This window comes from Rissa tridactyla, unplaced genomic scaffold (genome assembly GCF_028500815.1).
Source record: "Rissa tridactyla isolate bRisTri1 unplaced genomic scaffold, bRisTri1.patW.cur.20221130 scaffold_33, whole genome shotgun sequence".
Taxonomy (NCBI): Eukaryota; Metazoa; Chordata; class Aves; order Charadriiformes; family Laridae; genus Rissa; species Rissa tridactyla.
In genome coordinates, this window is record NW_026529545.1 from 2,957,082 (window position 1) to 3,027,087 (window position 70,006).

The 70,006-nt window shown below is 54.9% G+C and overlaps 4 protein-coding genes across 4 annotated transcripts; all 4 read right to left on the bottom strand.

Moving 5' to 3' along the window:
* Positions 1-208: 208 nt before the first annotated feature.
* On the bottom strand, positions 209-946 carry LOC128903440 (olfactory receptor 14C36-like; the record flags this gene model as incomplete). The annotated part of the gene is made up of 1 exon (XM_054187451.1): positions 209-946. A coding segment is annotated over exon 1 (738 nt), but the record flags the coding sequence as incomplete, so codon positions are not given.
* Positions 947-21,740: 20,794 nt separating this feature from the next.
* LOC128903436 (olfactory receptor 14A16-like) lies at positions 21,741-22,679 on the bottom strand. The gene has a single exon (XM_054187446.1). It carries the CDS (start codon positions 22,677-22,679, stop codon positions 21,741-21,743), a length of 939 nt encoding a protein of 312 aa, XP_054043421.1.
* An 11,992-nt stretch (positions 22,680-34,671) lies between these two features.
* LOC128903437 (leukotriene B4 receptor 1-like) lies at positions 34,672-37,344 on the bottom strand. The gene is given in 3 exon segments (XM_054187448.1): positions 34,672-34,680; positions 35,569-36,534; positions 37,218-37,344. Coding segments are annotated over 2 exon segments (954 nt in total). The 5' UTR covers positions 36,514-36,534; positions 37,218-37,344.
* Positions 37,345-39,210: 1,866 nt separating this feature from the next.
* LOC128903438 (ADP-ribosylhydrolase ARH1-like) lies at positions 39,211-42,750 on the bottom strand. The gene is made up of 7 exons (XM_054187449.1): positions 42,706-42,750; positions 42,381-42,604; positions 41,359-41,457; positions 41,167-41,272; positions 40,742-40,821; positions 40,486-40,669; positions 39,211-39,798 (listed from the first exon to the last, which is right to left on the bottom strand). The coding sequence occupies exons 1-7, from the start codon at positions 42,714-42,716 to the stop codon at positions 39,426-39,428; spliced, it is 1,077 nt and encodes a 358-aa protein (XP_054043424.1). The 5' UTR covers positions 42,717-42,750; the 3' UTR covers positions 39,211-39,425.
* Positions 42,751-70,006: the final 27,256 nt, after the last annotated feature.

Genomic DNA, 70,006 nt, shown 5'->3' on the forward strand with positions numbered 1-70,006 from the left:
AAAAGTAGTTCTAGCTGGTTTATTTTTTTTATTTAAACACACAGAGAGACTGAGTCTTTATTTACACAACTTTTTTCTGTCACACAAGACATGTGGATACTTTATGAGGAGGGGATGAATAAGGAAAGCTTACTTGTCACACCAGGTGCGGGGAATCCTTTGCAGAGGAAGGTACACAGTCCATGGCTGCTGAAAAATGTCCAATCAGTTTCCTCAGGGCATCCTTGAGCTCCTGGTTCCTCATGCTGTAGATGAGGGGGTTCACTGCTGGAGGCACCACCGAGTACAGAAATGACACCACTAGATTCAGGAATGAAGAGGAGACGGAGGGCGGCTTCAGGTAGGAAAACACCCCAGTGGTGATAAACAGGGAAACCACGGTCAGGTGAGGGAGGCACGTGGAAAACGCTTTGTGTCTTCCCTGCTGTGAGGGGACCCTCATCACAGCCCTGAAGATCTGCACATAGGACACCACAATGAAAACAAAACATCCCAAAAAACCAAAAGCACTAACCACCAGAAGGCCAGCTTCCCTGAAGTAGTCTGAGTCTGAGCAGGAGAGCTTGAGGATGTGGGGGACTTCACAGAAGAACTGGTCCACAGCATTTCCTTGGCAGAGAGGTATTGAAAATGTATTAGCTGTGTGCAGCAGAGCATAGAGAAAGCCACTGCCCCAGGCAGCTGCTGCCATGTGGACACAAGCTCTGCTGCCCAGGAGGGACCCATAGTGCAGGGGTTTGCAGATGGCAACATACCGGTCATAGGCCATGACTGTCAGAAGATAAAACTCTGCTGAGATGAAGCTGACAAACACAAAGACTTGTGTAACACATCCTGAGTAGGAGATGTCCCTGGTGTGCCAGAAGGAGTTGACCATGGCTTTGGGCAGAGTGGTGGAGATACAGCCCAGGTCGAGGAGGGCGAGGTTGAGGAGGAAGAAGTACATGGGGGTGTGGAGGCGGTGGCACAGGCTACGGCAGTGATGATGAGGCCATTGCCCAGGAGGGCAGCCAGGTAGATGCCCAGGAAGAGGCAGAAGTGCAAGAGCTGCAGCTCCCGCGTGTCTGCGAATGCCAGGAGGAGGAAGTGGGTGATGGAGCTGCCGTTGGACATCGCATCCCTTTGTTCCCGAGGTACTGCCAAAGGAGGAAAGCCCACTCACAAGTCAGGACAGCTCTGAGCAAATCTCTTCCCATTGCCTGCCCTTCCAAACCCAAGCCCCGGAAACACACTTTGCCTGTGTCCTTTTTTGCGGGAGCTTTCTGCATTGCCCTTGTTGGAGCTCTCATTGTTGCTGGCCAAGTGTGCCGTGAGGAGCAGAGCTCTGCTTGTGGGCTCCCAAGGAGTCATCCCTGCTCCACAGCAGCGGGGATTTGGGAAAGGGGTTACAGCTTCTGCCATTCACTAGTTACCTCATCTGTGATCCACTTGTAACGCAGAGGAGCTGCTCAGCATATTCCTGCAGGAAAACCTCAAGGAAACTCCTGGTTGTCCTCAAACTGCAGTGACATGAGCAGAGCCAGCTCACCTCTGAGCCTTTTCAGGGGGGGAAAGACCACGCAGCTCTTGACTCACTGGCCCCTGACCCCCTGCAGAGGGATAGGGAGAAGAGGGAGAAAAAGGAATAAAAATCTCATGGGTTGAGATACAGACAGTTTGATAGACCAGTAACGGGAAAGAAAATAACAATCATTGTAAAAGAATATAGGAAACCAGGAGTGATGCAGTACAAATGCTTACCCCCCGATGCCCATCCCGAGCAGCAAACACGGATTCCTGCCGCCCGGCCAACCCCCATTTCTGTACTGAGCAGGACCAGCCCAAGGCATTTTATTGACCTCTCTGGTGGTTTTGGTGCTGAGTCCATGAAGCTCAGACACAGGGGAAGCTGATGAAACCTCTCCAGAAGTCAACGTCAGATGTAATTTTGAAAGTTTCTTGTGGCGTTAATGGGTCCCACTGAGGGCCATTAGTGCCAAATGCTCCTGGGGGCTCGTTCGAGGGAAAACTGGAGGCAGTGAGGGCAGGTAGGCAAAGGCAATGGAGAGGTGTCTCTGATGCTGGCTAATGCTGAATGTGTGGGAGGAAGGCAAAGGGCCAAGCCTGGGAAGAGAGATCCTGCCCCACAAGCACAGCTCAGGGCTCTTCCTGGGGCATTGTGATGGGAGGACGTGCAATGCCAAGGGCAGAAAGACAGAATGATGGCTCCCGGGTGGGGAAGAGGAGGCGCTAAGGCCCTAGTGCTGTAAGGATAAGGTGTCTTCTGGTAGCCTTGGTGGCACAGACAACAGCCACAGCCAAGAGGAGAAAGACATAAGCACTGTTGGGGGCTTTCAGCCTTGCCAACTCCCTTGATCGTCTCCTCCCCTGGCTGTGCTATGGTGTCCCACATCTGCTCCTCTTCCCCTGCAGGCTGCAGACATCCCCCCTGCTTCCCCGTCTTGCTCTCCCCTCAGCATCTCACTGCCTTTACTCATCTCTCTCCATCGTCCTTGGCTGTTCCTGAAACACAACGCCTTGGGCTGATCCCGACTCCCTCTGGGTGATCTGTTGCAGCACAGCACTGCCCTTGCAGTGGCATTTCTTTCTCCTGGTGTCCAGTCTCCACCTCCCAAGCTGCCCTTTGTTGCATTATTTCTTTCTCCTGCTGTTTCCCACCAAAGAAAAGATCCATCATCTCACAAACAACCCTCCAACCAGTTTCAGGCTATTCCAATAGTGCCCAGAGCCTCCCTGCCACTGGGCCAGAGAAGCCCAGGTCCCTCAGCCTCTCCACCAAGCACATGTGCACTGGGCCCTAAAGGCCATCTTGGCAGACCTCCTCTGGACACTCTCCAGGTCCTCTCCACTTCTCCAAAATGGGGAGCCGCACACTGGGACACAGCTGTGTGCGTTGGGCCACAGCAGTGCTGAGTCAAAGGGGAAGGTGACTCAAGTTGCCTGGGGGGCACACGCTCCTCCTCCTGCAGCCCCGTAGGCAGCCGGCCTTGTTCATAGTGAGCGTGCACCACTGGCTCATGAGGCGTCCCTCAGGGTGCCCAGGCCCATCTCTGCAGGGTCACTGCTCAGCACATCAGATCCCAGCCTGTTCTGCTGCATTGGGGTTATTCTTCCCCGGGATGCAGGACTGGACACTTCTCCTTGAAAAACTTCAAGACATTTCTGTTGGCCAAATCCCAGCGTCTCTCCAGCTGCCCCTGGACTCAAGCTCCCTTTGGTCAGCTGTTAATGTTTGTGTGCAGATGGTCACCCTGATGCTTGTTCCCCAGGGCTCGGTACTGGGGCCAGTTCACTTTAAGATCTTTATCAATGATCTGAACGAGGGGATCGACCCCTCAGTAAGTTTGCAGATGACACCAAGTTTGGTTGGAGTGTCAACCTGCTTCATGGTAGAGAGGTGTTGCAGAGGCATCTGCAGAGTCCGGATCGATGGGCCAAGGCCAATGGTTTGAGGTTCAACAAGGCCAAGTGCCGGGTCCTGCACTTGGGTCACACCAACCCCATGCAGCGTTACAAGCCTGGGGAGGAGTGGCTGGAGAGCTGCCCTGCAGGAAAGGACCTGGGGGTGTTGGTCGACTGCCGTCTGAATATGAGCCAGCAGTGTGCCCAGGTGGCCAAGAAGGCCAACAGCATCCTGGCCTGTATCAGGGACAGTGTGGTGAGCAGAAGTAGGGAAGTGATCGTCCCCCTGTACTTGGCACCGGTGAGGCCACACCTCAAGTACTGTGTCCAGCTTCTGTAGATGCAGCCCAGGCTATGATTGGCTTTCTGGGCTGCAAGTGCACGTTGACGGCTCCTGTCCAATGTTTCACACACTAGCATCCCCAAGTCCTTCTCTACAGGGTTGCTCTCAATCCATTCAGCAGTCCGTCTGTATTGATACTGGGGATTGCCCCGACCCAAGTGCAGGACCTTGCACGTTGCCTTCTTGCACTTCCAGAGGGTCACATGTGTCCCATTTACCAGTGACCAAAACAGCTGAGAGTTCCTTTCCCAAGGTTTAGGGTCTTGACTGTAGTTTTCAGCTGGCATATATCCCTTCAGATCATGAATTCCACGAGGGGCTGAACGCTGCAGCCCAGGCTGCCACCAGTCTTGGCCTCTCCAATAAGTATCTCTGAGTTGGTGACAGGACGAAGGAGCTGGGTTTGGGTTTAGGCGTGAGGCATGTGGTGAGGGCTTCAGCTTTGGCGTTGGTGTTCAGGGAAGGGCTACAGATGAGAGCTGCAGGTGAGGGATTAGGGTTAGGGTCCAGGCAAAGGCTTAGGGGGAGCTGCATCGTGCTGAGTCTGAGGGGCAAGAGTGTGGAAGGCACTCAGCGTGTATGGGCCCTGGTGGTGAGCAGAGGGAAAGCTCATGTGGTGATGACCAAAAGCATCCCCATTGCAATGAGCTGGGGATTAGCACTGGACCCCTTGGCTTGGCAGGGTACATCCAGTGGGCTACAGCACACAGGATGTCTCTGCCTCCTTTCTTTGTCACCCTGAAATCACTGCCTCTGGTTTTCTGCTCTAACCAGTCCCCAGGGAGTCACGCTTCCATTTCCTGAAGCAGCTTCGTCACCCACAGTCCTCAGCAGACCCTGCTGAACCTCCAAGACTCTTTATTCCTGCCAGGGCCCTCCACACTGCGTGACTTTCCCCCGGGAGCTTGTTAACGTGAAGGAACTGTAATGAGTTTATTCTTGCATCTCAATTCACCGTATGGTTGCAAGGGGACTCTGAGGAGAGACTGTCTCCAAGGAAGAGTTTTGCTAGAGTTTGCTGGAGAAGAAAAGTTTTGTTTAACAAGCACATAATGTAACACGGGCAGGGACATGACTAGAGACATGAGTTGGTGACAAGGCTCTGGGATGGAAATTTGGCCAAGAATAAGGCACAGTTTACTTAATCTGCCACACTCTCTCTTTAGCCAACGCACTAACTGTGCGTATATTTAGAATTTCCTATCAATCTCTCCAACATATTTCTTTTATGTTGATGGTTTGAGGGAGGTGGACCTTATTGGAGGCTTGGACTTGGCATATAGTGGAGGAAAGCATTGGGTTTCTTTAATTAATTGGTATCATTTTGTCCTTCTGGCTGTTCAAATTTAATAAGAATCCCTTGTCTATTTACAGCCAAGTCTCCGGGGGAATCGGGCAGGAATTGGTGCAAAGGAGCTGTGAACATTCAGCTGCAGACTCAGCGCACAAGTCTGATGTAGGAAAAGAATGCAAGTCCCAGGCAGCCCCAAGAGAAATGGTGGGGAGGAGGAGGTGGGGGGGCAAGTTGTCCATACAGTGGGGGACCTCGAGGAGATGGCAGTTGCTACCTCTCCGGTCCTCCTTAGGAGACCCTCTGGTTCAGTATCAGTTGGAGAAAGCTGCAAGCATTTCCTCTGGAAAAATAAAAAGACTAATGAAAAGCCCTTTCCAAATGAAAAATTACCTTTTTATTAAGTGCTTCTTAAAACCTTCCACTTTAAGTAGACTCCTGAGACCTCTCCACTGAGCTGTACCAGGCTAGAAGCCCTGAAGAAAATCATGGCAGAGCTGTGGCTCCTTAGGGTTTTCTGCACTTTAACGAGCCCCATGGGGCATTTGCTGCTGAGCCCAGGAATGCCAGATACTGAGAGGAGCTTGAACAACCTGTGCAGGAATTCAAGTCCGAAGCAAATGCCAAAGTGTCTTGGAGCATTAATTGTCCCCACTGAGGGCCATGACAGACCAAGCCTCCCCATGGATTTGTTCGAGCAGGCAACTGGAGGCTGTGATTACAGGGAGGCAAAGGCACTGTGCAGGTGGAGCTGATGCTGAGTAAAGCCTTGATGTATTTTATCCCGCCAAGCGGCCAGCCCTGGGAAGGGGGATCCTGTCCCTCACACTGGCTCAGGGCTCCTCCTGGGGCAGTGAGGTGTGGGGTGTGCAATGCCGAGTGAAGGACAACGGCACCACACCTCCCGGCCTCCCTGGGGGGTGCGAGGAAGCAGTGAGGCCCCGGTTCCATGAGATTAAGGTGTCTCCTTTCAGGCCTTGGTAGCAAAGACAACAGCCACAGCCAAGGGGACAAAGACCTGCAGGCTGTGGACACCCAACCTCTTTCCTCCCCTTGCTCCCACTGGGGCATCTCCTCGCCTTTCCTGACAGCTCTTCTTCCTCCCTGCCTGTTCCTTGGAACACCCAGCGTTGCGCTGATCCAGGCTCCCTCTGGGTGACCTCAGCAGTCACACCACTGTCCTTCATGGGACATTTCTTTCTCCTCATGTCCAGTCTCGTTGTGAATGTTGATTTGGGATCCTGCCCAACTTTGAGGGGGCAGCAATTTCAGATTTAGTAACACGGGGTTAAGTCGTATGATTCTAACAATACTTCATCATTTGCCAGTTCTCAAAGTGATTTATCAAAATTTGCTATAACCAACACAGTGACATATTTAAAGATTCAAAAAAGGAAAGGTTCACCGGACACGTACGACAGTTTCCTGAATCGAATCAGACACTCGCAACCACAAGACTTAGAACAGTTTCCTAAATCGAGTTGCACACACAGAAAGTCGCTGAGGGGACCATCTCTGTGCAGGTAAGTCCGCACTGGGGAAGGGAATCATGGCAAAAAGGGCCAGCGAGGGGCTCCTTTGGGGGTTTTTGAAGCGGGGAAAAGCGGCCAGCCTGTGCTGGAAACCGGCCCCTCGTGGGTGGTCTGCTGAGGAGGCGTGGGCAGAGCCAGCAGCACGGGCGGCAGATCTAAAGGAGGCGTACTCGCTGGGACCACTTCCCCCCTCATAAAAGAAGCCTTTTGGGAGCACAGCGACCTGGTCACTGCGCACTGAGTAAGCACGCAGCGCATGGGCATCACCCAGGGCGTCACCGGGGAGCACCACAACAAGGCGGTCATCACCCTCTCGGATGGAGTTTAGCTCTGGTCTCCACCCGGCAGAAGGTCGTGCTCTCAACTTTAGCCAGGATGGATGTGGGAACCCAGAGAGAGCTCCCACAGGAACATACAGCCATCCAGGTCACAGGCTGCAGGGGGTGCCAGAGCCTTTCACTGGTAACGCGGGGCAGCTGTAACAGCTGCTGTGTGCCTTGTGAACAGGTGAACCATCTGCTCAGCCTGGTGGCAGAGCTGTGAGAGGAAGTCAAAAGGTTAAGGAGCATTAGGGAGGCTGAACAAGACACAGACTGGTGGAGCCAGGCTCTGCCCTCCTTGAAACAGAAGCAGGAGCACCTATCAGAAAGTCACCGGGATCCAGGGACCCCTGTATCCTGCCCTGTCAGGCAGAAGGCAGAAGCCTAAATGCAAAGAGTGAATGGAGGGAAATTCATGGTCGGGGCAGCAGGCGAATTCCCTCCTTGCCCACCTTGTTCCCCACCCCAGTACCTCTGAAGAACAGATATGAGGTTCTGGTTGAGGAAGGCCAGTCAAATGAGGATGTGGATGATGGGCAATCCACACCAGAGATGTCTCCACAGTCAGAATGGCGTACCGCCCGTATCACAACCACAACCACAAGGAAGAAAAGAAGGGTTATGGTCATTGGTGACTCCTTCCTGAGGAGAACAGAGCGTCCAATATGCCGGGTAGACCCTCCTCATAGAGAAGTCTGCTGTCTTCCTGGAGCCCGGGTGAAGGACATCACCAGGAAACTTCCTCGCTTGATACAGTCCTCAGCCTATTACCCATTACTGATCCTCCTTGTAGGTGGAGAGGAAGCTGCGACTTATAGACCAAGAGCAATCAAGGGGGACTTCAGGGCCTTGGGAAGGTTGGTGAGGGAATCTGGGACACGGGTTATTTTTTCCTCACTCCTTCCAGTTGCAGGCAGTGACATTGGAAGAAACAGACGGATCCAGTCTATTAATACATGGCTCCGTGGCTGGTGTCACTGCCACAATTTCAATTTTGTTGACAATGGGATGGCCTACACGGCACCGGGCTTGCTGGCATCACCTGGGAGACACCTTTCTCAAAGGGGGAAGAGGGTCTTTGCTCAAGAGATTGTGGGGCTGATCGACAGGGCTTTAAACTAGATGTGAAGGGGGAGGGGGATGATAATATCAGGCTTGTCTGTGACCAGCTGTAGGATAACACATCAGGGTTAGGGGGACGGGGCGCTAGTGAGGGCCTCTGACCTGTTGCCTGGGGGCATGCTGGGAACACTGCATCATAGTCAAAGTCTTACAGAGACGAGCCAGGGGCTTCTGAGGTTGTTGGAGTCAACAGGGAAACACCCGTGAAACACCTCAAGGTGATCTCCTCTAAGAAGGTAACACAGGCAACAGTCCAGCTGAAGTGCCTCTACACAAACGCACGCAACATGGATAACAAACAGGAGGAGCTGGAAACTACCATGCTGCTGGAAAGCTATGACCTAGTGGCCATTACTGAAACCTGGTGGGACGAATCCTATGGCTGGAGTGTGGCTATCAATGGCTACAAGCTGTTGAGGAAGGAGGGGCAGAGGTGTTGCCCTCTCTGTTAAGCAAGGGATAGAGTGTGAAGAGATGTCCCTAAAGAACAGCCAAGAGGAAGTCAAAAGCTTATGGGTAGGCATTAGAGACCGAGGCAACAAGGGGAACCTGGTGGTTGGTGTCTACTACAGGCCGCCTGATCAAGGGGAACCTGCTGATGAAGCCTTCTTCCTGCAGCTACAGGAGGCATCGCGCTCGAAGGCTCTTGTCCTGCTGTGGGATTCAACCACCCTGACACCCACTGGAAAAGTAACACGGTGAGCTGTAGACAATCCAGGAGGTTAATGGAGTGCCTCGACAATAACTTCCTAAGACAGGAAATAGACAGCCCTGCCCGAGGGGATGCCATACTGGACCTGACAGTTACCAATGCGAGTGAGCTCACTGGGGATGTCAAGATTGGAGGCAGCCTGGTGTGCAGTGACCACACACTGGTGGAGTTCACAGTGCTAAGGGATACGTGACAGACAAGGAGCGTAGTCAGGACCTTGAATTTTAGGAAAGCAAACCTCCGGATCGTCGTGGAGTTAGTCAATAGGAACCCCTGGGAAATGGTCCTCAGGGACAAGGGGGCAGAAGAGAGCTGGCAGATCTTCAAGGATGCTTTCCATAGAGCACAAGGGCTCTCGATCCCCAGGTGTCAGAAATCAAGCAAGAAAGGGAAGAGACCAGCATGGCTGAGTTGGGACCTGCTGGTCAAACCAGAAAAGGAAGGTTAAAGAAAGCGTGCTCTCCCTGATGACTGAGAATGGCAAACTGGTAACAAGAGATGAGGAGAAGGCTGAGGTTCTCAACAATTTTTTTTGCCTTAGTCTTCACTGCCAGCCTCTCTCCTCACACCTCCCAAGTTGAAGGACTTCAAGACGGGGACCTGGGGGACAAAGTCCCTCCCACTGTAAGTGAAGACAAAGTTTGTGACCACCTGAGGAACCTGAACATACACAAGTCCATGGGGCCTGATGCACCCCAGACTCCTGAGGGAATTGGCTGATGAAGTTGCAAAGACACTCTCCATGATATTGGAAAAGTCATGGCAGTCAGGTAAATTTCCCAGTGACTGGCAGAAGGGAAACGTTACACCCATTTTTAAGAAGGGTAGAAAGGAGGACCCCGGAACTACCGCCCTGTCAGCCTCACCTCTGTGCCTGGCCAGATCACGGAACAAATCCTCCTAGAAGCTATGGTAAGGCACATGGAGGACGGGGAGGTGATTCGAGACAGCCAGCATGGCTTCACCAGGGGCAGGTTCTGCCTGACCAACCTGGCAGCTTTCTCCAATGGAGTGACTGCATCAGTGGACAAGGGAAGAGCAATGGATATACTCTGTCTGAACTTCTGCAAGGCCTTTGACACTGTCCCCCCGCAACATCCTTCTCCCTTGTTGGAGACTACGGATTTGATGGGAGGACTGTTCGGTGGATAAGCAACTGGCTGGAGGGTCGCATCCAGAGAGTAGTGGTCAATGGCTCGATGCCCAGATGCAGAGGGGTGAAAAGTGGTGTCCCTCAGGGATCTGTCTTGGGACCATTGCTGTTTAATATCTTCATCAATGACATAGACAGTGGGCTCAAGTGAAGCCTCAGCAAGTTTGCCGATGACACCAAGCTGAGTGGTGCAGTTGACAGGCCAGAGGGACGGGATGCCATCCAGAGGGACCTGCACCAGCTGGAGAGGTGTGCCTGAGCAAACCTTATGAAGTTCAAGAAGACCAAGTGCAATGTCCTACACTTGGGTCGGGACAATCCTGGTTATCAATACAGGCTGGGGGATGATGTGATAGAGAGTAGCCTTGCGGAAAAAAGCCGGGGGGGTACTGGTAGGTGAAAAGCTGGACATGAGCCAACAATGTGAGCCTGCAGCCCAGAAGGCCAATCGCATCCAGGGCTGCAACAACAGAACTGTGGCCAGCAGATCCAGAGAGGTGATTCTGCCCCTCTCCTCTGCTCTTGTGAGACCCCACCTGGAGTAGTGTGTCCAGCTCTGGAGCCCTCAGCACAAGAAGGACATGGACCTGTTGGAGCAGGTCCAGAGGAGGCCACAAAGATGATCTGAGGGCTGGAGCACCTCTCCTACGAAGACAGTCTGATACAGGTAGGGTTGTTCAGCCTGGAGAAGAGAAAGCTATGAGGAGACCTGATAGCGGCCTTCCAGTACCTGAAGGGGGCCTACAAGAAAGTGGGGGAGGGTCTGTTTGCAAGGGCATGTAGCCATAGGACAAGGGGCAATGGTTTAAACTAGAGCAGGGTGGGTTGAGATTAGACATTGGGAAGAAGTTCTTTACCATGAGGGTGGTGAGACACTGGCCCAGGTTGCCCAGAGAGGGGGTGGAGGCCCCATCCCTGGAGGTGTTCAAGGCCAGGCTTGATGAGGCTCTGAGCAACCTGATCTAGTTGAAGATGTCCCTGCTTACTGCAGGGGGGTGGGACTAGGTGGCCTTTAGAGGTCCCTTCCAACCCAACACATTCTATGATTCTGTGATTCTAAACAGACATAAAGGCTAACCAATACAATTGAGATGTATCTCTTTTTGCAAAAAGTAGCGCATTATTGGTACCAAATGATCTTTGAAACCTCAAAGGCAGGTGTTTCTATATTGTAGGTGGTATTGTAGGGGACAGGTGGTTCATATTGTAGGGAGGACACTGCATTAGGAGGAGCGTGGGTCACCCACACCAGGGGAGCTGTCATCTCACTCCACTGAAACCTGGAGTGGCCACCTCGGGGCTCGTGTGCCCCTCACTGGGGCTTCCTGTTCTAGACAAGTGGGGAGGAATGGAGAGTGTCCAGAGAAGCTCTGCCAATATGGGATTCATGGCCTCAAGCACACGCCCCGTGAGGGGAGGCTGAGGGTCCTGGTCTCCTTCAGCCTAGTGAAGTGGGGGCTCAGAGCGTCACAGTCATAACCTGTAACTGTGTGAAGGGTGGTTTCAGAGATGCTGGAGCTTTTCTTCATGGTGGAAAAAAAAGCAGGAGAAAAGAAGGATGCCACAAAGTTTGGATTGGGAGGTTGAGACCAGAAATGACCAGAAGAAACTGTCACCCCGAGGGCAGTGCTGTGGTACAAGAGGACACCCAGGGGGAGGCTGGACCAGCCCATGGCTTTGTCTTTCCAGGAACAGCCAGGGAGGATGGAGAGATATCAGTAAGGGTAGTGAGATATTGGGGTGAAATCAAAAAGACAATTGGACGCCTTCAAAGAAAGAGGTGCAGGTATGGGACACCAAAGGAGTAACACCTTCAGGTTTGCTCAGCATCAGAGCCACCTTTAATTTCCCTTTACCTACCTGTCATTATTGCTTCCAGTTTTCTGCTCTAATGAGCCCCTGCGGAGGCTTTGTTGGTAATGGTCCTCAGTGGGACCCATTAACACTCCAAGAAACCTTGGAGTTTACATCTGGGTTTGTCTTCTTGAGAGGTTTCTTCAACTTCCTCTCAGTGTCTGAGGTTCAGGGACTCCACCCCAAACCCACCCGAGGGGTCATTAAAATGCCTTGGGCTGCTCCTCTGGTGCTGAGCTGGGCCAGGCTCTTGGGACAAAGGAAGCTGATGTGAAGCAGGCAGCAGGGCTGAGGGCGCTGCCTGCAGGCAACGAGGATGAGACCATCAATGCAGAGAGAGCGTGAAGGCAGTCGTGATTGGGAGGAGAGCTGAGAGCTCACTGTGGGAGAAAGCTTCCCAGCCCTCTGCCCGGTAAGTGTGAGGCTGCAGGGCAATGCCGCTGCCGATCCTGAAGGGTTCTCATAAAGCTGTCGTAGCCCACAGCCTGTGGGATCTTTCTCTGGTGTAGAGGAGGAGAAGGGTGTGCTGCAGAGCAGGGCTTCCCTGCAGCACCGTCAGAGGGACAGGACACAGTGGCTGCCTTCTCCTGGGGATGGTTGCAGGGGCATGAAGGCAGGTGTGCAGCCAGGGGTGCCCAGGGCTGTCCTTCAGAGCAGGGTCCCGGTGCTTCTTGGCAGGCTGGCTTCCCGGAACTGGCAGGCTTCCCGGAACTCTGCCTCCTGCCAGTGCCAACTCTAACCCTGCCCAGTGAGCTTCTGCCCTTAAGGACGTGGGATCCAGGGCAGCAGCTGCCTCATCTGTGGCCATAGCTGCAGCAGAAGGGACTCTCCTGAGCACCCTCTGTCCTTCCCAGGCCGTGTCTCCCTTCGGAAGAAGCATCGGGGCATTTCTCCTTGCTTCTCCACCCGTCCCTCCTGCTGCTGCTGTTGCTCTTGTTTTCAGTCTCTCTGGGGTGGGGGCTTCATCAGCAGCTCAGCCACTGACCCTGCAGGTCCTGCCATGCAGATGTGTCCCTGGTGCCCAAGGCCTCTTCTAACCTCTGGGTCTCTAGGCAATGCAGCCCATGGGGTGAGGATAACGTTAACTCTCCCCAAAGGGCGCCCCATCTTCTGGGCATCCAAAAGCTGACAGCTCTTCACTGGGGAGGGGAGTTTTTAGATGGACTCCCTTGGAGATGGGCTTTGGAACTGGACGACTCTGCTCTCCATGGGATCATCCTCCAGACCAAAGTGGGGCTGGCAAAAAGCAGCTGAGAGCAGGATGGATGGAGAGACCAGCTCTCCTCCTTCAGCACTAAGGGTCTGTCCTATTGCCTCCCAGGACTCTCACAATAGCACTCGTAGGATAGTAGAAATGCCAGGGATTTCTACCTTCAAACATGACTCCTCAAGTGGGCCAGGGGTAACAGGATCAAAATAAACAAAACAACCCCCCAGCTCTGTTCTGCAGCCAGGGGACCTGGGAGTGACAGTGGTCAAAAGCTCTTTTATATCATAGTGAGATTTAACCTGTGAACCATGCTTGGACGTTACTGTGACAAATGCAACAGGTTGTGCTCAGAGGTGTTTGTCCTCACTCTTCACTGCTGTTTCCTTCTTGGACAGGCCCCCATGTGCAGAGGGATCTGATGTCCAACGACAGCTCCATCACCCGCTTCCTCCTCCTGGCATTCGCAGACACGCGGGAGCTGCAGCTCTTGCACTTCTGCCTCTTCCTGGGCATCTACCTGGCTGCCCTCCTGGGCAATGGCCTCATCATCACTGCCGTAGCCTGTGACCACCGCCTCCACACCCCCATGTACTTCTTCCTCCTCAACCTCGCCCTCCTCGACCTGGGTGCCATCTCCACCACTCTGCCCAAAGCCATGGCCAACTCCCTCTGGGACACCAGGGCCATCTCTTACTCTGGATGTGCTGCCCAGGTCTTCTTCTTTGCCTTCTTTATCTTAGCAGAGTTTTATCTTCTGACAGTCATGGCCTATGACCGCTATGTTGCCATCTGCAAACCCCTGCACTATGGGTCCCTCCTGGGCAGCAGAGCTTGTGTCCACATGGCAGCAGCTGCCTGGGGCAGTGGCTTTCTCCATGCTCTGCTGCACACAGCCAATACATTTTCAATATCTCTCTGTCAAGGGAATGGCCTAGACCAGTTCTTCTGTGAAATCCCCCAGATCCTCAAGCTCTCCTGCTCAGACTCAGACTACCTCAGAGAAATTGGGCTTCTTTCTTTTAGTATCTTTTTTTCTTTTGTGTGTTTTGTTTTCATTGTGGTGTCCTATGTGCAGATCTTCAGGGCTGTGCTGAGGATGCCCTCACAGCAGGGACGGCACAAAGCCTTTTCCACGTGCCTCCCTCACCTGGCCATGGTCTCACAGTTTATCAGTACTTCGTTTTTTTCCGACTTGAAGAACCCCTCCATCACCTCCCCCATTCTAGACCTAGTGCTGTCAATTCTGTACTCGGTGGTGCCTCCAGCAGTGAACCCCCTCATCTACAGCATGAGGAACCAGGAGCTCAAGGATGCCCTGAGGAAACTGATTGGACATTTTTTCATCAGCCATAGACTGTGTACCTTATTCTGGAAATGATTCCCTGTATCTTTGTGACAAGCATTCACTATTCCTCCCCTCCTCCTTAACTTTTCACCTCTCGTCTGTGACAAAAAATATTTCTGTAAATAAAGACTCAGGCTCTCGTTTTGTTTAAATAAAATAAATGAACCAGCTACAACTACTTTTCCTGAGACCCATCAGCAGCAGGGCTGAATAAACGGGAGATGAGAAGACCTTTCTGGCTGCAGCAGCCTGGGGCAGGCTGTCCCAGTGCCACTCTGTCACTGGGGCGGCAGGAGCTGCCTGAGGGTCCCCAGGGCCAGGGCTCTTGCACTGGGCTGGGGAGAGGGGATGGCACAGAGGGGCTGCAGACCCCTCAGAACATCCTGGGGAGGAGGACACAGGGGCCCACTGACTGCCTTTGCCTTGTGCCCAAATGCCCTCCCTCTCTGGGGCTGACCCTCCTCTGCCCCCCAGCAGCTGCGGTGCCCTTCAGGGGGGCTGTGGCTGTGGAGTGAGTGCCCAGAGCTCTGCAGCACCCTGGGGCAGGCTCTGCTGTTGGGCCAGCGCAGACTGGGCTGGGATGGAGAGAGGGCAGGGGAGGTGGCAGAGCTTGGAGGGAGCTGGGCTGGGCTGGAAAGTGCCCAGGAGGAAAAATCCTCGGAGTACAGCTTGTACCATGTGACCATGCGGGGGGAGGACTCACACCAGAGTGTTTGTGGTGCAGGGCCAGGGCTTGTGGAATTGGTGTCCGTCTCCAGGGTTTGGTAGTGGTGGGGCTGAAGGCATGGGCCTCTGTGAGAAGAGACCAGGGGCTGCTTCCGTGCCAGACAGAGCTGGTTCCAGACGGCTCCAAAAGAAACCCACCGCTGGCCAAAACTGAGCCCATCAACGAGGATGGTGGAACTTCTGTGAGAGTGTATTTAAGAAAGGACACAAGTGCTTGAGTGGGAGAGTGGTGAGGGAAAAACCAGTGTGAGAAACAGCCCTGAAAACACCACGGTGAGTGAAGAAGGAGGGAGAGGAGGTGCTCCAGGTGCCAGAGCAGATGGTCTCCTGCAGCCTGTGGAGAATACCACAGTAGAGCAGGTATTTCCCTGCAGCCTAAGGAGAGGAGCACAGCGGGGGAGGTAATCCCTGCACTTGGTGGAGGACCCAACACTGGAGAGGTTGGATATTTCCTGAATGGGATGGGCTATTCACCATAACACAGCCCTGGGAACCTCCTCCCACTCCAATGGCCCCCTCCCATGACCACCCACTCATTGTGCCCCCAGGCCCTGCACAGGGAACCCGCTCCTCCCCAGCCCAACACTTCTTAACAGCCCCATGCCCCCAACCCCACACCTTCCCCTGCTGACCACCTGCCCTGGCACCACCCAAGCTCACACCCCCCCAGGCCTTTCTGTGTCCTCATGAACACCAACATGATCCCAGGATCCCCAAAACCCATGTCCCCTCCTGGCCGCTGGTGGCAGCCCAGCCCCTGTGCTTGGTGGGGGCCCCTGAGAAGGGAACTTCTCTACCACCTGTGGGTGCAGACAGTCCAGTCCCCCTCTCTCTATGGGGCACAAACTGCCTTCCTGGTGTCAGGACTCTCTACTGCCTCAGGGGCACAGTACTGGGGAATAAGTCATCCCAAAAGGGTACCCCAGGATGGGTTGTCTTTAAATGCAGCCAGGCACAGGAAGTGGAGACACCCTCTCCCAGCCAGGTGGACACAGGCAAAGGCACAGGGTCCATAGACCTGAGCTCCTTCTGACCCTCATCTCAGCGGCACTTGGAAAGAAACCCTCTTCCCAAAGGGCTCTTGATGACCCCACTGGTACTCAATGGCCCTGGGCTGTGGGAAAAGGGAGCCGGCACTTACCTCTGCAGAGCTGCACCCAGAGGAGCAGCCACAGCACCCGAGGGGACAGGAGTCCCTCCATTCCCATCCTGAGCCTCCTGCCCTGCTGGCACAGCCCTGCTCTTCCCCACTCCCTGTCGCAGCCCCTGGGGACTCACGGGGACGTCGATGATGGGAGGGTGATATATCTCTGCAGATGCCAACCCAGCTGCGGAAGGAGCCAATCGAAGCAGCAGCACCTTTTTAGATGTTATCGGGAGCTATCTCCCCTCCGACACAGCCCAGCCTGCCAATGAACTTCTCCAGCGCTGTTCATGACCATATATGAGGGACATATATGTCCCACTGCCGGTGTCATGGTCGCTGTGGTGGCAGATCATCATGGGACAAGCTGGGTGTGGAGGGGAATTTGGTTAGTCACCCCTTGCACCCTGCTGTGGGCCTGGAAGCACTGAGCATCTCCTGCGCTGGGCTCATCCAAGAAGCCATGAGGCAAGTGTCCAGCTGCCCCCAAGCTGCGGTGACCATGGAACGGGGACTGCAGCAGGGTCTGTGTCAGGATGGGGAGGAAACAGCCCCTGCCCCTGACACGGACCTCACTGTGCTGGGAGCAGCAGCTGGGAGAGGTCTTCATCCAGGGCAAGAGCTCCATCCCAGGACTGTTGGCTTGTCCGTCCCTCCCTGCAGGGCCCCACAGTGAGTCCCTCGCAGGAGCCGCAGCTGGATCATGTCCCTGCCCTGGCAGCAGACAGGCAGCCCGGAGGCTCAGACGTGTCCCTGACTCTCAGTGTGTCACCCAGGGGCCGTTATTCCCCGCGGGCGGAGCGGGAGCTGGAGCCTGCAGGTGCACAAACCACAGCCCACGTGGCCTCGCCGCGCTCCCCCCGCTCCCCCCGCAGCGCCCGGGCAGGAAGTCTGTGGTTTCCTCCTGGCGCCGTGCCCAGGCACATCCCTGGGGTGCCCCCGAGCCACCCCCACCCCGACTGCTCCAGCCAGGGCCGCAGGGGCTGCTCCTTCGGCCTCGCAGACACGGGGACGGGCAGCTCCCGTCCCCCGTCATGCCCCTGTCATGCACACGGCCGCTCTGCACCAAGCCCCACGGGCACGGGGTGACATCGGTGACGTGACCTCACGTCCTTCCTACTGCCCAAGCTGTGTGTTCGTGGGTTATACTGACGGTGACCTCACACTCTCCTACTTCTGCTGCCGTGTGCTCATGAGTGGTACCGACAGTGACCTCACGTCCCTCCTGCTGCCACCACCGTGTGCTCAGGGGTTACAGTGACCATGACCTCACACCCTCCTGCTGCTGCTGCTGCGTGCTCAGGAGTCCCGCTGTCACATCTGCGTGTGTGTTGTGTACAGGCTTCTGATGACGATGGTTCTTCCAAAAAGCCATATTGGGGTGGGGTCCAAGTATTATTTTAATGGCATCAGAAGCGGCCACACAAGCCATATGCCTGCTCCTTGCCCAAAAGCTACACAGGCAGCGGTGAAATCACAAGAGCGACATTCACAAGCCACGTTCCTGCTCCTGGCCTATCAGGTATTCAGACACCAATGACCTCACAAACACCTACATAAACTACTGCTTGGCTCCCAGCCTGTCATCTACTCGGGCACCCTTGACACCACAACACCCTACACCACCCATGTTCCTGCTCCTGCCCTACCAGGTACGCGGGCAGCAGTGACTTCACCAGCTCCTACACAACCCATGGGCCTCTTCCTGGCCTGTCAGCTCAGCGGTCACAGGTGACCTTGCAAACACCTACACAAGATGGGGGCTTAGTCCTGCCCTACCAGCTTCTCAGGCACCTGGGACCTCAAAACACCCAACAAAAGACATGTTTCTCCTGGGCTCCTCAGGCACCAGTGACATCGCAGAGACATCCACAAGCCAGGTGACAGCTCCTGGCCTCTCGTCTGCGCAGGCACCAGTGATCTCCAGGCACCTACACAATCCCTAGGCCTGTTCCTGGCCCACTGGCTACTCAGGCGTGAGCGACCTCATAAGCACAGACACAGGGCATGGGCCTGCTCCTGGCCTGTCAGGTGTCCAGACATGAAGGGTCTCACCAAACCTACACGAGCCGTGGGTCAGCTCGTGGTCTGTCAGCTGAGCGGGACCTCACAAGTGCGTATCTGCCCGTTTGCCACGTACTTGCCGGTGAGGGACTCAGCCACCAGTGACCTCACAAGCACCTACACGAGCTGTGCACCTGGGCCTGCCTTATCAGCTGCTCAGCCAAGAGTGACATCACGAGGACAAGCCCGAGCCACGTGTCTCCTATCAGCTACACCAGCACCAGTGACCTCACCAGCCCCTACAGGAGCCCTGGCCTTGCTCCTGCTCTATCAGCTACTCAGGCACCAGAGACCTGACCCCCACATCTCCCCCTGCTTGCTGTCTGCTCACCTCTGAGATACGACTCCTCACAAGCTCCTGCACAGACCAGAAGCCTCCTCTTGGCCTGTTGGCTACTCAGGCAGCAGCTCCTCACAAGCACATACCAACCTATTTGCTGCGTGCTCGTCTTTTGGGGGGACCCAAGCCAGTACTGACCCCCCTCTCCGTCACTTGCTCACCCCTCCTAGAAGGGGGCCGTAGCCCCTGGGCATGTTCCAGCGTGTCCGTGCCCCACCACCTTTCGGGCACCCCTCCGCCCTCTTGAATTCCCCCCAGCCCACCCTGTCAGGGCTTGTTCTGCAGCCTGGTAAAGTGGGGGACCCCCACCCGGCCTTTTCCTTCTGCTTCCGTTCACATTTAAACTCTAATTCTTCACTACACTAAATCTTATTGAAGAAGGGTTTCTTCAGTTCAAAACTCTAGCTCCAATTCAAATTTATAGTTATGCAAACTTTAGAAACAAAAATTATTAATTTAATTTCTATATGTTTATTAATGTTTACCTATGTAGAAATCTATACACATATACATAAGTATATATATAAAAAGAATGTGTGTATTATTAAAAAACTAAATTTATTAGTAGAATTATACACTTCCTTTCATAGATATATACAATATATGATATATTGTCTATAAATATTCTATTTTTATATCCAAACGAGGCAGGCGGCCCATCCCAGGGGCTGCCTGAGAACACACGGGTTTGACGGTGTCAAGAAATGGCCGTTAGCCAATCACGGAGCTGTGTGATCTTTAACCAAATGGCAGCTCCCTGCCAGGGAATAGCGGCATCTCGGCATAAAATGGCGGACAAACCACAATGGCGGCCCCCGTGCGTGTAGGGGAAGGGCCTTCCGGGTCCGATGCACTTCCGGGTCCATCCAGCCGGGGTGGCCGGTGCTGGCAGCCAATCAGAAGAGAGCAGAGGCCTGGTAGAGGAGAGGGGGCGGGACTTTCCCCGGAAGCTGGTGGGCGGGGCAGCTGTCAGGCCGAGTGGCCATCAAGAAGAAGGTGCAGGGCCCCAAACCTGAGGGCAAAGGCTCAGGGAGGCAGCGATGGGAACCAAAGGTGGTCAGTCACGCTGAGGGATGGAGGCGTGTGAGAGGGGGAGTGTTTATTCCAGCAAGGTCATCTGAGCGGGGACCTTGTTAATGGGGAAACGGGGAGAAAAAAGGGGAAAGCAGAAGCAGAGTGCACTGAGCCACAAACTTGAGAAAAGAACCATGGAGTCGATGGCAAGAAAGAACTTTTGCCAGTCCCAGGAATTGGTGGGCCATCAAGAAAGTAGAGGTGGCACCTCCAGGAAGATCAAGTGGCCGTTTGAAATGAGAACGTTGTGAGTCAGAGGGAGCCTGGTCTGGGAGGGATGCGGGAATGAATAGAGCTGTGCAAAGCCCTGAGGGACATGCAGCGGAAGGGGGAGCAGGGAGGAACCAAGAGGGGGGAGGCAGAACACGGTGTAAAAGAGGCCAGTTGCATGTCAGACTGGATTGACCGGGAAAGGGATGGAGTTTTTAGGAAGAGAGAAGGGCCAGGGGCTGCTGGTGTGTTCAGAACCCACAGGGAAATGGCTGTGAAATGCTTCATAGGATTTGGGGTGTGTTTCTCTAAAGAAGTTGTCATGGTCAGTGGCCCAGCTGAAGTGCCTCTGTACCAACGCACGCAGCCTGGGGAACAAAGAGGAGGAGCTGAGTACCCTTGTGCAGCTGGAATCCTCACGGCTGGGGTTTGCTACAGGCCACCCGAGCAAGAGGAGCCTTTTGACGAAGCGTTCTTACTTCACCTCCAGGAAGCACCACACTCAGAGGCTGAGATCTACTGGAGGACTCCAGTCACCCTGGCAGCTGCTGGAAGAGCATCCCATGAAGCCGTGAGCAGTGCAGGAGACTCATGGAGTGTGTTGACGAAGGGATTGAGAGCAGCCCTGCAGAGAAGGGCGTGAGGATGCTGGGGTTGGAGTAACTGAACATGAGCTGGCAATGTGTGCTGGCAGCCCCGAACCATGCTGTGATTCTATGATTCGATGTCTTTATGACCTACACATAAGGAAGCACATGCCAGTGGTGGTTACCCAGCGGATGTTACTCCAAACCTGAAGTGATCTCAATAAGCTGAGTTTCCCACAAGAGGACACTCCTAGGAGTAGCTGCTGGCACTTGTGCTCCCTCAAATTCATCTCATCACACACATGAAATGTGCATTCATAAGTCTGTAACGCAAGAACAAACTTCTGATGCAGTCATTTTGTGTCCCTCCATGGAGGGACAGACCAGCTTTCTGAGCTGAGGTGAGTGGCTGCTGCTGCAGCTGTGAGGGGCTGGTTGGTGACGATTACCCTGGGGCAGGTTCCCCGGGGTGTCCAGGGACCGTGGCACAGAGCAGGTCCTGCTCTGCTGGTCCTTCCTGTCTCTCCAGAAGGCCTGGCTGTGTGAGAACACTGCTGTGTGCACCCAGCCTTCGCACTCACACAGCTGAGCTCTGCACTGGTGTTTTCCTCTCCCGAGCACTTCCCAGCTCAGCCCAGGTAAAGCCAAAGCTGCGTGTGTAAGCAAAGCAAAATAAAGCATTCATTCACTGCTTGATTTTCTGCTGCCGCCTTTATTTTGTTTCAAGTATGGAGGGAGTCTGGCTTCTCATGTACGTCTCATCATCGGGATGCTAAAAATGTGAGCTTAGGAATAATATTATCACAAGCCTAAAATAAGAGGAAGAGAGAAAAAGAGAAACAGTGAAAGAGAGAAAGAGAGAAAAGAAAGCAAGTAATATCGGAAGGGAAAAAGAAGGAAAGAAAGAAAAGAAGGAAAGAAAGAAAAGAAGGAAAGAAAGAAGGAAAGAAAGAAGGAAAGAAAGAAGGAAAGAAGGAAAGAAGGAAAGAAGGAAAGAAGGAAAGAAGGAAAGAAAGAAAGAAGGAAGGAAGGAAGGAAGGAAGGAAGGAAGGAAGGAAGGAAGGAAGGAAGGAAGGAAGGAAAGAAAGAAAGAAAGAAAGAAAGAAAGAAAGAAAGAAAGAAAGAAAGAAAGAAAGAAAGAAAGAAAGAAAGAAAGAAAGAAAGAAAGAAAGAAAGAAAGAAAGAAAGAAAGAAAGAAAGAAAGAAAGAGAAAGAAACTACCAAAGAAAGCACGTAAAAAGGTTATGAACAAAAGGTCGTCCTGCTATTTTCTGTGAATATGCTGGGAGTCGTAGGAGAAAGACAGTTACCTCATTGAGGGTTAAATACAGTATATTGCAACAGTTTAGTCAGGGCATCCCTGAGCTCCTGCTTCCTCATGCTGTAGATGAGGGGGTTCACTGCTGGAGGCAACACCGAGTACAGAATTGACACCACTAAGTCTAGATCTGTGGAGGAGATGGAGGTGGGCTTCAGGTAGGCAAACATGCCAAAACTGATAAAGAGAGAGACCACGGCCAGGTGAGGGAGGTACGTGGAAAACGCTTTGTGCTGTCCCTCCCCAGAGGGGATACTCAGCATGGCCCTGAAGATCTGCACGTAGGACACCACAATGAAAACAAAACACACAAAAGAAAAAAAGGCACCAAACAGAAGAAGGCCAACTTCCCTGAGGTAGTCTGAGTCTGAGCAGGAGAGCTTGAGGATCTGGGGGATTTCACAGAAGAACTGGTCTAGGCCATTGCCTTGGCAGAGAGGTATTGAAAATGTATTGGCTGTGTGCAGCAGAGCATAGAGAAAGCCACTGCCCCAGGCAGCTGCTGCCATGTGGACACAAGCTCTGCTGCCCAGGAGGGACCCATAGTGCAGGGGTTTGCAGATGGCAACATACCGGTCGTAGGCCATGACGGTGAGAAGACAAAACTCTGCTGACATCAAGAAGGCAAAGAAAAAGACCTGTGCAACACATCCCGAGAAGGAGATGGCCCTGGTGTGCCAGAGGGAGTTGGCCATGGCTTTGGGCAGAGTGGTGGAGATGGCACCCAGGTCGAGGAGGGCGAGGTTGAGGAGGAAGAAGTACATGGGGGTGTGGAGGCGGTGGTCACAGGCTACGGCAGTGATGATGAGGCCATTGCCCAGGAGGGCAGCCAGGTAGATGCCCAGGAAGAGCCAGAAGTGCAAGAGCTGCAGCTCCCGCGTGTCTGCGAATGCCAGGAGGAGGAAGTGGGTGATGGAGCTGCCATTGGACATCGGATCCCTTTGTTCCCGAGGTACTGCCAAAGGAGGAAAGCACACTCACAAGTCAGGACAGCTCTGAGCAAATCCCTTCCCGTTGCCTGCCCTTCCAAACCCAAGCCCCGAAAACACACTTTGCCTGTGTCCTTTTTTGCGGGAGCTTTCTGCATTGCCCTTGTTGGAGCTCTCATTGTTGCTGACCAAGTGTGCCATGAGGAGCAGAGCTCTGCTGGTGGGCTCCCAAGGAGTCATCCCTGCTCCACAGCAGCGGGGATTTGGGAAAGGGGTTACAGCTTCTGCCATTCACTAGTTACCTCATCTGTAATCCACTTGTAACGCAGAGGAGCTGCTCAGCATATTCCTGCAGGAAAACCTCAAGGAAACTCCTGGTTGTCCTCAAATTGCAGTGACATGAGCAGAGCCAGCTCACCTGTGAGCCTTGTTGGGGGGGAAAGACCACGCAGCTTTTGACTCACTGTCCCCCGACCCCCTGCAGAGAGATAGGGATAAGAGGGAGAAAAAGGAATAAAAATCTCATGGGTTGAGATACAGACAGTTTGATAGACCAGTAACGGGAAAGAAAATAACAATCATTGTAAATGAATATAGGAAACCAGGAGGGATGCAGTACAATTGCTTACCCCCCGATGCCCATCCCGAGCAGCGAACAGAGATTCCTGCCGCCCGGCCAACCCCCATTTCTGTACTGAGCAGCACCAGCCCAAGGCGTTTTATTGACCTCTCTGGTGGTTTTGGTGCTGAGCCCATGAAGCTCAGACACAGGGGAAGCTGATGAAACCTCTCCAGACGTCAATGTCAGATGTAATTTTGAAAGTTTCTTGGAGCGTTAATGGGTCCCACGGAGGAGCATTAGTGCCAAAGGCTCCTGGGGGCTCATTCGTTGTAAAACTGGAGGCAGTGAGGGCAGGTAGGCAAAGGCAATGGAGAGGTGTCTCTGATGCTGGCTAATGCTGAATGTGTGAGAGGAAGGCAAAGGGCCACGCCCTGGCCTCCAGCCCCTGGGAAGGGAGATCCTGCCCCACAAGCACAGCTCAGGGCTCTTCCTGGGGCATTGTGATGGGAGGACGTGCAATGCCAAGGGCAGAAAGGCAGAATGATGGCTCCCGGGTGGGGAAGAGGAGGCGCTAAGGCCCTAGTGCTGTAAGGATAAGGTGTCTTCTGGTAGCCTTGGTGGCACAGACAACAGCCGCAGCCAAGAGGAAAAAGACATAAGCACTGTTGGGGGCTTTCAGCCTTGCTAACTCCCTTGATCGTCTCCACCACAGGCTGTGCTATGGTGTCCCACATCTGCTCCTCTTCCCCTGCAGGCTGCAGACATCCCCCCTGCTTCCCCGTCTTGCTCTAACCTCAGCATCTCACTGCCTTTACTCATCTCTCTCCATCGTCCTTGGCTGTTCCTGAAACACAACGCCTTGGGCTGATCCCAACTCCCTCTGGGTGATCTGTTGCAGCACAGCACTGCCCTTGCAGTGGCATTTCTTTCTCCTGGTGTCCAGTCTCCACCTCCCAAGCTGCCCTTTGTTGCATTTTTTCTTTCTCCTGCTGTTTCCCACCAAAGAAAAGATTCATTGTCTCTGAAACAACCTTTCAACCAGTTTCAGGCCATTCCAATAGTGCCCAGAGCCTCCCTGCCACTGGGCCAGAGAAGCCCAGGTCCCTCAGCCTCTCCACCAAGCACAGGTGCACTGGGCCCTAGAGCCCATCGTGGCAGACCTCCTCTGGACACTCTGCAGGTCCTCTCCACTTCTCCAAAATGGGGAGCCGCACACTGGGACACAGCTGTGTGCGTTGGGCCACAGCAGTGCTGAGTCAAAGGGGAAGGTGACTCAAGTTGCCTGGGGGGCACACGCTCCTCCTCCTGCAGCCCCGTAGGCAGCCGGCCTTGTTCATAGTGAGCGTGCACCACTGGCTCATGAGGCGTCCCTCAGGGTGCCCAGCCCCGTCTCCGCAGGGTCACTGCTCAGCACATCAGGTCCCAGCCTGTCCTGCTGCATTGGGGTTATTCTTCCCCAGGATGCAGGACTGGACACTTCTCCTTGAAAGACTTCAAGAATTTCTGTTGGCCAAATCCCAGCATTTCTCCAGCTGCCCCTGGATTCAAGCTCCGTTTGGTCAGCTGTTAATGTTTGTGTGCAGATGGTCACCCTGATGCTTGTTCCCCAGGGCTCGGTATTGGGGCCAGTTCACTTTAAGGTCTTTATCAATGAACTGGACGAGGGGATCGAGTGCACCCTCAGTAAGTTTGCAGATGACACCAAGTTGGGTGGGAGTGTCGACCTGCTTGAGGGTAGAAAGGCAGTGTAGAGGGATCTGGTGAGTCTGGATCGATGGGCCAAGGCCAGTGGTATGAGGTTCAACAAGGCCACGTGCTGGGTCCTGCACTTGGGTCACACCAACCCCATGCAGCGTTACAAGCCTGGGGAGGAGTGGCTGGAGACCTGCCCTGCAGGAAAGACCTGGGGGTGTTGGTCAACTGCCGGCTGAATATGAGCCAGCAGTGTGCGCAGGTGGCCAAGGAGGCCAACAGCATCCTGGCCTGTATCAGGAACAGTGTGGTGAGCAGGAGTAGGGAAGTGATTGTCCCCCTGTCGGCACGGGTGAGGCCCCACCTGGAGTACTGTGTCCAGTTTTGGGCCCCTCACCACAAAAAAGACATTGAGGTGCTGGAGCAGGTCTAGAGAAGGGCAACAGAGCTGGTGAGGGATCTGGAGAATAAACATTCTATGGAGCAGTTGAGACAGCTGGGATAGTTTAGCCTGGAGAAAAGGAGGCTGAGGGGAGACCTTCTCACTCTACAACTCCCAGAAAGGAGGTTGTAGAGAGGTAGGGATCGGTCTCTTCTCCCAAGTAAGAGGGAATTGGACCAGAGGAAACGGCCTCAAGTTGTGCCAGGGGAGGTTTAGGCAGGATATTAGGAAAACGTTTTTACACTGAGGGGGTTATTAAGCATTGGAACAGGCTGCCCAGGAAGTGGTTGAGGCCCCATCCCTGGAGGTGTCTAAAAGACCGGCAGACATAGTGCTTAGAGCTATGGTTTAGTGATGGCTTTTGTCAGAGGTAGGTTGATGGTTGGAGTAGGTGATCTGAAAGGTCCCTTCCAACCAAGCAATTTGATGTTCCTCTTTTCCTTTCATGCCCTTTTCCACTCTTTTTCCACTCTCAAGTTCTTCTCTTGGATCATCCTCATCCCCTCCCATACAAAGTGCCAACTCTTTTTCACCGTTTCCTTGTTGGCCCTTCCCTTGGTGTTTCTGAGATGGTGACAGTGGCACTTTCCACCTGCCTCATGACGTCCATGACACTAGTAACCCCTTTTCTTACCTCTGCTCTCCTACAGCTACTCAATTGTCTTGTTAGAGGAACCACAACTCAGCATGAGCCATCTGCACATGCAATTTAAATGCTGACGTGCTGGAGCTTCAGTGCACAGGGACCTTGAGACACCTGGGGACGTGGCCAACAGAAACCTCCTCAATTTTTTCTAGGAGAAGGGGCAAAGTGGGAGAGGACCAGGTGAGGAGTGAGTCTGAGGAGAGGGGCCTGGGCATTTTGAGGGATGCCATATGAACCTCTGGTAAAGGCTCAGCACCATTAAGGCCAGCTGCATATGGGGTGGTGTTAGAAGGACCGTGGCCACCCAGACAAGGGCAGTTATCGTCCCCCTTGACTCAGCACTGGTGTGGCCACATCTGCTCTCATAGTGTCCCAGCATGCCATGGATTTGAAGGGACGTTTAAAGGTCATGTAGTCCAATCCCTGTTTTTTAGGGACATCTGCGACTCGATCAGGATGCTCAAAGACCTGCCCTACCTGACCCTGAAAACTGCCAACGATGGGGAATCCACAACTTCTCTGGGCAACCTTTTCCAGTGTCTGACCACCCTCATTGTAAAATTTCTTCCCTATGTCCAATCTAAATCTACCCTCTTTCAGTTTAAAGCCATTGCCCCTTGTCCTGTCATTACTGGCCCTGGTGAAATCTCTCTCTCTCTTATAAGCCTGCCTCATAGGTTAAAAGGCTACAAGAAGGTCTCCTTGGTGCTTTTTTGTTTCCAGGCTCAACAACTTCAACTCTCTCAGCTTTTCTTCCTCGGAGAGGTCTTCCAGCCTCCAATGATTTTTGGTGATCCTTCCCTTGACCCTCTCTAACAGGTCCACGTCTTTCTTGTGCTGGGGCCCACAGAACTGGACACAGCATTCCAGATGAAGTCATATGAGATTGCAGTAGAGAGGGGGAATCCCCTCCCTCCACCTGCTTGCCACGCTTCTGTAGATGCAGCCCAGGCTATGATTGGCTTTCTGGGCTGCTGTCCTGGTTCCGGCAGGGATAGGGTTAATTCTCTCCAGGACACAGGCTGTTCTAACAGATGGAGCCCAGAGCCAGGGATGAAATGAACTCAACGGGCACTTTGGAGGGATGGCCCATAGACTAAGGGCACTATATCTGCATGAATATATATACGTATGTATATACATGACAGGGGAAAGTGGTGGCAATTCATTGGAACCTGTAAGATGTGGGCATGGCATAGATGGTCTGGAATAAGGGGTGGATAATGTCCTGGTTGCGGCGGGGACAGGGTTAATTCTCCCCAGGACACAGGTATTCCATGCCATGTGAGCCATGCCCACCCTGAGCTGCCGGGGGAGGGGGCAGGATATCTCCGCTTGGAGCGGGCTGGGGTGTCCCGGGTCCGGTCGGGGAGGGGCGGGGAGCGTGGGTTCCGTAATCGTGTTTGTACATTCCTCTGTCCGAGTGACTGTTGTTGTTTTCTCGTTCCCTTTGCTGTTCTGTGAAACTGCCTTTGTCTCAACCCAAGAGTCTTGCCTTTTTTCTTCCGATTCTTCCCGTATTGGGAAGGCCCGAGCGAGAGGCACGTGGGTCTTCGTTGTCGTCTGAGGCTAAAACACACCATGGGAGCACTGGGACCATACTGGGAGCACTGGGAGTAACCAGAGAGTGATACTGGGAGCACTGGGAGGAGTGAGGGAGTCATACTGGAAGCACTGGGACAGCACTGGGAGCACTGGGGGGAGTAAGGGGATCATACTGGGAGCACTGGGAGAGCACTGGGAACACTGGGGGGAGTCAGGGGGTCATACTGGGAGCACTGGGACAGCACTGGGAGCACTGGGGGGAGTGAGAGGGTCATACTGGGAGCACTGGGACCGCACTGGGAGCACTGGGGGGAGTCAGGGTGTCGTACTGGGAGCACTGGGACAGCACTGGGAGCACTGCGGGAAGTCAGGGAGTCATACTGGGAGCACTGGGATCGCACTGGGAGCACTGGGGGGAGTCACGGGTTCATACTGGGAGCACTGGGACAGCACTGCGAGCACTGGGGGCAGTGAGAGGGTCATACTGGGAGCACTGGGACAGCACTGGGAGCACTGGGGGGAGTCAGGGGGTCATACTGGGTGCACTGGGAGCACCCTGGGAGTACTGGGGGGAGTAGTTGGGGTCATACTGGGAGCACTGGGAGCACCCTGGGAGCACTGGGGGGAGTGAGGGGGTTATACTGGGAGCACTGGGACAACATTGGGAGCACTGGGACAGCACTGGGAGCACTGGGGGGAGTCAGGGGGTCATACTGGGAGCACTGGGAGCACTGGGGGGAGTCAGGAGGTCATACTGGGAGGACTGGGTCAGCACTGGGGGCACTGGAGGAGTCAGGGCGTCGAACTGGGAGGACTGGGAGCACCCTGGGAGCACTGGGGGGATTCAGGGATTCACACTGGGAGAACTGGGACTGCACTGGGGGCACTGGGTGGAGTCAGCGAGTCATACTGGGAGCACTGGAACCACACTGGGAACACTGGGGGGATCCCCGGGGGTCATACTGGGAGCACTGGGAAAGCACTGGGAACACTGAGGGGAGTCAGGGTGTCATACTGGGAGCACTGGGACTGCACTGGGAGCACTGGGGGGAGTCAGGGGGTCATACTGGGAGCACTGGAACCGCACTGGGAGCACTGGGGGGAGTCAGCGAGTCATACTGGGAGCACTGGGACAGCACTGGGAGAACTGGAGGGACTCAGGGAGTCATACTGGGAGCACTGGGATCGCACTGGGAGCACTGGGGGGAGTCAGGAAGTCATACTGGGAGCACTGGGATAGCACTGCGAGCACTGGGGGCAGTGAGAGGGTCATACTGGGAGCACTGGGACAGCACTGGGAGCACTGGGGGGAGTGAGGGGGTCATACTGGGAGCACTGGGAGCACCGTGGGAGTACTGGGGGGAGTAGTTGGGGTCATACTGGGAGCACTGGGAGCACCCTGCGAGCACTGGGGGGAGTGAGGGGGTTATACTGGGAGCACTGGGACAACATTGGGAGCACTGGGAGCACTGGGGGGAGTCAGGGGGTCATACTGGGAGCACTGGGAGCACTGGGGGGAGTCAGGAGGTCATACTGGGAGGACTGGGTCAGCACTGGGGGCACTGGAGGAGTCAGGGCGTCAAACTGGGAGGACTGGGAGCACCCTGGGAGCACTGGGGGGATTCAGGGATTCACACTGGGAGAACTGGGACTGCACTGGGGGCACTGGGTGGAGTCAGCGAGTCATACTGGGAGCACTGGAACCACACTGGGAACACTGGGGGGATCCCCGGGGGTCATACTGGGAGCACTGGGAAAGCACTGGAAACACTGAGGGGAGTCAGGGTGTCATACTGGGAACACTGGGACTGCACTGGGAGCACTGGGGGGAGTCAGGGGGTCATACTGGGAGCACTGGAACCGCACTGGGAGTACTGGGGGGAGTAGTGGGGGTCATACTGGGAGCACTGGGAGCACCCTGGGAGCACTGGGGGGAGTCAGGGGGTCATACTGGGAGCACTGGGGGGATTCAGGGGGTCATACTGGGAGCACTGGTACCGCACTGGGAGTACTGGGGGGAGTGAGGGAGTCATACTGGGAGAACTGGACCGCACTGGGAGCACTGGGACAGCACTGGGAGCACTGGGGCGAGTCAGGGGGTCATACTGGGAGCACTGGGAGCACTGGGGGGAGTCAGGGCGTCGAACTGGGAGCACTGGGAGCACCCTGGGAGCACTGGGGGGAGTGAGGGAGTCATACTGGGAGCACTGGGACCGCAGTGGGATCGCTCTATGCTGGTCCATACTGGGATCACTGGCCCGTACTGGGATGACGGGTGCGCACCGGCCCGTACTCCATCTCCCATCATCCCCTGCGCCGGAAGTCGTCTCGGTTTCCGGCCGCGGTGGGCGTTGCCCTGTGACGCGCGGCAGCGTGGCGGAGCTGGGGTCGCCGCGGGAGGTCGCGCAGGTCGGTTGGCCCGGGGACGCCCTGGGGACACCCTGGGGGGGGACGGGACACCGCTGAGACTCTCCCGGGACCCCCCGGCCCCCACCCGCCCGTGGGCGGCCCCCGCTACCGGGTCGCGCTCATCGCTCGGTCCTCCCCCGCCATGTCCGCGTGATCCCGCACCCGCTTCCGGGTCCCGCCACGGTTCTGGGTCTCCCCCCCATCCGAGGGTGCCCCCCCACTTTCTGGCTGCGCCCCCCCGAATATCTGGGTGCCTCCCCCCATCTCTGTATGCCCCCCCCAGTCTCTGGGTACCCCCTCCCCATCTCTGGCGTCTCCCTCCAGCTTCTGGGTGCCCCCCCATGGGTGACAGCCCCCCCAGTCTCTGGGCGACTCCTCCCCATGGGGCCCCCCCAGTCTCTGGGTGCCCTCCCCAGCCCATGTGTACTGTCCCCCCGCAATGTCCGGGTGCCCGCCCTTGCCCAGGTGTCCTCTCTCATCTGGGTTTCACCACCACCACCCTCCCCGCCGGGTGCCGCCACCCCTGGGTGCAGCCCCCCCATGCCCCCCCAGGAGGAGCTGCCGCCCCATGCCCTCCCCCGTCTCTGTCCTTCCTGGTGCCCGAACCCGAGGACCTGGAGGACCTTGACACCCGCCACAAGGTGGGTGTGGGCACGGGGGGTGCAGGCAGGAGAGGGTCCAGGCAGACAGGTGGCGGGCAGGAGGGGGTGCAGGCAGATGGTGGGGGCAGGCAGGACCTCCCCCGCCCTCCAGCTGTGGCAGAAGAAGCTGCAGCAGGAGCTGGAGTTCCTGGAGGTGCAGGAGGAGCACGTCAAGGAGGAGCAGAAGAACCTGAAGAAGGAGCTCCCGTCCCTCCTGCCGCCACCCCTGTGTGCGCAGGGGTTACAGTGACCGTGACCTCGCACCCTCCTGCTGCTGCTGCGTGCTCAGGAGTCCCGCTGTCACCCGCATGTGTGTGCTGTGTCCGGGCTTCTGCTGACGATGGTTCTTCCAAAAACCCATACTGGGGTGGGGTCCAAATACTATTTTAGTGGCATCATCTACTCAGGCACCCGTGACATCCCCCATGTTCCTGCTCCTGCCCTACCAGGTACGCGGGCAGCAGTGACTTCACCAGCTCCTACACAACCCATGGGCCTCTTCCTGGCCTGTCAGCTCAGCGGTCACAGGTGACCTTGCAAACACCTACACAAGATGGGGGCTTAGTCCTGGCGTACCAGCTTCTCAGGCACCTGGGACCTCAAAACACCCAGCACAAGACATGTTTCTCCTGGGCTCCTCAGGCACCAGTGACATCGCAGAGACATCCACAAGCCAGGTGGCAGCTCCTGGCCTGTCGTCTGCGCAGGCACCAGTGACCTCCAGGCACCTACACAATCCCTAGGCCTGTTCCTGGCCCACTGGCTACTCAGGCGTGAGCGACCTCATAAGCACAGACGCAGGGTGTGGGCCTGCTCCTGGCCTGTCAGGTGTCCAGACATGAAGGATCTCACCAAACCTACACGAGCCGTGGGTCAGCTCATGGCCTGTCAGCTGAGCGGGACCTCACAAGTCCTTGATTTCCATTTTTATTAACTCATTCGTGTTACTCATCCCGTTTGTGTCCCAGAGCTCAAAATCCACCTTTTTGAGTGCAAGTTGAAGGTAAGTGTCCATTTAGTTTTAGGACCATCCCTACCCCACCCCAGAGGAGACCCCGCTCAGACCCATAAGGCCGCCCCATAGAGCTGCCCCAGCCCCACAGGGCCCCGCACCGTGATGGTGACCAGGATGGGTTTGGGGTTTGGGTGCAGGTTGGGGTCCAGGGAGAAGACGCGGAACCGCACTGGGGAGGGACGGGATCCGTGGGGCAGGGACGCGTATAGGGATCTGTGGGGCAGGGACACCCACAGGGATCCGTGGGGCAGGGGTGAATTCAGGGCGATTTCAGGGGGACTTGGGGTGAATTTGGAGAGATTTGGGGCAGTTTTTTGCAATTTCATCTGAATTGGGGCTAATTTGGGGAGGTTTGGGGAGAATTTCTGGGATTTGGGTGAGTTTGGGTGAGTTTGGGGCGATTTTGGGGTGATTTGGGAGAATTTGGAGTGATTTGGGAGAATTTGGAGTGATTTGGGCAAGTTTTGTGCCATTTTTGGTGAATTTGGGGGAGATTTGGGGTGAATTTTGCATGATTTTGGTGATTTGGAGGGGATTTGAGGCACTTTTGGGGTGATTCAGGTTGAATTAGGCAGAATTTGTGGGACTTGGGGTGAATTTTGGGGCATTTCTGAGCAATATCTGGGATTTGTGATAAAATTGTGTGATTTTGGTGATTGGGGATGATTTTGGGGCAATTTTGGGTGAATTTGGGGAGGTTTGGGGAGAATTTCTGGGATTTGGGGGAGTTTGGGGCGATTTGGGTGAATTTGGCAGATTTGGGAGAATTTTATGGCTTTTTGGTGCTTTCAAGTGGATTTGGGAGATTTGGGGTGATTTGGGGCAATTTGAGAGGAATTTGGGTAATTTGGGGTGATTTTGTGGGGATTTTGGTGTATTTGGGGAGATTTGTGGGCTTTGGGGTAATTTGGGGGTTCTTAGGGGGTGATTTGGGGTAATTTTGGGGTGATTTGTGGGTATTTCTGGCAATTTAGGGGGCATTTGAGGTAATTTGGTGATTTTGGGTGGTTTTGATGGGATTTTGGTGTATTTGGGGTAATTTTGGGGCAATTTTGGGGTGATATTGGTGTATTTGGGGCGATTTGGGTTTTTTGGGGGTATTTGGGGTTATTTGGGGTGATTTTTTTGTGATTTTGGGCGTATTTGTGGTAATTGGGGGGGATTTGGGGGTAATTTGGTGGGTTTGGGGGTAATTTGGGGTGATTTTGGCAGATTTGGGGTAATTTGGGGGTGATTCGGGGGGCGGGTCGTGGGATTTGGGGTAATTTGAGGGCGATTTGGGGGGATTTGGGTGTATTTTGGGGGGATGTGGGGTGCCGGGGGCAGGGTCTCACCCGTCTGCCCCCAGCCCCACATGCACCCGCTGGGGGATGGGGGGGGCTCCGGGCCTCCAGCAGCAGCAGCGGCCCCACGGCGGCCCACAGCGCCCCACAGCGTCCGGCCTGCTCCGGCGTCGCCTGCGGGCGTGGGGGGGGTCTCGTGGGGGCACGCGTGTCCCCCTGCCCCATAGGGCCCCCTACCCTGTCCCCCTGCCCCACGGGGACGTCCCCATCCCCCCACAGTGTCCCCCTGCCCCGCGCAGCCGTGCCGCTGCCTGCCCCTCTCCCTCTGCCCCCCAAGTGGCCCCACCTGGATGCGGAGGAGCTGGCTGAAGCCGTTTTGGGTCCCGAGGTGGAAGGGGGCTGGGGGGGGCGTAGGGCGTCCCCCCGCGGTCACCCTCCCCGGGCCAGGCCGTCACCGGCCCTGTCACCGGCCCCACGGCCACCACCAGCAGCCCCACGGGGGTCCCCAGGGCCACCAGTCGCGGGGCCACCAGCACCAGCCCACACGGGCCGACCCACAGCTGCCCCATAGACCCCTCCGCCCCCTCCCTCCGGGTGTCCCAGAGCCCCAGCTGCCCCACAGCTACCCCACACATGCCTTGGTGGCCCCCCAACGGCTGCCCCATAGCCCCTCACACACCCCATAGGACCTTAACAGGCTCCCAGTCCCGTAGGTGCTCCGTGGTCACAACCAGCCCCATAACTGCTCCGTGGTTGAACCCAGCCCCATAGCCTACCTCCCCAGCCCCATAGCTCCCCACATTCCCCCCCAATCCTATAAGCTCTTAGTAGTCACACCCAGCCCCATAGTCCACCCTTCCAACCCCATAGCGGCCCCAGAACCTCCCGTAGTCCCTCCAGCCCCGCACACCACCCCAGCCCCTTAGCTGCCCCATAGTCCCTACTGGGGGTCCTGGGCACTGCCCCCCAGCAGCGGCAGGAGGAGGAGGACAAGGAGCCCCAGAGCCCAACGTGGCCCCATGGCAGCACCACTGTGGGGCAGCCGGGGCCGGCGGCAGAGGGTGAGCAGGGTGTGGGTCAGTGATTAGGTGGGGCTGCCCCGCCGGCCCCTCGGCCACCGGCCCCTGGCTGGGGACACGTGATTGCGGGGAAATGGCTCTGTGGGGTGTGGGGGGCTATGGGGCAGGAGGAGTCAGCGATGGGGGGCAACAGGGGGCCCTGTGGGCTTTGTGAGAAGTTATGGGGTGCTGTGGGGTCTGTGAACAGTTATGGGGTCTGTGAGCAGTTATGGGGCGCTATGAGGTCTGTGAGAAGTTATGGGGTCTGTGAGCAGTTATGGGGCACTATGGGGTTTGTGAGAGGTTGTGGGGTCTGTGAGGTTATGGGGTCTGTGAGCAGTTATGGGGTGCTATGGGGGCTGTGAGAGGTAGGTCTCTGAGCAGTTATGGGGCGCTATGGGGTTTGTGAGAGGTTATGGGGCACTATGGGGTCTGTGAGCAGTTATGGGGCACAATGGGGTCTGTGAGCAGTTATGGGGTGCTATGGGGTCTGTGAGAAGTTATGGGCTCTGTGAGCAGTTATGGGGCGCTGTGGGGTTTGTGAGAGGTTATGGGGCACTATGGGGTCTGTGAGAAGTTATGGGGTCTGTAAGCAGTTATGGGGCGCTATGGGGTTTGTGAGAAGCTATGGGGTCTGTGAGAGGATATGGGGTCTGTGAGCAGTTATGGGGCGCTATGGGGTTTGTGAGAAGCTATGGGGCACTATGGGGTCTGTGAGAGATTATGGGGTCTGTGAGCAGTTATGGGGCGCTATGGGGTCTGTGAGAGGTTATGGGGTCTGTGATAGGTTATGGGGCACAGATGGGGGTGGGCGTTGCAGTCACTGATGACATCACACCTGAGGGTTCCTGGCCAGGCATCCCTCCCCCATCACCCGTGACGTCACATGGTGTGGCGGACCCGCCCCCCCCGCCCCAGTGGGTCCCACTGTCCGGCCCCAACGACACCCTGGGGACACCCTGGTGGCACCCCCAGGACCCGGTGGGTACCTCCCGGTAACACCCCCCAGGCGCCACAGGGACACCCTGACCTCCTGGGAGGTGCCCCCCCTGGTGACACCCCTGGGGACACTCCTGCTGCCCCCAGCCCCACCTGAGACCCCCCCCCAGTATCTCCCCAGAACCGGGCCCCTGGGCCCCCCCAGCCCCCCACTGTCCCTCCCCACCCTGTGCCCCACGGGGGTCCCGACGTGGACAGAGGGACACAGGTGACATCACTGTCCGGGGGAAACCCCGGGGGGGTCCCAAGGTGTCATGTTTCTCCTCCAGCCCTCGGCGAGGGGTGACAGAGCGGGTGGGGCCACCAAGGGGACATGGTGGGGGGATGGAGAGAGGGGGGGATGGAGAAATGGATGGATGGAGAGAGGGATGGAGGGATGGATGGAGGGACAGAGGGAGGGAGGGATGGAGGTGGACGGGGAGTGGGAAGGATGGAGAGGTGGAGAAGAGGACACATGAACAGCGGGAGGGGTTCGTTTTAGGGGCCCCCCTCCCCCTGCCCCCCTTGCTCCTCCAACATTGTCCCCTCCTTCCCCCCTGTTGTCCCCCCCAGCTCCCTTCCCCTCCAGCCCCTCTCCCCCTGCATGGTCCCCTTGGCCACGGTCCCTCGGGAGCTGCCGGCGATGGCCGAGATCTCCAGGAGCCGTGGCAGAAGAGACCCCACAGCGCCGCGGCGCAGCCTCCGCCCGGCGCAGGCATAGAGGAGGGGGTTCATGGCGCTGCTGAGGAAGGCCAAGGCAGTGGCTGGTGGCCGGGTGGCTTTGGCAGCCGCTTCCAAGATCCCCCCATCCCCTTGGAGGACTGCTGCCACTTCCAACAAGCTGGCCACGTGGTAAGGTCCCCACGCGACAGCGAAGGCCACCACCACGGCGACCACCAGGCGGAAGGTGTGACCACGCCAGGCCAAGCGGGTCTGGTGTAACCGGCAGACCAGTAACCCGTAGCCGGTGGCTATGGTGGTCAACGGCAGGGCCCAACCCAAGATGGTCTCCAGAAGATTTTGGACCACCAACCAAGCCTTCGTGCCGTGCACCCGCTTGCAGTGCCCGTCCTTCACCTGCCAGAAGATGATGGATGGGATGGCCAACACCAAAGCCGCCGACCAAGTCACCGCTGCCGCTCCACAAGCCAACTGTCAGGCACGATCACCTGCCGTCACCACCGTCGTCGCTGGCCTGGAGACCGCCAAGCACCGATGGAGAGCCAGAAGAGCAATGAGGAAGATGCTGACGTACATGGCAGCGGCGCAGAGGTAGTTGCACCCACGGCAGACGGCCAAGCCCATGTTCCATTGGCCAGCACTCAAGGCCCGGATGTAGACGGGACCGGTGAGGAGGGTGACCATGTCGGCCAAGGCCAAGTGGAAGATGAGGAGGACGGGGACGCTGCACCGGCGGGTGACAGCACAGCCCCAGAGGACTATGGCATTGCCCGGCAGCCCCACCACCACTGCCACCGACAGCAGGGTCAGCCCCAGCGCTGCAGCGGGGACGGGGGCAGTGGTGGCGTTGGGGGGGGATGAGGTGTTGGCGGGACACGAGGACATGATGGCGGTGGTGGAGAGGGGCTGTGGGAAGAGGGGGAACACAGAATCCTCCCGAGAAAATGCAGGTGTCTCTCCATCCAGCCCTCCATCCTTCCATCCATCCATCCTTCCATCCATCCACTGATCCCTCTCTCCACCCCGCCATCCCTTCCTCCATCCCACCTTTCCTCCATCCATCCATCCCTTCCTCCTTCTTCCCACCCCTCCACCCATCCCTTCATCCATCCCTCCCTCCACACCTCCATCCCTCCATCCATCCCACCCTTCCTCCTCCTCTCCATCCTTTCCTCCCTCCCTTCATCTCTCCTCCTCTCCTCTGTCCCTCCCTCCATCCCTCCAACCCATCTCCCATCTCACCCCTCCCCAGGGCCCCTCCCTTTCTTCTCCATCCCACCACCCCTCCTTCCTTCTCCCTGCTCTCTGAAGTCTCCTCCTCTTCTTCCTTTACCCCGCTGGGCTCTTTCCCTCTATCTTCGCATCTCCCAGTTGCCCCCCAGATTGCCCAGTGGGCCACCACACTGCGCCTTTGCCCCCATCAAACCTCCCACTTTCCACCCCCCTAGACATTGTAGTCATCCACCCAGATCTTCCAGTTGCCCCCCACCAGACCTCCCCATCACCTTCGAGACCTTCTAGTCGTTGCCCCCCATATTTTTCAGGAGCCCCTCCAGGACCTCCCACCCCACCAGCCTTCCCTCCTGTACCTTGGGGGCTCAGATGTCCCTTCCTGGAGCCTCTGGTGGGGCTGGTGGATCCTTGATGTCCTTGTCACCGCCAGTGGCTGTGACCGTTAGGTGCCTCTTCCCCTCCACCCAGCCCCAGGCAGGAAACGCTCGTGCAAGAGGAAGGAGGCAGGAAAACCACAGGGAGACAAAGGGGACGTGGTGGGGGAGGGATGGTGGACTTAATTTGTCCCCTGGCGGGGGGGGGGGGTGTGTGTGACAGAAGCGGTGGCATTGCCACCAGGTAGGGAACCCCTCCCGGAGGCCCTCCAGGAGGCGGCGGTCTGGTTGCTCCGTCACATGGCTGTGGGGGTGGTGGGAGCTCATGGAGATGGTGTGGAGGGGACAGGGAAGGTTGTCTTCTATGCGTGGTATGGTCAACGTACATTCTCTTCCCTCCATCCATCCGTCCATCCATCCTGTCCTAACCTTTGGGTTCTGGCCCTAAAATCGGGACAAACCCCAACAGATGCCCCCCATGACGGGGTGACCCCAAGTGAGAAGAAGACCCGGTGACAGAGGTGCCCTTCCGTAACCCACCCCGCTGAAGGATTCCCCATTTCCCATCATGCCATTGTCCAAACAAAGAGAGGTAAGACTGGAGATGTCCTGCAGCAGGATCCAAGTTTCCCCTTCCAGCTCTTCCCCAAAATTCCCACAATGCCTTTGACCAAACGATGTGTCCCAAGACTAGAAATGGGCAAGGTTGGCCTTTTTCACCCTCCGCTGCATTTTGTTTTTTGCCCTTCCAAACTCATGAGGTTGGGTCTCAGCAGATGCTCTCCAGGTGGGACCACGCTGCGATCCAACCCAAGGCTTTCAGCCACCATGGGAAGAACTTTCTCAGAACTCAGAAGTCCACAGAGGTTTGAAGGAGAATAAAACCAAATAGTTTTCCTTTTAATTTCTTCTTTCTTTCCACCAGAGTAGAGACAGGGCTTCAAATAAAGCACTTTTTGATCATAATCCTGATGTTTCCTGGGTAATTTTGGGATCAAGGATCATTTTTATCAACGAAGGCTGTGGTAGAAGCACTTGGGCACAATGTGGGCCATCAACCTGGGGCCTGTTCCCTGGGTGCCATCACCCCGGGGCCTATCGCCCTGTGGCACGTCACCATAGGTGAAATGGCCCTGGGTGGCATAACCCTGGGTGCCCATCTCCCCCTAGGACCCATCACCCTGGGGGCCATCACACTGGGTGCCAATAACCCTAGAGGCCATCACCCTGGGGGACCTTCACCCTGAGGCCCATCATCCAGGGTGCCCATCACCCTGGGACCCGTCACACTGGGTTCCACCACACTGGGACCCACCACCCTGCAACCCACCACCCTGGGACCTGTCACACTGGGACCCACCACCCTGCAACCCACCACCCTGCAACCCACCACCCTGAGACCCATCACACTGGGACCCACCGCCCTGGGAGACACCACCCTCCGACCCGTCACACTGGGACCCACCACCCTGGGACCCATCACACTGCAACCCACCACCCTGCAACCCATCACCCTGGGACCCACCACTCTGCGACCCATCACCCTGGGACCCATCACACTGCAACCCACCACCCTGGGACCCGTCACACTGGGACCCACCACCCTGGGACCCACCACCCTGGGACCCATCACACTGCAACCCACCACCCTGGGACCCACCACCCTGCGACCCATCACCCTGGGACCCACCACCCTGCGACCCACCACCCTGGGACCCATCACACTGCAACCCACCACCCTGGGACCCACCACCCTGCGACCCACCACCCTGTGTGTCCTTCAACCAGGTGCCATCAGTCCTGCCCCACCAGTACACGAGAGCTGGACTTACTGGGAGAGAGTCCAGGAAAAGGCCCCCCAAGGTGTTCAATTGCCAGGAGCCTTCTGGGGGGGCCAGAACTTGGCCTGGAGCAGACTTGGCTTTGGGGGGGGGGGGTCCCACCCAGGGCACAAACCTGGACACAGAGTGACTCGGAGGGGTCACATTTTTACTGGGGGGAGGGTGACTGGGGCTCCTCGGGGAGGTTCTGGGGTCTCCTGCTGACCCTCATGGACCCTCCTGAGCCCCCCAGCATCCCATGAAGGTCCCAGCTGACCCCCCCAAGACCCTTCTCGAGCCCCTCCAGGACCCCCTGAAGGTCCCCACTGCACCCTGGGGGCTTTCCCAGCAGGGGGACGGCAGGGGACCCTCAACATGTCCCCCAGGCCAGCGCGTGGAGGCGGTGGGCAGCATCGCGCAGCCGCCCGCGGTACTCGAGGCCGCGGTGCAGCCCGGGGGGGATGGGCGCCAGCCCCCCCAGCAGCCCCCAGCACCCGGCAGCAATGGTCCCCGTGGAGTCACTGTCCCCGCCGTGCAGCACCCCCCTGGCACACAGGTCTTCCCAGGAGCCGCCAGCTGCCAGCAGGGCCTCCAGGGCCACCATGGGTGCGTCGTGGCCGCTGCGGCCCGGCCACCCTTCCAGCGCCCAGCCCAGGTACGCTGCATCCCGCTCAGCCGGGGACGGGAGCAGTGGCACCTTCAGTGGGCCACCGCCCTCCAGGAGTCCCCGGGATTCCAGGTACCTGCAAGGACACGGGGACACTGGTGTCACTGGGAAGACTGGGGACGCTGAGAACGTGGGGACACTGGGGATATTGGGGTCAGTAGGGACACCGGGGTCACACTGGAGACATGTGCACCACCAGAGTCACGGGGGACACTGGTGTCACTTGGGACATTGGGGTCATTGGTGTCACCAGTGACAACGGGGTGACCGGTGACACCGGGGGGCACGGGACTGGGGGTCTCCAGCAGCCCCTGTCATACCAGGTACCTGTGGGGACACTAGGGACAAGTGGGACACCTGGGGGCACCATGGCAGTGGCTGCAGCAGGGACACCACCAGGGACACCAAGGGACATCAGGGACACTGAGGTCTGGGGGAAGGGAAGTGGGGTGGCCCCAGGCCACTTTCCCACAGCTGAGGACGGCGGCACTGGTGGGGACACTGATGACCTGGGGACACCGGGGGCAGCAGGGACAGGATGGGCACTGGTGACCGTGCGGGCAAACTGGGCACCAGGGTGACACCAGGGATGGTGGGGCAGGGGACGCGGGGGATGTGGGGGCACAGAGCAGTGACACCAGTATGGCATGCCACCAGGACTGGGAGAGAGAGGCACCAGTGACCCCCCGAGCCCCTCCCAGTATCCTCACTGCCCCCTCCTAGTGCTCCCAGTGACACCCCTTCCCCCCCCCCGGAGCCTCACCGGTGCCAGGCATCCCCAAAGAAGGGCCAGGCGGCGGCGTTGTCCCTGACGGCCACCCCGGTGCCCTCCACGTAGTCCCAGGCCAGGGGCAGAACGCGCAGCAGCTCAGCCCCCCAGCGCTGCGGGGGCTCCCCTCGCGCCCCCAGCGCCCCGAAGAGGGCCACGGCCAGCGCCCCCAGGTAGCCTGCGGGGATGTGGATGGGTCAGGCGGGTGCCAGTGTCCCCTGCGGCCCTGTCCCCCCAGCCTGGCACCCACCGGTGGGGTGGTGATGGGTCATGCGCCCGCTCTCGATGCTCACGCGGATCAGCGTCGGCAGCTCCGCAGCGCGGGGGTACCTGCGGGGTCCCCAGCCGGTCCCCTCCCCGTCCCCAGCCCTGTCCCCTCCCTGTCTCAATCCCCACCATGTCCCCATCCCCGCCATGTGTCCCCATCCCTCTCATGTCCCCAGCTCCACCAGGTCTGAAGTCTTGTGTCCCTATCCCCCGCCATGTCCCCACCCTGTCCCCCTCCATCCCCCTGTGTTCCCATGTCCCTGTACCCCCATGTTCCCATGTCCCCGTCCCCGTCCTGTCCCCTTCTATCCCCCTGTCCCTCCATGTCCCCGTGTCCCTGTGTCCCCATCCCCACCCTGTCCCCCTCCATCCCCCTGTCCCTCCGTGTCCCCGTGGCCCCGTCCCCACCTGAGGCCGATGGCCAGGCTGCGCATGGCGGCCCCGCAGCCGGTACCGGTGGGGTTGAAGGGGATGCGATAGCCCTCGGGCTCCCCTGGCCGCAGCTGGGAGGTGCCTGGGGAGGGCGGGGGGGTGAGACCCCCCACACACACATCTTGTCACCCCCTGTCCCCCTGCACCAGCTGCCCTCCCCCGACTCACCCAGGATGCTGGTGGGCCCCGGCTTGCGCCCCTCCATGTCCCCCATGGCGGCCACGTAGCGGCGAGCCAGCTCCTGCAGCAGAGGTTCCCCCTCCAGGCCTGGGGGTGGTGGTGGTGGGGGGGGTGTTTGTCAGTGAGGACCCCCCCTCCATTGGCCACCCAAAACTGGAGGGGAGAGATAACGCCACGCCCCAAAAGCTGAGGAGGAGGGGGAGGAGGAGGAACCAACTGGTGGGGAATGGGAAAACCGCCCCATGGAGAACCCAAAACTGGGGGGGGAGGAGGGGACATCCCCCCCCATGGACCCCCAAAAGTGTAGGGAAAAGGGGACACCCCCCCACCCACGGCTCCCCGAAATGGGAGGGGAAGGGGAACAACATCCGCAACCCCCCCCGCAAAGCTCAGGAGAAATGGGGCATCTTCCCAAGCACCCCAAATTGGGTGGGAAAGGGGTAATTCCACCCCACCCCCACCACACACACACACACACACACGGACCCCCCAGATTGGGAGGGAGAAATGGTGTCCCCCCTCTCCCCCCCCCTGCCGCCAGCACCCAATATGGGAGGAAAGGGAACACAAATTCCCACAAAATGTGGGGAAAAATAGGACACCCCCCCCCCCCGCCCCCCCGAAAAGGGGCCCACAGTTTATTTTTTGGGGAAATGGGGAATGTCTAAGAAGTGTGTGTGTGTAGGAATTAGGATGCTCCCAACCCCCTCCAGGGCTGGTCGGGGACCCCCAAAACCCCCTCCCAGTACCCTCCAGTTTGGTCTGGGGTACAATGGGGAACCCCAAACCCTCCCAGGACCCCCCGGGCATTTCAGGGGTGTAACGGACACCCCCCCACCCTGCAGAGACCCCCCCCCCCATCCAGCCCAGGGGTACAAAGGGGACACCCAACATGTCCCCCCCCGCCGTGGGGCACCTTCCCCCTGGGGATCCTCCCCTGTGCCTGGGCAGGGGGTGGGGGTGCAATGGAGACCGCTGCCTCCCCCCCCCCCCACCCCCCAACCCCGGACCTGTGGCCAGGCCCTCGGCGGTGGCGAGGTGGAGGACGGTGTCGTCGCTGACAGGCCACTCGGGGGGCTCGAGGGTGATGGCCTCCAGCCCCCCGAGCTGGGCCAGCTCGGCATGGATGTGGGGCCCGGAGGTGCAGTACTCCCAGCGGCCCCCCCGGTAGCCCAGTGCGTCCCCCACCCCGCTCAGCACCATGGCGGCTTCATAGGCTTCCACCGGCGGCACCCTGAGGGATGGGGGGAAACGTGGGGTTCGGGGGGGGTGCCCACTGCTGGGAGCGGGGTGCCAGGGACCAACCCCCCCCCCCCCCCCCCAGCCGACACTCACGTCTCCGCCATGGCGGTGGCAGCTGGGGATGCCCGTCAGGGCCCCGGGCACGGGGCCAGCGCTGGCTGGGGGCCCTTAAGGAGGACTAGGGGGACTTGCGGGGGGGCACAGACAGAGGCAGCGTCCCCGTGGCAAGGGGGTGAGGGACCCCAGGGCAGGGGTGGAGTGGAGGGAAGGCTCCAGGTGTCCCCAAAAGGACATCCCCAAAGAGGGACCCCAAAGGGGGCTGGGGGTACCCGAAGGGACACAGCTTTGGGGGGGGGGCGGGCGGACACTAAAGGGACGGGGGACACCCAAGAGGGAGACAGGGGCCACCTGGGTGGCTCAAAGGGGCGATGGAGGCTCATGGAGGGGCACCCAAAGTGTCATGGCGGGGGGCAATAAAAGGGCCGGGGCCGGAGCGGGGGGACACCCAAAGTGGACACTTGGAGGAGATGGAGTTTGGGGAGGATTTGGGGTTTCGTCAGGCCCCCGGGGAGGGTGGGGAGAGGGAGAAAAGGAGCAGCGGCCCCGCCCCCTCCCCCCCCCCCCCCGAGAAATGTGTATTTTTGACGACAACACGTATTTTGGGGCGAAATCCCTCTGACACTGGGAACCCGTCCAGGCCGGGGGTGGCGATTTGCAGCCCAACGTGGAGGAAGGGGGTGGGGGGCAGCTCCCACGTTAAAAAATAAAAAATAAAAAACAACCAAAAAAAACCCCGCTGGGTTTTGCTCTTTGAAAATAAGTAACATTCCTGTTCGGCAGCGGGCAGCGAGGTGTTAACCCCCCCTTAAATTGCAGAGCCCTAATTACGACTGAGCATGGGCGCAGGCCCAAGAAAAGCCCCAAAGAAGCGCAGCTCTCCGCTCCACAGTGATAGGTTTTCTTCTTTTTTATTCCTTTTTGTTTTTTTCTTTTTTTGAATCAAATTATGCCAAACAAGGCACAGATCTCTGCTCTATTGGTAAAAATCGTGCCGGGGGGTGGGGCGGGTGACAGGCTGTGGGTAGTGAAACAGGCGAATGACGAGGAGTAAAATTCGTTTTGGATTTATATTTTTTTTGGTTTGAACTTAACAGAAATTGAGGTTTCGTCCTGCCCCCACCCCAAAGAGGCCATTCAGGCACCAAAAAAAGAAGCCCCCAGACCCTGCGGTTGACCATCAGGAAGGGGGCAGGGTACCCCCAAACACTGTGGGTCAGCGCCGGGATGGGCACAGGACACCCCCAAACCCCGTGGGTCACGCACCAGCTAAAATAAGGGCACCCCAAATGCCGTGGGTCAGGGCTGGGATGGGCACGGGACACCCCCAAACCCCATGGGTCACGCACCAGCCACAATAAGGGCACCCCAAACCCCATGGGTCGGGATGGGCACAGGACACCCCCAAACCGTGTGGGTCACGCACCAGCCAAAATAAGGACAACCCAAACCCTGTGGGTCAGGGTCGGGATGGGCACAGGACACCCCCAAACCCCGTGGGTCACACACCGGCCAGGGACGGGGCACCCCAAACCCTGTGGGTCAGGGCCGGGATGGGCACGGGGCACCCCCAAACCCTGTGGGTCACGCACCGGCCAAACCTGTGGGTCAGGGTCGGGATGGGCACAGGACACCCCCAAACCCCGTGGGTCACTGTTGCGTGAAACGGGGCCAAGCGGTTTTGGCAGAAGATAAACCCCCTTGCGTTCTAACACTCCTCACCAAGGTGGGGGACCAGGTGTGGCTGGGTTTAAATTCGGAGTGATGCCCAATCCAGCACTATCAGTCCAATCATATTTAATATGTATTAAACTGTTACGGTTTGGATACGCTAATAGTGGGCTGCACCTTCAGTCTAGTCGTGCTCCTGAACTAGCACGGCCTCTCTCAAGTTTTGGTCGCATTCAGTGAGAAAGCGAAACGACCAGCTACTGAGACAGTGCTGTTTATTTAAACAACAGGTATATAGGATTGCCGGTGATAAATACACTGTCTGCAAAGCACGTGCAAATGAGAGTATACAAAACACGCGGCAAGGTTATAAACGATACAGCCTGGCTATAAATGTAGGGTAGAGATTCTCTAGAGAAATTTCTAAGTCCCCGAGAAAGCGCTCGGTGTAATCGAAGTCTTACCCAAAGGCGTCCCTATGCGGGGGAAGAAAGGCTCAGCCCGTCGACTGATCCTGGAAATCAGCGGTGGAATTCTTCGCGATGGTGTCTTCCCTGACATCCCCTCTCTCTTAGTCTATTTTTATATTATTTTTTTATCTTCAAAGTGGAGTTTGAGTGACTTTAGTCATACGTACTTTTATTATGATTAATGTACTCAAGGAGGAGTGTTCACACCTCGGGGGCGGATAGCCTCCGGGATGGAGGTGTGTTTTGGTACATTGTGGTGAGCAAAGTTTGCACAAAAGGACAGCATTTCATCAACATTTGACGAAATGTTGGCTCAGGTAGCGTGTAGGCCGCTTATCAGTTCCGTAGTACCATCTCATCCCCATATCTGCTATTCGTCACAAGGGAAGGCCACAGAACAAGCGCGTTCCGTTCCATCCCTCGTGTAGTTTCGCAAACAACCTTGTACAGGGAATCGCAGATGTTGCATTCTTCGTGTGCTAGCTGCGGCTGTATTCTACCTCAGAAGCCTCTTGATTTTATGACTTTCCTTAATGTGTGAACAATGCTGTATTTTTGTATTCTTGGCCAATTTAGTAATTATTCCACAGTCACGCACCGGCCACAATAAGGGCACCCCAAACGCCGTGGGTCAGGGCCGGGATGGGCACAGGACACCCCCAAACCCCGTGGGTCACGCACCGGCCACAATAAGGGCACCGCAAACCTGTGGGTCAGGGTCGGGATGGGCACAGGACACCCCCAAACCCCGTGGGTCACACACCGGCCAGGGACGGGGCACCCCAAACCCTGTGGGTAAGGGCCGGGATGGGCACAGAACACCCCCGAAACCCCGTGGGTCACGCACCGGCCAAAATAATGGCACCCCAACCCCGCTTCCAAGCCATGGTGGTCATGGAAGAGAGGGGGCCAGGAAACTCCGAAGCGCAAGGTTTAGGCCATGGACAGGGCAGGGATCCCCAAAACACTTCAGATCAGGGCCAGAACAGGGGCAGGGATCCCCAAACCCCACTGGTAGCAGCCAAGGCAGGGGTAGAGAACCCCACACCTTGTCACAGCCAGGTAAGGGGCAGGGAACTCCCTACCCCATGGATCACAGCCAATACAGGGGCCGGCCACCTCCAAAATACCATGGATCAGGGCCAGAACAGAGAAAGGGAAACCCTCAAATCCATGGGTCAACCCCTAAGCCTCACAGATCAGGTTCAGGAGAGGGGCAGGGCATCTCCAGAACTGAAGGTTCTTGGCCAGCACTGGGAGGCCGCGAACACCCAAATCGCAGAAATTGCAACCGGGAGAGGTGAAGAGAAGCCCCGAATCCCACTGGTCGCAGTCAGGACAGGGGCAAGGCACCCACAAACTCCGTGGGTCATTCCCTGACTGGCAGGTGACCGTTCTTACAGCTCCGGTTGCGATTTCATCTAGCACAGCTCATGCTGAGGCCTCACGTCTGCTGGCACCAGTCACCATTAGGTGGAAGCGTGAGCACCATGTGAGCACAACCTGCCACCAGAAAGAGCTGAAGGGTCTGTTGGATTTGCGTGGCAAGGTTTTGGTACAGGGGACTTCTGAGAATCACAGAGTCACAGAATGCGTTGGGTTGGAAGGGACCTCTAAAGGCCATCTAGTCCAACCCCCTCTGCAGTAAGCAGGGACATCTTCAACTAGATCAGGTTGCTCAGAGTGTCATCAAGCCTGGCCTTGGATGTCTCCAGGGATGGGGCCTCCACCACCTCTCTGGGCAACCCGTTCCAAGAAAAGACACCAGAAGGTGCCCCCGGGTCCAAAAGGCCCATTGCCAGTTGGCTTCAAGACGGACACACCACTGGTCAAAGCTGAGCCCGTCAGCGACGGTGGAAGCCCCTCTGGGGTGAGATATTTAGGAATGGGGAAAAAAATCCTGCTGTGCAGCCGCAGCCGGAAAGAGGAGTGAGAACATGGGAGAGAAACAACCCTGCAGGCACCGCGGTCAGTGAAGAAGGAGGGGGAGCCCATGCTCCAGATGCCAGAGCAGAGATTCTCCTGCGGCCCGTGGAGGTTAATGGTGGAGGCCATGGAGGACCCGGAGGAGAGCAGGCTCCTGGCAGGACCTTGTGGAATTTGGATAACGAGGTGAAGCAATTAAGACTGGCTTTGCTCTCTCTTGTGCAACCGAGGGGGGGTGAAGACTTGCCTGGCCATCACAGGGTGTGTAAATAATGGAGGAGTCTTCGGGAGCCAGGAGTAAAGATATCAAGATAACAGAGTGCCGTGGTTTAGCCTCAGACGGCAACAAAAAACCACGTGTCGCTCGCTCGTGCCTTCCAAACACAGGAAGAATCGTAAGAAAAGGCAAGACTCTTGGGTTGAGACAAAGGCAGTTTAACAGAACAGCAAAGGGAACAGGCAAACAACAACAACAACACGGATAGGGGAATATACAAACGCGATTACGGAACCGCCGCTCCCCCCGCCGCTCGCCGCTCGCCGGCCGGACCCGGGCCACCCCAGCCCGCTTTTAAGCAGCAACTTCCTGCCCCCTCCCCCGGCAGCTCAGGGTGGGCGTGGCTCACATGGCATGGAATACCAGGAAAAGTTAACCCTATCCCCACCGGAACCAGGACATTATCCACCCCTTATTCCATACCATCTATGCCATGCCCAGCAGGTTCCAATGAATTGCCACCACTTTCCCCTGTTATATATATATATATATATATACACACATATAATACCCTTAGTTTATGGGTCATCCCTCCAAAGTGTCCGTTGAGTTCTTTTAATCCACGGCTTTGGGCTCCATCTGTTAGAACAGTCTCTCAGGGCAGGTGAGATGCTGGGTGGTGCTGGTCTGTTGCATGCTGTATTTTTCGGAGCTTGTGACTGGTGCACCTGGTGTGGCTCATGCACGCAGTCTGTAGGCTGAAGATGTAGATCTTGAGGAAACTGCTGGGCGCCGGCTGCTGAGATCAGTTCTTATCCCATCACCCCTGTGCCTTACTTGTAGTACAACTGATAGCAATGAGGACATACAGTGACAGTGTTACTTAGCAATTAACAGCACACAATCTGATTCATTGGCTATTCTCGCCCAAAATCAGATCTCCATGAGGTACACATCGGACTTCCCCATCCTTCCGCATCACCCACCAAGTGCACCCAGGTCCTTGGGCAAAAGCAATCCCACGGATGGGTTTGCCTTTGCCTGAGGCAGGACTAACCCAGACTGTCTTCCCTAGCATATTCTTCATGTGCACTATGGGGACTTTATCCCCTTCTACAGTACGTGGGAGTTTTGATTGGGCAGGGCCAGCCCGATTGTTAGATCCCCTGGTGTTAACTAGCCAGGTAGCTTTTGCTAAATGCGTATCCCAGTGTTTGAAAGTCCCACCACCCATTGCTCTCAGTGTAGTTTTTAACAGTCCATTGTATCGTTCTATCTTCCCAGAGGCTGGGGCGTGATAGGGGATGTGATACACCCACTCGATACCATGCTCTTTGGCCCAGGTGTCTATGAGGCTGTTTCGGAAATGAGTCCCATTGTCCGACTCAATTCTCTCTGGGGTACCATGTCGCCACAGGACTTGCTTTTCAAGGCCCAGGATAGTGTTCCGGGCAGTGGCATGGGGCACAGGGTATGTTTCCAGCCATCCAGTGGTTGCTTCCACCATTGTGAGCACATAGCGCTTGCCTTGACGGGTTTGTGGCAGCGTGATATAATCAATCTGCCAGGCCTCCCCATATTTGTATTTCAGCCATCGCCCTCCATACCAAAGAGGCTTCAAACGCTTGGCTTGTTTGATCGCAGCGCATGTCTCACATTCATGGATGACCTGTGCAATAGTGTCCATGGTCAAGTCCACCCCTCGGTCACGAGCCCATCTATATGTCGCATCTCTCCCTTGATGGCCTGAGGAGTCATGGGCCCACCGAGCTATGAATAGTTCACCCTTATGTTGCCAGTCCAGATCCACCTGAGCCACTTCAATCCTAGCGGCCCGATCCACCTGCTGGTTGTTCTGATGTTCCTCCGTGGCCCGATTCTTTGGTACGTGGGCATCTACATGGCGTACTTTCACAACCAGATTCTCTATCCGGGCAGCAATATCTTGCCATAGGTCAGCAGCCCAGATGGGTTTGCCTCTGCGCTGCCAGTTGCCCTGCTTCCACTGCTGTAACCATCCCCACAGAGCATTTGCCACCATCCATGAGTCAGTGTAGAGATAAAGTACTGGCCATTTTTCTCGCTCAGCAATGTCCAAAGCCAGCTGAATAGCCTTCACCTCTGCAAACTGGCTCGATTCACCCTGTCCCTCACTGGCTTCTGCAACCCGTCGTGTAGGACTCCACACAGCAGCCTTCCACTTTCGATGCTTTCCCACAATACGGCAGGACCCATCAGTGAACAGGGCATATTTCTTCTCATTTTCTGGCAGTTTATTATATGGTGGGGCCTCTTCTGCACGCGTCACCTCCTCCTCTGGTGACATTCCGAAATCCTTGCCTTCTGGCCAGTCCATGATCACTTCCAGAATTCCCGGGCGACTGGGGTTTCCCATTCGAGTTCGCTGCGTGATCAGTGCAATCCACTTACTCCATGTAGCATCGGTTGCATGATGTGTGGTGGGGACCCTTTCTTTGAACATCCAACCCAGCACCGGCAGTCGAGGTGCTAAGAGGAGCTGTGCTTCTGTACCAACCACTTCCGAAGCAGCTCGAACCCCTTCATATGCTGCCAATATCTCTTTTTCTGTTGGAGTGTAGCGGGCTTCGGATCCTCTGTATCCACGACTCCAAAACCCTAGGGGTCGACCTCGAGTCTCCCCTGGTGCTTTCTGCCAGAGGCTCCAGGTAGGGCCGTTCTCCCCGGCTGCGGTGTAGAGCACATTTTTAACATCTTGTCCTGCCCGGACTGGCCCCAGGGCCACTGCATGGACTATTTCCTGTTTGATTTGTTCAAAAGCTTGTCGTTGCTCAGGACCCCATTTAAAATCATTCTTCTTCCGGGTTACTTGATACAGAGGGCTTACAATTTGACTGTAATCTGGGATATGCATTCTCCAAAAACCCACAATACCTAAGAAAGCCTGTGTTTCCTTTTTACTAGTTGGTGGAGACATAGCTGCTATTTTGTTGATCACATCCATTGGAATCTGACGGCGTCCATCTTGCCATTTTATTCCTAAAAACTGGATCTCCTGCGCAGGTCCCTTGACCTTACTTCGCTTTATAGCAAAACCAGCGTTCAGAAGGATTTGGACTATTTTACTCCCTTTCTCAAAAACTTCTTCTGCTGTGTTTCCCCATACAATGATGTCATCAATGTACTGCAGATGTTCTGGAGCTTCACCCTGTTCCAGTGCAGTCTGGATCAGTCCATGGCAAATGGTGGGGCTGTGTTTCCACCCCTGGGGCAGTCGATTCCAGGTGTATTGGATGCCCCTCCAAGTGAAAGCAAACTGTGGCCTGCACTCTGCTGCCAAAGGGATTGAGAAAAATGCATTCGCTATATCAATCGTGGCATACCACTTGGCTGCCTTGGACTCCAGTTCGTACTGGAGTTCTAGCATGTCCGGCACAGCAGCACTCAGCGGTGGCGTGACTTCATTCAGACCACGATAGTCTACAGTTAGCCTCCACTCTCCATTAGATTTTCGCACCGGCCATATGGGACTGTTAAAGGGTGAGCGAGTCTTGCTGATCACTCCTTGAACCTCTAGTTGACGAATCAGCTCATGGATGGGAATCAGAGAGTCTCGGTTAGTGCGATACTGCCGCCGATGCACCGTTGTGGTAGCAATCGGCACCTGTTGTTCTTTGACCCTCAACAACCCCACAACAGAAGAATCCTCTGAGAGACCAGGCAAGGCAGACAACTGTTTAACTTCCTCTGTCTCCAAAGCAGCTATGCCAAAGGCCCAGCGGTACCCTTTTGGGTCCTTAAAATACCCTCTCCTGAGGTAATCTATACCAAGGATGCATGGAGTCTCTGGGCCAGTCACAATGGGATGCTTTTGCCACTCATTCCCAGTTAGGCTCACTTCCGCCTCCAGTACAGTCAACTCTTGGGATCCCCCTGTCACCCCAGAAATACAAATGGGTTCTGCCCCTCTATAGCTTGATGGTATTAAAGTACACTGCGCACCCGTGTCCACTAGAGCCTTATACTCCTGTGGGTCTGATGTGCCAGGCCATCGAATCCACACCGTCCAATAAACCCGGTTATCCCTTTCCTCCACCTGGCCGGAGGCAGGGCCCCCCTAATACTGGTCATAGTATCCATTACTCACTTCTTGCATAAATGACTTGGAAGTTCCTTCAAGAGGATCAGAAGCAAGATCAAGCCTTCTGCTTTGCCTGGGGAACGGCCCACTGGAAACTGGGGCGGCACTTTTCCTGGAGGGATCCCCTTTTGTGGTTGTCCTTCCTTGCAACTCCTGTACCCGTGTCCGCAGGATCGAAGTAGGTTGTCCGTCCCACTTCCTCATGTCCTCTCCGTGGTCCCGCAGGTAGAACCACAGGGTGCCTCGTGGTGTGTACCCTCTGTACTCTCTCTCTTGAGTGGTGAAATGCCTGCTTCTAATAGCTGAGATACTGGCCCGTGCAGGTGGGGAGTAGGACATATTCTCTTCAAGTTGCTGGACCTTCCGCGACAGTTTCTCCACAGCTGAGACAAGGGGGGAAGAGAGACTTTCTTCATATCGCCGGAGCCGGCCAGCTACCTCATCCACCGTTGGTCCCTCTTCACCTTTCCATTCCATTACTGCCAGGGAGTTGGCATATGACGATGGTGCGCTCCGTACAAACTTCCGCCACATGGGCCTTGTGCATCGCACCTCATCAGGGTCTGTGGGTAAGTCTGCATTGTCCAAGTCATAATAAATCATCTCCCGCACGGCTAATTCTCTCAGGTACTGGATACCTCTTTCCATGGTAGTCCACTTGCTTGGCTGACATACAACATCCTCGCTGAAGGGGTACCTCTCCCTCACGCCTAACAGGAGTCGTTTCCAGAGGCTGAGGGCTTGGGTCTTTTTCCCGATCGCCTTGTCAATGCCGCCTTCCCTAGACAGGGATCCCAGCTGCCTGGCCTCCCTACCCTCTAATTCCAGGCTACTGGCCCCATTATCCCAGCACCGGAGCAGCCAGGTGACAATGTGCTCGCCTGAAAGTCGGCTAAAATCTTTTCGCATATCCCGCAGCTCACTCAAGGATAGGGATCGAGTAATTATCTCTGGTTCTGCCTCTTCCTCCTGCTCTCGTGATGGCCCTGGTTCATCATCATCTCTTACTAAGCGAACTGATTTCTTTGTGTACTTCTTCTTCTGTATGGGGGCAACTGATACTGGCATGGGTTGGTTCCCTGGTTCAGTGGCAGTGGCTACCACGGGGGTTGCAGTAGCCGCAGTGTCTGTCGCAAGGATTGCAGTAGCCGCAGTGTCTGTCGCAAGGATTGCAGTAGCTGCAGGGGCCGCCGCAGGGGCTGCAGCAGCCGCAGGGGCCGCCGCAGGGGCTGCAGCAGGGGCTGCAGCAGCCGCAGGGGCCGCCGCAGGGGCTGCAGCAGGGGCTGCAGCAGCCGCAGGGGCCGCCGCAGGTCTGGTTTCCATCTCTTCCCCTTGAGGGTGCTGCATAATTCTGAGCAGTGCCTGGTAGATACTGGCCAGGGCCCAGCACAGCGCGGTGAGTTGTGCCTCTCTAGAATAGCCACAGCATTTTCCCTTCAAATATTCTACCACTTTATCAGGGTCCTGTAATTGTTCAGGGGTGAAGTCCCAGACCATTGGAGGTGAGTAGTTCTCTAGGTACCTGCCCATGCTCTCCCACATGCCATGCCACCCCTGACTATCCAGCCTCGGAGCAGATCTCCGGGTGGTAGTCTTAAATAGTCGCTTAACCCAAAACAAGACCTGGAACGTATTCAGGAGACATAGCACTACGAACACGCTAGTTTGAGTATCCCAAGGATATTCAAAATTCTCAAAAGCTGTCATACCTGACCCGAAGGAGAAAAGGGAGGCAAAAGGGCTGGGGAAATTATTAACAAATTCTGAGAGACGGTGTCCAATGTACGGACAGGACAGCAAAACCGCATAAACACCCCAAAATAGCCGTCTGAACAGTGATGTTATCATATCATAAACAGATATCGCACAGGACAGCAGAATGATAATCCTCATCCCTGTTCCAGACATGGTAAACAGCATCGCAGGGAGTACATAAGCCATATAGGAATTTATGTAACACAGCCATGAGAACAAACCAAGCAACATGATGACCAGTGACTACTTACCTAATAAAATAAATGCATACAAAAAAAAAAAACCAAAACCGTTTTTTCCACGTTCTAGTTGGATTCTGTCATTATCTCAACCCTTCGAGCCCCACGTTGGGCGCCAAAAGGACTGCCGTGGTTTAGCCTCAGACGGCAACAAAAAACCACGTGTCGCTCGCTCGTGCCTTCCAAACACAGGAAGAATCGTAAGAAAAGGCAAGACTCTTGGGTTGAGACAAAGGCAGTTTAACAGAACAGCAAAGGGAACAGGCAAACAACAACAACAACACGGATAGGGGAATATACAAACGCGATTACGGAACCGCCGCTCCCCCCGCCGCTCGCCGCTCGCCGGCCGGACCCGGGCCACCCCAGCCCGCTTTTAAGCAGCAACTTCCTGCCCCCTCCCCCGGCAGCTCAGGGTGGGCGTGGCTCACATGGCATGGAATACCAGGAAAAGTTAACCCTATCCCCACCGGAACCAGGACACAGAGGCTTTGTGCAGGTCTTTGTTTCCTCAAGAGGCTGCTGTGCCCGATAATTGACCTTTGCCTCATTACCTGTGAAATGCATATTCAAGTTGACACCCCTGTATATGCTAATGAAGATTTCAGAGATTGTGCTAAACATATATGACTATAGCACTCATCTTTCCACCCAAATCATACTACACATCACCTAGGGGAGGGAAGCCTCGGAATTTGGGGGATAAAAGGATGGAGAAAATGACTGTTAAATGGGGAGAGAAGAAACTTGATACCCGAGGGAGCAGTCGAGGGTCTGCGTTCTCTCCCTCCACCCAGGCAGGGACGCTGTGCTGGGTAAGCGCTGCGCCTTCCCCCTCTGGGGAATGTTACCCCGGGTTGTTGTACTCTTGCTATTTTTGCTAGCAATAGTAACCTTAATTAATTAAGTGCTGTTGTAGTCAGTGAGTTTACCAACGGCAAGCTCGAATCTGCGACTGTCACTCTCAACAAAATAACCGATTTCGATTATTCCTGAATCTGATTCAGTGAAAGTCCTTTGGTGGGACACTGACAAAGAAATATTGAAACTACAGTATTATTTTTGCTAGACTGATCTCGATTAATTGTGAAACTGACTTAGTGAAAGTCCTTTGCTGGGACCCTGATAGTAAATCAGTGAAAGTTCTGGGAACTCTAAGAGACAAATATCGGAACTACAATCCTTTTAATGTGACAGACCTGTGGGCCCATGGGGAGAGAGAGAGGAGCTTACGCTGGAACAGATTTGCCGGCAGGACCTTGTTACCCCATGGGGGACCCACTCTGGAGCTGTTTGTGAAGATCTGCAGCCCGTGGGAAGGACCCACATCGGAGAAATCCGTGGAGAGCTGTGTCCCATGGAGAGGAGCCCACACTGGAGCCAGGAAAGAGCTTGAGGGTGAAGGAGAGACAGAGACAATGTGTGATGAACTGACCCCAACCCCCTTTCCCCGCCCACCCTGCGTCACTCAGACGGATGAGGTAGAGAAAACAGGTGCAAAGTTGAGCCCAGGAAAACAAGAGGCATGGGGTGAAAGTGTGTTAAGATTTGGTTTTATTTCTCTTTACCCTACTTTTATTTACGTGGTAATAAAATTAATTTTTTCCCCAAGTTCAGTCTGGTTTGCCCATGATGGCAATTGCGGAGACCTTATCTAGACCCAAAGACCTTTTTTTATGTTTTTTCTCCTCTGTCCAGTTGAGGAGGGTGGGACAGAGCGGCTTTAGTGGGCACCTGGTGTCCAGGCGGGGTTGACCCACAGCAGTATCTCTGTGTGGAATTTTGTCCATCTCTGTACCGGTGTGTGCCACGCTGGGTGTATCCGGGTCAGTATCGGCATCCCTGCCCCTGTCGCGGTATCACAGAATCACAGGACGTAGGGATTGGAAGGGACTTTTGGAGATCATCTGGTCCAAAGCGGGTTCACCTGGAGCAGGCTAGACAAGAACACACCCCAGTGGGTTCTAAATAGCTCCCGAGAAAGACACTCCACAACTTTTCCAGGCAGCCTGTTTCAGTGCTCTGGCACAATCCAGAGCTTCTGGCAAAACTCAGACAGAAGAAGGAAGTTCACAGAATGTGGAAAAAAAAGGGACTGGACACTTGGGAGAAGTATAGGAGCTCTGTCAGAGTACTCAGGGATGCAATGAGGAAGGCTGGGGCCTGCTTGGAATGAAACCTGGCAAGGGATGTCAAGGACAAAAAGAAGGATTTCTTCAAGTACATCAGCAGTAAAAGGAAGACGAGGGAAAATGTGGGCCTGCTGCTGAATGAGGTGGGTGCCCTGGAGATGGAGGATGCAGAGAAGGCGGAGTTACTGAATGCCTTCTCTGCTTGAGTCTTTACAGCTAAGGCTGGTCCTCAGGAACCCCAGACCCTGGAGGCAGGAGAGAGTGCCTGGAGTAAGGAAGACTCTGCCTCGATGGAGGAGGATCAGGTTAGAGGTCATTTAGGCAAACCTGACACCAACAAATTCATGGGCCCTGATGGGATGCACCCACATGTGCTGAGGGAGCTGGCAGATGTTATTGGGAAGCCACTCTCTGTCATCTTGGAAAGGTCCTGGAGTACAGGAGAGGTGCCTAAGGACTGGAGGAAGGCCAACGTCACTCTAGTCTTCAAAAAGGGCAAGAAGGAGGAACTGGGGAACTACAGGCTGGTCGTCCTCACCTCCATCCCTGGAAAGGTGATGGAACAGCTCATCCTGGATGTTATGTCTAAGCATGAGGAGGAAGAGAAGGTCATCGTGAGTGGTCAGCATGGATTCACCAAGGGGGAATCATGCTTGACCAATCTGGTAGCCTTTGATGATGGCGTGACTGGTGGATGATGGAGAGAGGAGTGGACGATGTCTACCTCGACTTCAGCAAGGCTTTTGACACAGTCTCCCGTAACATCCTCATAGGTCAGCTTGGGAAGTGGCAGTTAGAGGAGTGGACAGTGAGGTGGATGGAGAAGTGGCTGAATGGCAGAGCTCAGAGGGTTGTGATCAGCAATGCGGAGTCCAGTTGGAGGGCTGTAACTATCAGCTTTCCAAGGGGACAGTGCTGGGTCCAGTCCTGTTCCATATGTTCATCAATGACCTGGATGAGGGGATAGAGTGCGCCCTCAGCACATTTTTCAATGACACAAAGCTGGGAGGGGTGGCTGACACACTGGAAGGATGTGCTGCCATCCAGAGAGACCTGGACAGGCTGGAGAGTTGGGCAAAGAGAAACCTTAGGAAATTCAACCAGGGCAAGTGCAGGGTGCTGCACCTGGGGAGGAATAACCCCGTGCACCAGGACAGGTTGGGGGCTGACCTACTGGAGAGCAGCACTGTGGAAAGAGACCTGAGAGTCCCGGTGGACAACAGGATGACCATGAGCCAGCAATGGGACCTTGTGGCCAAGAAGGCCAATGGCATCCTGGGGTGCATCAAGAAGAGTGTGGCCAGCAAGTGGAGGGAGGTCATCCTCCCCCTCTACTCTGCCTTGGTGAGGCTGCACCTGGAGTACTGTGTCCAGTTCTGGGCTCCCCAGTTCAAGAAGGACAGGGAACTGCTGGAGACAGTCCAGCAGAGGCTACGAAGATGATGCGGGGACTGGAGCATCTCCCTGCTGAGGAAAGGCTGAGAGCCCTGGGGCTGTTTAGCCTGGAGAAGAGCAGACTGAGATAATATCCAAAGGGCAGGTGGCAAGATGAAGGCACCAGACACTTTCCAGTGGTGCCCAGTGACAGGACAGGGGGCAAGGGCCACAAGCTCGAAAACAGGAATCTCCATCTCTACATGAGGAAAAAAACCTCTCTACTGTGAGAGTGTCCAGGGGTCCAACAGCAGCTGAAGGCAAAGCTGACTGGGAATGAGCATGGGGTACTGATGAGGGTGGCATATGGCCACATAACGGTCATAGGACATGACAGCCAGAAGGGCAAACTCACTGTAGCCCAGAAGAGAGCAGAAGTAGCCCTGAGTTAAGCAGCCTGGGTAGGCAATGGCTTTGCTGCCCACCAGCAAGTTTCCTGTGGCTTTCGTCGTGATGGATGCAGTGGTGATGGATGCATCTCCAAACAGGAGCGGTTACGGAGGAAAAGTTAATGCGGGCCTGTAGGGGTGTCCTTCAGCAGGAACGAGGGAAATGATTAGCGCGTTTCCCACTAAGATCACCACGTATGAAGCCAGGAGAGCAACTGCCACCAGGCACTCCTGAGGGTGGAGGGAGGGGAAGCCCAAAGGAAGGAATTCTGTGACACTCGTGTGGTTCAATATTTGCACCCGAGCCCAGTGAGTAAGGGCAGCTGATCAGTGGAGGAAACAATGCATCAGGAGGTTAAAAGACGAGACAGAATCACAGAATCACAGAATCTCAGTGGTTGTAAGGGACCTTTGAGATCATCGAGTCCAACCACATTAAAAAAAAAAAAAAAACGCAAAAAAAAGCACCCACCAACTAAACTCCACATCCACAACCCCACACACAACACCCCACCACAAACCAATAATCTTGGGCACTAGAGCATGCCCTGAAGAGCCATGTCTACACGTTTCTTAAATACCTCCAGGGATGGTGACTCCACCACCTCCCTGGGCAGGTTGTTCCAGTGCCTGACCACTCTTTCAGTAAAGTCATTCTTCCTAATATCTAATCTAAATCTCCCTTGCCGCAGCTTCATACCATTTCCTCTGGTCCTGTCGTTATTCCCTTGGGAGAAGAGGCCAACCCCTGCCTCTCTACAGTTTCCTTTCAGGTAGTTGTAGAGGGCAATGAGGTCTCCCCTCAGCCTCCTCTTCAAACTAAACATGGCCAGTTCCCTCAGCCTCTCCTCGTAGGACTTGTTCTCCAGACCCCTCACCAGCTTGGTGGCTCTCCTCTGGACACGCTCCAGCACTTCAATGTCTTTCCTGTAGTGAGGGGCCCAAAACTGAACACAGCACTCTAGGTGAGGCCTCACCAGTGCCGAGTACAGAGGCACGATGACTTCCCTACTCCTGCTGGCCACGCTATTCCTGATACAAGCCAGGATGCCATTGGCCGTCTTGGCCACCTGGGCACACTGCTGGCTCATGTTAAGCTGGCTGTCCACTAACACTCCCAGGTCCTTTTCTGCCGGGCAGCTTTCGAGCCACTCAGCCACAAGCCTGTAGCGTTGCCCGGGGTTGTTGTGACCAAAATGCAGGACCCGGCACTTGGCCTTATTAAACCTCATCCCATTGGCATTGGCCCATTGATCCAACCTGTCTAGATCCCTCTGTAAAGCCTTCCGACCCTCAAGCAGATCAACACTCCCACCTAGTTTGGTGTCATCCGCAAACTTACTGAGGGTGCATTCAATCCCCTTGTCTAGATCATCAATAAAGATATTGAACAAGACTGGCCCCAAAACTGAGCCCTGAGGGACACCACTGATGACCGGCTGCCAACCAGATTTTGCTCCATTAATCACAACTCGCTGGGCATGGCCATCCAGCCAGTTTTATCCAGCGGAGGGTACACTTGTCTATGCCGTGATTCTCCAGTTTCTCCAGGAGAATGCAGTGGGGGACGGTGTCAAAGGCCTTACCAAAGTCCAGGTAGACAACATCCACAGCCTTCCCCTCATCGAGAAAGCGGGTCACATGGTCATAGAAAGAGATTAAATTGGTCAGGCAGGACCTCCCTTTCATAAACCCCTGATGGCTGGCCCTGATCCCTTGGCTGCCCTGCACTTGCCTTGAGAGCTCACTCAGGATGATCCTCTCCATGATCTTTCCCGGTACCGAGGTCAGGCTGACAGGCCTGTAGTTTCCGGGATCCTCCTTCCGGCCCTTCTTGTAGATGGGCGTCACATTGGCCACCCTCCAGTCATCCGGCACCTCTCCTGTTGACCAGGATTGTTGATAGATAATGGAGAGAGGCTTGGTGAGCTCTCCTGCCAGCTCCCTGAGAACCTTTGGGTGAATCCCGTCTGGCCCCATAGACTTATGCGTGTCCAGGTGCATAAGTAAATCATTAACTACTTCCTCCTGGATTACAGGGGAGTTGTTCTGTTCTCCATTCTTATCTTCCAGCCCAAGAAGCTGAACACCCTGGGGGTAGCTGGTCTGACTATTAAAGACAGAGGCAAAGAAGGCATTAAGTATCTCAGCCTTCTCCTCGTCCTTGGTTGCAAGGTTTCCCCCCACATCCAGTAAGGGATGGACATTCTCTGTCACTCTCTTTTTGTTGATGTATTTATAGAAACTTTTTTTGTTGTCCCTTATATTAATTGCCAGGTTGAGTTCCAGCTGGGCTTTTGCCTTCCTGATTTTTTCTCTGCATGACCTAACATAATCTCTGTACTCCTCCTGAGTTGCCTGTCCCCCCTTCCAAAGGTGGTAAACCTTCCTTTTTTCCTTAAGTCCCATCAAGAGCTCTTTGTTCATCCAGGCCGGCCATTTTCCCCGCCCTTTAATTGTGTGCCTCATGGGGACAGCCTGCTCCTGGGCCTTTAGGATTTCCCTCTTGAAGAGCGTCCAGCCTTCCTGGGCTCCTTTGTCTCTCAGGACTACCTCCCACGGGACTCTCCCAACCAGGGTTCTGAACAGGCTAAAGTCTGCCCACCGGAAGTCCAAGATGGAGGTTTTGTTAACCCCCTTCCTTACCTCACTATGAATGGAAAACTTAACCATTTCATGGTCACTAAGCCCAAGACGTCCTCCGACCTCCACGTCCCTCACTAGCCCTTCTTTGTTTGTGAACAGCAGGTCTAGCAAGGCACCTCCCCTGGTAGGCTCACCTACCATTTGTGTCAGGAAGTTATCCTCCATACACTCGAGGAACCTCCTAGCCTGCCTGCTCTCTGCTGTGTTATATTTCCAGCAGATGCCTGGTAAGTTGAAGTCCCCAACTAGAACAAGGGCTGGCGTTTGCGAGACTGCAGCCAGCCGCTTATAGAATACCTCATCAACCTGCTCATCCTGGTTGGGTGGTCTATAGCAGACTCCCAGCACAAAATCACCTTTGTTAGCCTTCCCTTTCACCCTTACCCATAAACACTCAACTTCTTCATCAGAAGAGATAGACTCCAGAGTCTATCTCTATAGAGTTAAACAGCTCCCTAATGTACAGAGCCACACCCCACCCCCCTCCTTCCTTGCCTATTCCTTCTGAAGAGCTTATAGCCACTCATTGCAGCATTCCAGTCACGACCATCATCCCACCACGTTTCTGTGATGGCGACTATGTCGTAGTTGTCCTGCCGCACAATGGCCTCTAGCTCATCCTGTTCGTTGCCCGTGCTATGTGCATTAGCGTAGATGCGCTTGACCTGGGCTACTGATTTCACCCCCATCTTTGGCCCTTGACACTCAGGTTCATTACCAGCAGGCCTGGTTTTATCCCCTTCCCCCTTAACTTTCGGCTTAAAGCTCTGTCCATGAGCTTTGTTAACTCTTACCCTAGTACCTTTTCCCCTTCTAGGAAAGGGTTTTCCCATTGTTCTCTAGCAGTAATTTCCAAACATCTACCACCTTTCTCTGATGAAATGTCAGAGTGGGAGTCCTCACTAATGTGGTCTCTTTCAAACCGTGGCATGCTTTCCTCAGGTTTAATCTTGACAGGCCCAGTTATCTCCCCTTCCCCCCTCATATCTAGTTTAAAGACCGGTCAATGAGCCCTGCTAACTCCTGCCCCAAAATTCTTTTCCCCCTTTGGGACAGCTGTGTCCCACCTGACAATGGCATGCCAGGTGTCTCATATAGCCACCTATGTTCGAAAAACCCAAAGCCCTGCCTGTAACACCAGTCCCGGAGCCACAAGTTGATTTGTTGCCTCTTCCTATCGATTTCTTTATTCACAGTTGCCACTGGTGGGATAGAATAGAAGACAACTTGTGTTCCTGACCCCTTGAGCTGCTGCCCTAAGGCTCTAAAATCTCTTTTAATTGATTTTGGCTTCCTCCTACCCATTTCATCACTACCCACCTGAAATACTAACAGGGGGTAGTAATCAGTGGGGTTTACTAGGTCTGGGATTTTGTTCGTCACATCCCTGACCCATGCCCCAGGGAGGCAACAGGCAACAGAAGGAATGCTGAAGGGGAAGAAAAGACTTGCAGGGGGACATTTGGGCACAGACTGGAAGGAAAAGAGAAGAGAGGAGAGGACAATCAGCTGAGAGCATGAAGACATCATTTCCTGCAGTAAGAGCACACTGAGTATGGCGTTAGGGTAGGATCCACTATGTACAATACCTAAGTTATTGTATTTGACCTCTTTATCCAAGAGTCTCTCACAGTCAATGGAGAGTAAAATAGCTGTTTCTCAATCGCTCTTACTCTAGTCTATTTAAATTAATCTTTTAGCATAGGCTAAAATGAATTCTACTGAAAGATAAACCACTTCAGCAGGGCTTTAACCTTCTAATTAGGAGAGAAACAGAAGAGAACGCGACAAATGAGGAGACGTATGGGACATAAAGGTAACCAGGACAGTTAGAGAAGAGGGAAAGGTTTGTTTTTCAGAGAAAAAACAGAGCCAAACACAGAAAGGATGAACAGCCTGTGTTTAAAACTATCCCGTTTTCAGGACCGGCTTTCCATCCATGCTTGAACTTTGCCAGGTAGAACAGAAAGCTTCGTAAACAGATTCCTCCTCAGTCACTGACGACTTTCTTGCTGAAAAACAGTTTTGATCAAATCTTCTGTCTGTCGGAGCGAGAAAGTAAAATGATATTTAAAAAGCAAAACAGAAGAAGGGAAGAAACAAAAGGAAAAACCTATGGGTTTGCTTCTTTCAGGAGAACTAACCTTCACCTTCTCATCCTGGACCATTACAGCCCTGACCGGCTCTTCCTTGTTTGTAAGTTATCAATTCCCATCAACAATGAGCTTCAAAACCCTGTTGGAAGGTTTGCACCTCACCATGTCGCCTGTTCCGCAAATGCTGGAATAGTTTAGGTCGGCCATGAGGACCAGGACCTGCAAACGCGAGGTTTCTTCCAGGTGTCTGAAGAAGGCCTTGTCTGCTTGCTCTTCCTCATCAGGGCTCCATAGCAGACATCCACCCACCACTGTGGTACTCGTCTTCTGCCCTCTCGTGCAGGCCCTTCAGCTCTCAGTTGACTCATCTTCCACCCCCAGGCAGAGCCCCAGGTATTCCTGCTGCTCTCTCCCAGGAAGGGCAACTTCCTCTCTGGGTCCAGACCCGTGGCTTTAGAACCACCAGGTTTCCCAGGTTTCTCTAGTATTTGTAGAACCCTGAAACTCCTCGTGCTGTTACCTCATGTAGGACACCCCCGTCAAGATAACCCAGCCATGCGCCAGCATTACAAGCTGAGCAAATGGTGCTTCAGTTCACGGGGACCTTGAGAAGCTCTGAGATTTGGCCAACAGAAGTCACGTGAAGTTTTACAAGGAGAAGCGGCCAGCCCTGCATCGGTGGGTGCCAGGGGTGGGGAAGGTGGAGAATAAACCCATGAATCAGGACAGGTTGGGACCTGACCGGCTGAGCAGAGACTCTGAGGAGAAGGGCCTGGACACTACGAGGGATGCCCTACAAGGCCAGCTGCATGAGGAGGTGTAAGGGACAGACTGTAAATTCCCAGTCAAGGGGCAGGAGGCCCTCCAAGCCTTCAGCGGAATGCCTCAAACACTTGCAAGGAAATAACACAGGCCTGGCCTTCCAGGAACTAAGGCTAACACTTCTGGCGCCTGAAAGTGTGGGAGAACTGCCTTGTGAAGACAGGATAGTTCTGCCACTCATGTGGTGAGCTTCCTAGTTCTCAAGGCCATTGTGTCTAATTGAGTGACCTTTGCTTCATTATTTTTGGCTAATGAAGATTACAGAGCTCATGCTAAACATGTATGACTGTGGCACTCGTCTCTTCACCCAAATCATGCTACACCTCACCTGGGAGAAGGGAGAAACCTGAGCCAAAGCTGTCCCTGACAAGGCGGGTGGACCGTGCTAATTTGGCAAACGTAAAAGGGGAAAATAAGTGCCCCCAGGGGGGAACAAAGAAGAAACAAAAGGAGATTGTGCCTGGGAAGATTATTCCCGAGAAAGAAGATCGTACCTGGGAAGATTTTTCCAAGAAAGAAGAAGATTGTGTCTGGGAAGTTTCCCCAAAAAAGACACTGGAATAAGGGCTGGTGATCTCTCTGCCTTTTTCTCCATCTTTTCCTTTCTCTGTCCCTCAGTTTCTCTTTTCTCTCAGAGTTGTTAAGTAACGGTTAGAGTTGGGAAGTAAAGACCGTAAGTACGACCTTAAGTACGACCTTAAGTACCGCTTGCCATAAGTTGTCCTATCCCTGTTGTTCAGTAACACAATGCACACCTCACCACTTGCCAAAATTTGTCATACACCTAACCAATTATCGTGGACTTGTTAAGACCTACGCTAACCATTTTGGGAAGCTAATAAATAAATGTTTCTATATGGACCTTGAGATTTATCTCACCTTAGTCTGTGCCGTTGAGAATTTACGAATCTGAAATCACTCACCCCCGCTCTTTGCTGAGAGTGGGATGTGACAGGAGGAGCGTGGGCTGCCCAGACAACCCAAGTTCTCGTCCCCCCCAGCCCCAGGAGAGCTGCAGGGTGGTGGCTGTGCAGCCAGGTTTGCTGCTCCCCAGGAGAAGCTGCGTCTGGAAGGAGTGACCTCTGCCAGGGCAGCTCACAGCTCCAGACCACCGTGGGACATTGCTGGAGGCAGCATTTCAAGAGGAATGCCAAGGCAGGGGATACCTTAAAGGTGAAGATCTTTCCAGCGTCGATGATGCCCACTTGCTCCTGATGGAAATGGGAAAGGCGTTGTCAATGTTAAGTCCCTGAGACTCCTGAGCTGTTACACTGAGGCATCAGCAGATCTGCCAGGAACCTCGCAAAGTGCCTTCACCCCCTCCTCTCCCTACACACAGCACCAGCAGCACCTTTGCTTCCAGCATCAGGCTTTGTCTCATCTCCTCCTTAGGAGCCACAAAGAGGGAGATGGCCCTGCCAGGAGGGGTCTGCAGGGCAGAGCTGAGCCCCCAGCGGGTGGGATGGGCTCTGGGAGCAGTGACAGGGAGGACACCTGGGCACAGAGAAGCAGCTCCTGGCAGGTGCAGCTCCAGGCAGCAGAGAGCCACTCCACCCGGCTCCATCCCTCTCTGCTCTGCTGCACAGGGAAAGAGAAAACAGATGGGAGAAACTGACTTTGAAACTGGACTCTTCCACAAACAGTGACAAAAGTCCATTTTCTTCTTCAAGGACATTGTCAGAGAGACCATTGTCCAACAGAGAGAGATGTATGCACAGGACAGCTGGGTGGCGCCCATCAGGTCACTGGTGTGCAGAGCAGCTCTCCTGACTCCGCACTAGGGCACACGGAGCCCATTTGTCCCTTGGGGCTCATCAGGGTCAGACTGAGAGCAATGCAATAGGTGAGGATTTCTGACCCTTCAAAGAAAGTGCCCTCACTCGGCAGCACAAACCTGATCTCACAAAAATGATATGAGTGAAGTTAAAATCTAAAAATTTAATTCCAAGACAGTTCCATCATACCTCCTGAAAGACCCACCAAGCGGGTCAATGCGAGAACCTCCCAGGATGACCGTGCCAACTCACGATGGGGGTTTCTGCCTTGGGGGTCTGAAACTCATGATGGGAAGTCAGAAAGAGCATTTGGGGACTGTGCAAGACTTAGAACCATAGAATCACAGAGTCATAGAATGAGTTGGGTTGGAAGGGACCCTTAAAGCCCATCTAGTCCAACCCCCTTGCAGCGAGCAGGGACATCTTCAACTAGATCAGGTTGCTCGGAGCCTTATCAAGCCTGGCCTTGAACACCTCCAGGGATGGGGCCTCCACCCCCTCTCTGGGCAACCTGGGCCAGTGTCTCACCACCCTCACTGTAAAGACCTTCTTCCTAATGGCTAATCCAAACCTGCCCTGCTCTAGTTTAAAGCCATTGACCCTCGTCCTATGGCTCCGTGCTGTCTCAAACAGCCTCTGCCCAGTTTTCCCTGCTTACTGTGGGATATCTAGGGAAGGACCAAAGTCAGAGAAAGGATTGGGTCAAGGTAGTTTGTGGAGGAACAGGCATGGGAAAACAGAGAGAAAAGGAGATGAAATGAGCTGGCCCTGTGTAAACAGGTGGCTGGTCAGGACACTTCCTTGGCCGTGCCCTACAACATAATACCTCCATTTGCAACAGCTTTCTGGGGCGAGGGAGATCTCTGCTCTTTGTATGGATGGAGGTCCAAGTTCCAGCCACTGGAGTGGGAACCCCAAGTCATCAGGTCACGTGTTCTTCTAGGAGACAGATACTGGAGAGACTGGTGTGTGTGCATGTCATAGCGGCGTGCGTGTCGGTGGGTGTAACCACTAGCAAACATCAAACCAGAGCAACCAGCAAGTAGAAGAGGCCTGGGAGCCAGGTTTAATTGAGAGTCTAAGTCTGGACGAGAGAGCAGAGGCCCCATCATGGTGCATGAGAAGAGGATGAAAGACGAGTGTTGGGTGAAACAGGGGATGTTCAACCTGGAGAGAAGGAAAAGATTTTTCACCAGGCTCGGGGGTAGTCCTGAGCGGGGTGGCCATGAGCCCTTCGACAGAAGGCTGCTATGGTTGGTCAGGTTGCTATAACAGAGGCGCCCCAGCATCAGAACCTCTTCCACCTGTCTCTCCCCATCTCCTTCCTGTCCTGGTTCCGGTGGGGATAGGGTTACTTTTTCCTGGTATTCCACGCCATGTGAGCCATGCCCACCCTGAGCTGCCGGGGGAGGGGGCAGAAAGTTGCTGCTTGGAGCGGGCTGGGGCTCCCGGGTCTGGTCGGTGAGTGGCGGGGAGCGGCGGTTCCGTAATTGTGTTTGTACATTCCTCTGTCCGTGTGATTGTTGTTGTTTGTTTTCTTGTTCCCTTTGCTGTTCTGTTAAACTGCCTTTGTTTCAACCCAAGAGTCTTGCCTTTTTCTTCTGATTCTTCCCGTATTGGGAGGGCCCTAGGGAGCGGCACGTCCTTCTTTGTTGCCGTCTGAGGCTAAACCACGACACTTCCCAAGGATGGAATTTCTGTTGGGTGGCTTCTCTGATGCACTAGGTGACCTCAGAATGCCTGCTGGCCAGTGTGTGTCCTGGGGGCCAATCAGGCTGCTGCAGTGGAATTGACCTCATTATCATCACCACTCCAGCCATCTCCCCTTGGTCCACCTCTCCCTTTTCCCTCTGCCCCCATCTTGTCTCTGCTGGGAAGAGCAGTTTTGTTATGGACATCTTGTCCCCACATTGCTGGGCCAGCTGCTGGCCAGTCACGCTCCTGCAACAGTAAAGGCCTCACAATCGACACCACAATTCGCGTTGCCTTTGCCCATCTCTCTCCATCCGCTCCCTTGACTCCCCATCTCTGCTGGACCCCTCGTCCAACAGACAAACCCACTCCCCTGACTGGCCTTTCCCTCTCCCCCGCCCCATGGATTGGCAGAGCCAGGGTGGGACATGTTGCACCTGGGCTCGGCAGTGCTCATTGTAGCAAAGTGGGTGCTGAGATCAGACTCTGTGATGTGGAACAAGCCCGACCAAGGAACAACACTCATCTCAGTGGCCAACCAGGCCCAAACCATGGCACTAAACCAGGAGGTTTGCAGTGGCACAGCCGTGTTGGGTTTGCAAGAGGGGCTTCTGTTCGTTTCCTGCAAAGACCTACTACTACCAAGACACTTTTGGTGTTTCAGGCTGTCGCTTGCAGGAATCCCACAAAGTCAATCTGCAGCTGTGCCCACCTGCCTTCCATACATTGGTGCTGGGCTTTTACTCCAGTGTAATCTCAACTGCGCATGGCACAAGAAAGTTTTCACACCAGTGTCGTGGTTTAGCCTCAGACGGCAACAAAGAACCACGTGCCGCTTGCTCGTGCCTTCCAAATACAGGAAGAATCGTAAGAAAAGGCAAGACTCTTGGGTTGAGACAAAGGCAGTTTAACAGAACAGCAAAGGGAACAGGCAAACAACAACAACAACACGGATAGGGGAATATACAAACGCGATTACGGAACCGCTGCTCCCCCGCCGCTCGCCGCTCGCCGGCCGGACCCGGGCCGCCCCAGCCCGCTTTTAAGCAGCAACTTCCTGCCCCCTCCCCCGGCAGCTCAGGGTGGGCGTGGCTCACATGGCATGGAATACCAGGAAAAGTTAACCCTATCCCCACCGGAACCAGGACAACCAGTCATCCGCGTCTTTCTCTTCATGTTAGGCCACCACACACTGCCCTTCACTCTGCTCACAATGTTTGTCTTAGCTCGTGGATGAACTTGCTTAGATTATCCTTGAGTATTCTGAGGGAAAACCCAATGCTTATTGCTTTCTGCAACTACAGCATAATAAATATTACTTTCCCTCACTATGCAGATTGACCTGATGGGTCTTTTCACATTACTCCTTTTAATTTCCCTCGTTGGAAGGTGATGTTTGCCCATATTGGGTCAAGATGATGGTCTCTGTCACAGCCACTTGAAGTGACTTACTCATTTGTCTGTTGCCTGTTGTCACCTGTTTGTCACAGATGACCCAAGAGTTTCCGTCGATGCTCCTGTGTCTGCTAATAATAGGACCAAGTTTCTCGGATTCCCAATGGCCACTTCAACTGTGGGTCATCCCCAAGAATCTGCTGGGAAGGGTTCCAGGATCCCTGGTACCATCCCACAGGAACCTGGGCCTTCCCAGCGGAACCAACGGGTCTTGTCCAAGGCTTATTCTTGAGCTCCCAGACTGCAGTGAGGTCCTTGCGTCAATTGTGACTTGTGGCAGTGACCGTATGCTGCTTTGCTGGAAGCTGAACTGCTCTTCCAGCCTTCTCTAGCTCATTTTCTAAAACCTTTAATTCTGTTTCTAAATTTTGTACTTGTACAACTTCTGACTCCAGTTGTTTAATTTGTAAACAGGGTCTACATTTGCGGGCCCCAAGATCTTCTGAATAAGGCAATTCTTTTAATTTGGGAAATTTCTCCTTCCGTTTCTGGATGTCTTTTTACACGTTATTTACCTTCTCACCTGTCTCTCTCAGGAGATCCTGTGAATCATACCAGGCACACCACAGCGTTTCAAAGGCACGAGCTTCCTTTTTTACTGCCTTTTTTGTTTTCCAGTTGGCAATGACTAACGTGTACTTTACAGGCTGGAGAGGTGGGATCTGCTACTTTGAAACAGTGGAACATCCAAGGGCATTCCCCTTGGTTGATCATCCACTTATTGAGTTTGCAAAATCCTCCTCCTTAGCATAAGTACTGTCTCAGGCTGCGTGGGCTCTTTGTGTGCTTCCCGTATGGCCTTTACACAGGCAAACACTAGCAAGAATTTGGCTGCTCTACCCGGCCAAGTAATAAAGAATTTTAAATATATTTTCTGTAAGCGGCAATTCCAGATTTACTTTCCTTCAGAATTCAGTTGGTTCTGAGCATCCAGAGAGCCAGACCAAAAGATGCATTGTGGGTCATTTCAGTCACCACCATCACCCACAGACCTTTTACTGCAGGGTTTGTCCCTCATTTTATGAACAACGGAATGAAGTTGGGATAAGGGTATTCCATAGGACAGCTTCCCAGACAAAATGCTGTTTGGTTCCAGCCAAGGGTGTGTTAGGGACAATTCCTGAACTCAGCCAATCAAACATTAAATGAACAAAGAGAAATATTTTGAGGGAATTCTGCGTGCAGGAGCAAGGACTGCCTTCAGTCCAGTTCTTTTACATTGTAAGGGCAGGGATCTTAAAAGTGAAATTCCACGTTGCTGATTCACTGCCATCTGTCTGGGAGCTAAAAAACAACCGATGACTCAGACCCTCACCCCAGGATTTCCAAAAGCTACCCAGCGCAGTTTAGAATGGATCCTGAGGACACCAGAAAGGAAGGATGAAGACAAATACTCAAAACCACGGACCTAGCACAGTAATTCTCTGTTTTTCTGGGGCATCAATATTGCTCGAGAAATATACCGAACAATCTGGCCAACCCTGGACCAGTCTCAAGCAACAGACAAGACAAAAACATTTTCTCTCTCTCAAGCAAGTGGCAGTATGAAAGTTCTCAACCAAGCAAAAGAGAATTGTGACTCCATTTGACTACACTCCACACAGGGGCGGTGGGTTAACCCCAGCCAGAAACTGAGAGCCCACCCCATCGCAAGCGTGCTCTCCACCAGCAGGATGGGAAAGAGATTCAGCAGAGCAAACATGGGAGAAATTGTTCGAGGTAAAAAAGGATTTATTAAGTGAAGCGAAGCTGTGCATGCAACCAAAGCAAAATCAGGAATTCACTCCCTACTTCCCATCAGCACACAGACGTTTAGCCACTTCCAGGAAACCAGGGCCTCGGCTCACATAACAGTTACTTGGGAAGACAAATGAGATAACCACCAACATCCTCCTCTGCCTCATCCTTTTCCTTATCTTTAATGCTGAGCAATAACATCTTATGGTATGGAATATCCCATTGGTCACTTCAGGTCAGCTGTCCTGGTTGTGTCCCCTCCCACCTTCTTGCTCATCCCCAGCCCACTCGCCGTGGGGACACGGCGTGAAAAGGAAGAAACTTTGTTGAGGTGCAAGCGACATTCAGCAAAATTCCTACCCAGTGCTTCATTAATTTGGTCACGTAGAGAGTCTGCTGCTGCCTGAGATTCCCTGCGGTAGCCTGGAAATGCCACACTGGAGCTGCAGGACCCCTTCTGTAACATTAGGGGTCACTACAAAAATAGCCTGGACACATCAGTTGAGGTAACTTCTTTCTCGCCATTGACTGCAGAGGGAAGTCTAGACAACTCTATTAGTCATAGAACTCTGTACCGAGCTGTTTAATAGTGGGACCAGCCTCATCTATTCTTCACCTAAAACAGTGTCACACATCACGTACCCTGGAGGTGGTGACAAGGGGATGCGGGTCGATGACTCCTTTGGGAAGACACTGTAAGAGAAAGGTAAGATGAGGGCAAATTAGGTCATCCAAAACCAAGGTGTTCTGATGGTTATTCC

Excerpts from the sequence above, each read along its gene's own strand:
- LOC128903436 (XM_054187446.1), bottom strand. The coding sequence starts at position 22,679 with ATGTCCAATGGCAGCTCCATCACCCACTTCCTCCTCCTGGCATTCGCA.
- LOC128903438 (XM_054187449.1), bottom strand. Across the intron at positions 41,458-42,380 it reads CGCCGAGGGCCTGGCCACAG|GCCTGGAGGGGGAACCTCTG; the intron begins GTCCGGGGTTGG and ends CACCACCCCCAG. Across the intron at positions 40,822-41,166 it reads AGCCTGGCCATCGGCCTCAG|GTACCCCCGCGCTGCGGAGC; the intron begins GTGGGGACGGGG and ends GGGACCCCGCAG.